At 50.0% G+C, this 71,207-nt stretch overlaps 2 pseudogenes; one reads left to right on the forward strand and one right to left on the reverse strand.

The window, feature by feature from the left end:
* Positions 1-22,770: 22,770 nt before the first annotated feature.
* LOC122153556 lies at positions 22,771-33,187 on the reverse strand (annotated as a pseudogene).
* A 37,120-nt stretch (positions 33,188-70,307) lies between these two features.
* The window catches only part of LOC122153554, an 11,811-nt pseudogene continuing 10,911 nt past the window's right edge, over positions 70,308-71,207 (forward strand).

Here is a 71,207-nt window from a genome sequence, read left to right on the forward strand (position 1 = left end):
TACAGGGTAGTAGGAGAAATATTTTATGTAGAGTGCAACAAGGTGTGGATATTTCTGTGGTTAGCTTTGACAGCTGTAGATTTTCTAACATAAAACTGATAAGACTGCTAGTGTTCATATTCTGCTTTTTAAACTGGGAACCAACTGGGCAATGAAGAAATTTGCTTCTATGGTAAAGTATTGTCCTATTAAGGCTTATGAGTTGAGTGCTGAATGCCTTTAGCGTCCAGTGAAGCTGAGTACCTCACAGGCTTGCATCCCCTGCCAAATGCTTTGTGGATGTTAATCTCCCCATCTGTGAACTATCCAGTCTACCACAGCCGGAGGTGAGATACAGAAATCACTGTTAAACCATGGTCGTTTCCATATACTTGCACTGAAATGTGTGCCAGGAGACAAAGAGGATATAAGGAGGAAAGTGTAAATAAAGTGGGAGGAAAACTGTAAATTCATCATAAAGACAGTCTTAAACCATACTAAGTTATGAGCCCGTTTCTCCAAAGGAAACTTCTGGACAGGGATAGATATTTAAGGGATTTCTAACACCTATAATTTTTTTTTTGTTCTCCTTATATTAATGTGATAAATTTACTGTACACTATTTTATTTTGCTCATTTGGAACTCTTGACAGTGATAGACTCTACTTACAAAATTTCTCCATTTACAAAAATAACCAATCTCAGACACACATGTAGACTTCTTCCTCTGGGTCCTGTTGATGTGGTTCAGTGGCATGGATGAGAGAGTCACTTTGGGGACAAGAGAAGAGAGTGCAGCAGAAGAGTATAAAGTCATCCTCAATTCAGAAAAGGTGTTCTACACCTGTAAGAATACCACCCAGAGGTAATCAGGGCTCTTACCGAAACACTGGAAGTGAAGAGTCAGAAAATGGAAATTATTTTATTTCTTAGTCAACTAATGTTTATTTTAAAATTGCAGGCTGTGTGAGGTGAGGCTTACCTTAAAGTTTTAACTGTGCCAGAAAGAAGCCACTAAAGTGACTATCAGCCACCAATTTTCAGGAGAATATTTCACAGATAAAATATTTTGATTTAAAATCATCATCAGCTGCCAACCTTTAAAGAGTATTGAATTTCATTCAGAGTGTCTTATGACACCACTGCAGGTATGCTAAAAGAGCCACTTGACCTTGGAGAAATTAATATATGAGTAAAGCATATGAATTCCACAGTTTGACTGGTAACTTTTGTATACTTCCGGCAGAAACCAGCTTTTACTTTTTTTCCATGTGGTAACCTCTCCTTTCACCCTCTCTTTTCCTCTGGTGCTTTAGAATTTGATATCTGTCCTCCTCTAGCTCAGTTTAATATTTTATTTGGGTGGTAAAAGGAAATATACAGATTTTAAATAAGAAAAGCTGTCTACAGGCTTTAGAATTCCTTTGATTTCCAAACAGTACTGCATAAAGCAATGAAGCTTACTGAAAATATAAAACACCCTTTGCCTTGGACATATCACCTCCATTTAAAGTAGTTCTGCACCTGGCAATGAGGTCACAATTAAAAGCGTATTCAAACTGGCTTTTACAGAGTGCTGTCACAACTCAGTAATAATTCTCCCCAGTCAAGCAAATAAATTCATATGTTTCATATGAATTTGTTGAATGCTTACCAGATATCACGTAAAGTTGCAGCTCTACCCTTTCTATCTCAGACGTCTGATCCAGACCTTTTGGAAGACAGTAGGAGGAAAACATACCTAGGGGTTTTAAAGGTGGGACACAGTAGAGGAAGGACCCTTAACCCTCTGACAAGACACTTTGAGCATAGCCATAGCTAAACAGTCTCATTTGTTTGGTATACTTAGAAGTATTGGACTACAGATCTCTCATCCTGAAGAACTGACCCCACACTGTGAAAGGGAGAACAGTGATGTACCACATCATTCCACAAAAAATTGGTCTCATAAGTGAAAACAAGCATCTCTGTCCTTTTGACAGGCTGGAGAGCCTTTGGATAATTATCAGTATCCTCCCATGAAAAATGGAAATATATGAACTGATGAATAAGGACATTTGCAGTAGAAGAATTTTAACAGGCTTTCTATTTCTTATCATCATATCAGATGATTCCTTTTCTTTACTGCAAACATGCATACATAATTTTTCACCTGACCAGCACATTTTCCTTTTCTAGCCTCTGGTAAACATAATTGTGAACCTATCAAATCCCTCTTCCTTTGTCTTTTATGGGGTTGCAGCAGTAGTTTGAGCAGCTCTGCACATTTTCAAATCAGTAAAAACAGCACTTATTCTAATGTAATAATCTTAGAAACTGCATTTATTTAAGCAGTTAATGACTCTTGCTACAGTAAGTTTTCATTAGCTAGTTTTTTATTTTCACTTTATTTTCAAGTCCCCTCTTGTGCAGGGAATAATGAAACTTTGTATCACGGCAGAAGTTTTTGCTTCACTTTCAAGCAGCAGCAGTTCTCTGAACCTCTGATTCGGTGGATCTTCTGCACCACACTCCATTTTCCATAATACCGTGAATACCTCTGATATTAGCTAGGCACATCCAACATAAAGAACCCAGTGGACTCACATAAAGTCACTCACTTTGCAGTTCTTTGGGAGATGTTCACATTCAAAAGCTTTGCCCATTGAAGCATGTCCTTTCCCTTCATCACAAATGTATTGCACTGCAAATAAAATTTGATCTTTTTGCTCTTTGTTACTCAAATTACTTTAGCTGTAATACTTAGAGATTTCAAGTGTCTTCTGCAAAGGCCGTTTTGGTGACCCCCCTTTTCGGCTGTCTTCTTATGCTTGTCAGTGGCAGGCTGTAAATCAGTCATATGACAGTTGTCTATGTCACCTTTCTTACCAACAATTTTAGATGACTTTTGTGCCATTGGTTTGAAGGTATGTTTATCACCAATAGGTAAAACAAGGAAATAAAATACAGCAAATATATAACTAGATAGATGTATCACCAAAGATACATCTTTTTATTATGAGATGTACAAGTCAGCTGACTGTGACTCTTCTGCATCTACATTACCCTCCCAATCCCTGGAAAAGGATTTCAACCAGTCTTTTTCTACATGACTGCAACAATTATATAATGTCACTTTCCACTTTCTATGCAAGTATATCTTTAGTTGCTACTTTTCTATATGAAACTCCATATACTTCAGGACATTCTGACAATTCAAAACAGGGCATTCTTCATTAACTACTCTCTGCACTGGAACTATCTTCCAAGCCAATTGGATTTTGTGTTTTTCAGAAATGTTTATGCATTTCTCTGTGCCTTTGTGAGGTTAGAAAGCCCAGCTAGCGTAGACTACAGGATATAACTATGTAACATTAAACATTTAAAAATATTTAGAATGGTTTGGGTTGGAAGGGACCATAAAGACCAACTAGTTCCAAAGCCCCTGCCATGGGCAGGGAGACCTTCCACTGAACCAGGTTGCTCAAAGCCCCGTCCAACGTGTCCTGGAATGCTTCCAAGGAGGACGCAGCCACCACTGCTCTGGGCAACCTGTACCAGTGCCTCACCAGCCTCACAGGGAAGAATTTCTTATATCTAATCTAAACCTACCTTCTTTCAGTTCAAAACAGTTACCATTCATCCTATCCCTAAACCCACTGATAAAGATCCCCTCCCCATCTTTCCTGTAGCCCCCTTTAAGCACTGGAAGGCTTCTAGAAGGTCTCCCCGGAGCCTTCTCTTCTCCAGGCTGAACCCCCCCAACTCTCTCAGCCCGGCCTCCCAGGGGAGCTGCTCCAGCCCCCCCAGCATCTTCGTGGCCTACTCTGGCCCCGCTCGAGCAGCTCCGTGTCCTTCTGCTGTTGGGGGCCCCCAAGCTGGCCCCAGCACTGCAGGTGGGGTCTCATGAGAGTGGAGTAGAGGGGAGAACCCCCCTCCCTTGGACAGCTGGCCATCCTTCTCTTGATGCAGCCTAGGACACAGTTGGCTTTCTAGGCTGTGAGCTCACATTGCTGGGTCACAGTCAGTTTTCCATTCACTAACACCTCTAAGTCCACCTCCACAGGGCTGCTCTCAATCCACTCATCGTCCAGCCTGGATTTGTGCTTGGGATTGGCCTGACCCACGTGCAGGACCTTGCACTTGGCCTTGTTGAACTTCATGAGGTTTGCAGGGGCCCACCTCTCCAGCCTGTCTAGGTCCCTCTGGATGGCATCCCTGCCCTCCAGTGTGTTGAATGTGTCACATAGCTTGGTGTTGTCAATGAATATGCTGAGGGTGCACTCAATCCCACTGTCCATGTCTTTGACAAAGATGTTAAAGAGCACCGGTCCCAACACCAACCCCTGAGGAATGCCACTTGTCACTTCTCTCCACTTGGACATTCTGCCATTGACCACAACTCTTTGAGTATGACCATCCAGCCAACTCCTTCCTTGTGTGAGACATTGTCAAAAGCTTTGCATGAGTCCAGGTAGATGCTGTCAGTTGCTCTTCCTTTATCCATCAATACTGTAACCCTGTTGTAGAAGGCCACCAACTTCATCAGGCACGATTTGCCCTTATGTTCACTGTCACCAATCACCTCCTTCCTTTCCATGTATCCTAGCATAATTTCCAGGAGGATCAACTCCATGATCTTTCCAGGCACAGAGGTGAGACTGACTGACCTGTAGTTCCACTGTTCCTCTTTATTTCCCTTTTTAAAAATAGGGGCTATATTTCCTCCTTTCCAGTCAGTGGGAACTTCCCTGGACTGGCATGACTTCTCAAATACGATGGATAGTGGCTTAGCCACTCCATCCGTCAGTTCCCTCAGGACCTGTGGATGCATCTGAGCATGTGCCATGGACTTGTGCACCTTCAGTTTCCTTAGGCGTTCCCTAACATTCATCTTCCTCTACAGTGGGCAGTTCTCCCATCTCCCGGTCCCTGCCTTTGCCTTCTACATCTTCTTTAGTTCCCAGATGTAACAGCAGGGTATTTTTTTTAACAAAATAGGTAATGAACAGTACATATAATAAGAAATCAAAGCCTGTTTTCTGCAGTTATAGCCAGTAATCATATAAATGTATCTACTCTTGGAAAATATTATGTGAGATGCAGTGCAAGGCCTCACTTTCAATTTAAGCCATACTGTGTTTTCTCATTAAAACAAAGGGCAAGAAGTAGGTTCTGAACCAAAGACAGTGTTTCCCGAGTTCACCTCGCCTTTGGTGCCAGAATAGAACTTGTTATTAAACCACTGAGTGTCATTTCTGTTAACATGCCCAGCTGGGCCATGTCTTTTTAGACACTTATGCTATTTGCATCACCATGGCAGGACATATGAAAAAAGTCCTGGGGCCATGCAGCTGCCATTTCTTTAAACTACTGCCGCTCAAGCACACTTAAGAAGTTAAACAAAATGTGTTTTAATAACTTCCCCCTGTGTTCAGCTCAAGGAATGTAAGCTGAGACATTAGACTCAAGCGTAGAAGGCCCCTGTGTACCTGCTGAGATGGAAGCATTCGAAATGGAAGCAGCAAAGGAAGCACTGACTGCCTGGGCAAAGGGCAGCCGAGCTGTGGCTCCAGGGGAAAGTGTGCAGCCTGCACAGCCCGTGGCTCCTGTGCGCCAGCTGGGAGGACCTGCTCCCTGAAGGGCAGAAGAAAGGGTCATTGTTTTTCTTGGAGAGAAAATGTAATCTGTAGTGGGCTAGATGCTCTGAAGAAAACTGGTGTCTGAGGCACTAGAAATTTGTTACAAATCTGTACAATTCAGCATCTCACTCAGTGTGGGCTGGTGAATAAAGTTACCAGTAAGCCAAATTACAGCAGCATGGTTGGTACAAATCAATAGGATTGAACTATTGCTCTAATAGTTGCGAACACTTCAGTCATTTCTTATTATATAGAGAAAAAGTGTTTATATCATTGAAAAAAACCCATCTGTAGAAATAGTCACACATGACTGGGAGACATACGACCCATAATCTGTTCTAGTGTCTTGGCCAAAAGGCCATGAATTGTTAAAGGAAAGGGAATTGAGCCCCAAAGCCTGGATCACTTCCCATTCATGAAGTTTGTTTTCCTTTCAGCTTTAGATGGAGAAACGATTCTTCAGTTCCTTCCCTGTGTCTGACTGCGCTGCCATGAACTGTTAAATGCCTCTCATATTTCACATCAGCAGTAGTTCCACTCCAGTAGTGGATGAAGTGATTCATCTGTGGAGCCTGTATATATTTAAAGTTTGCCTAAGAGCTTAATGCTATTTTGGAGTTAAAAAGGCACTACATAAATGAAAATTGTCATTCCGTATTAATCAAAGTCAAAACGTTTCTTTAGTTGCTTTATTCTCAGTGGAGGAAAACAGAAAGTCAAACAGTGAAACCTTTGAATAGTGTCCTTTCTGAGTCAAAATAATAGTGGCTGTGTCAAGGTGTTCTTTTTTTCTTTTTGTCTCTTTTCTTCACATTTCAATGTACCATCCCATAATAGCATCATCACTGCCTGTGTCATTAAATTAGCTTGAGTCAAAACCAGGCAATCAGTAAAGGATGGTTCCCTCCCCCTTCCTAGTACATTAAGAAAAAACATTAGGAAAAAAAAAAATTGCTGATTGTATTAAAAAATAAAAATGAAAATCATTTTAGTTTGTAGTATAGATTAACTAAGATAGTAACAGGGTTATAAGCTTAAATTGTCCCTAGTATGAAATGGGAGAAAAGAAGCTTTTGATACTTCAAATTAACAAAGCAGAGAGATGTATTTTCCTTTTTTTAAGGCACTAGACTGGAGACTTTTCCTCCTTTTCCTTTTCCTTTTCCTTTTCCTTTTCCTTTTCCTTTTCCTTTTCCTTTTCCTTTTCCTTTTCCTTTTCCTTTTCCTTTCCTTTTCCTTTTCCTTTTCCTTTCCTATTTTCATTTTTTCCTCTTCCTCTTCCTCTTCCTTTTCCTTTTCCTTTTTCTTTCCCTTTTCCCTTTTCCCTTTTAATGTCAACACAGGACAAAATGTTGTATCTTGGGTGTTGTTATAGTATTTGCAGTATATCTTGTAGTATGTGAAGAATATCTCATTATTCAGGTTAAAGAAGACCACACAAGCCAAGAAATGAATTCATGGCTTCCATGGACTACCTCACGCCCCATGATAAACTCACCTCAGAGATCAAAATATTCATTAACAGCAAAGAAGTAAATGCTTTTTATTGTTATTATTCAAACATACATCAGAAAAGAGGTCAGGTTTATAATTTATCCAAGCTAATAAAAGAAAATTAGTCCCAGAGGAAGAATAGGAAAAGAGAAGGAAATCAGGTGAGTGCTCTGGCTCCTGCTGCCCTGGTAAATGACACACGGAGCTGCAGCAGTGAGGCACTGGGCTCCACACTGGATAGGCCAAAATTGTTGATGAAGGATGCTGACTAACCTGCTGAAAGAAATATTTTTGCCCTACCTTTCTGCTCCACAGTTGCACTTCTGCTGCTTGCTCTGTATGATTTGAGCAGTTCTGCAATGTCACAGTCAGCCACACTAAGCAGGAGAAGCCAAGGCTTCCCCCTTTTCTGGAAACAACCTAAGCTTAACCAGTCTCACTCAGCCTCAGCAAAGATTTCTAGATGTTCCTGCAATGAAAACAAATAAAATGTTTGCATTTATTCAGTAGGAAAGAGTGCCTATAAATGTTTGGTCTGGCTTCCTGGGTAATACAGTCATTCAAAAATTCTGCACTGTTCCCTTAGATACTTCAGATATTTTCAGTGATGCCACATGACAGCATATGTTCATCCAGCTGTGGATACCAGTTTCAGTGGGATCAGGGAATTTACAAGAATATTTTGGAATATCTGTTTTTTAAGCACCTACCTGAGGATATTCTCAGGAGTATTTTCTGTGGTCCTGCAGTATTTCAGAAAACTTGGGACTTATCTTTATGCAAATGAGTATCTTTGGCTTATTGGCTGAACTTTCAAATGATTGGTTGTTTTTCTTTTTCTAAAAGGAAATTCAGTCAGGTGCTTCCAGAATTCTATATTAACGCATTTTATGTTGACTTCAAGACAGCAATAATTTCAATACTTGTTAATATTGATAGTTTTGTTCCTTCTGGTATCATCTTTCTATAACAACCACTACCAGCACAGTTCAACTATAGGTAGGAGAAGTGTCCATTATTTACTTGAAATAAAACACCTTTAGAAGACCGAACTTACAAAAACTGTACATGATTTTATTAAAATAAAGGACATTGTTATACATGTTTGTTCAATATTTAGATTCATTCAATTTCATCAAAAGAAGAACTCTGTTGGTCTGTGAAACTAATATATACCACACACAATTAATTATAAAACTTTCCCCTGTTTTATTCAATTCAGAGAAAAATTAATTTCAGGGACAAAGTATTAAACCTAATGTTATTGATCAGCAGATGTATTTTCCTTCTTGGTTTTGGTTTAGAAACTGGTTTTGATTTAGGTATATTAAAAAAAGAAGAAAACACATCTTTTTCCTCTTTATTGTTCCAGTAAAATCACCATACCTGAATATGACATTGCATACTACTGTAGGACAAATTGTAGCTGTGACAAAACCATATGACTGCAGTGACAACTCTTCATAGGAATGGAAATTTTTTTAGATAAAAGGAGGTTGAAGAAATGGTATAATATACAGCTATAGTATACTATACAAAATGTATTCCTGTAATATAAAACAAAGGATAGAAATTAGTGAACAATGGACAGTAGGAATATGAAATACAAAAACTGGAGAGACTGTTTCACCTTTTTCATTTAATTGCATTATATTTTTAATCCCTTCATCCTCTGTTATATTTCTGTTATTTTTATGGTTTAATCTCTCTCTCTATAGTAATTAATGGCTGATATTATTGAACTAGAGTATTTAACAAAAAACCCCATAGGTTTATTATTTAAAATGTGCTCATAAGAGAAAACAATTAGTTTTTTTATGAAACAAATTCAAAAGCTTCTGGTTTTGGTGTTTATGGATATATAGATGTTCGCACTTGGAAAAGATTTAGCAGTTAGAAAAACTATGCAAAAAATTCATTATCAGCTAAATCCATGTTATTGAAAATAATTATATTTTAATTGTACTCTCCTTGGTGAAGTAATTTTTTATTTGCAGAAAATAAATTATATTCTTTGAAGTATAATCTTTAGATATCCAGTATTGGTACTGGTGCAAAACAAGTTTTTGACATGTTATGGTAGTCTTTGGGGCAACATTTTTTGATACAAATGTCTTTCCACAGTTTGTGTGACATTAGTAATAAACTCATGGAGCTTAACTAAATTTTGAAATCATAGCAGATACTATTCTATACACCATGTTGCGCAGCCTGTCATTTGCACTGGATGAAAGATAACTCCTTGTTTTGGTACTGAAGACCTCTGAAAATTAGCTGAATTACACCTTTGGAAATGAAGAGCCTGTGCTGGCATTTTTGGACTAATTACAGCAACATATTTCTATTAAGGAGAATTAAGGTACAGCAGAATACAGTAAAAATGGAATTAGATTTGGAAATGTCTTGGGGCTTCAGGGAGGGAAGGGCTGGAGGCGGTGACACATCAAGTCCTCCTGTACCAGACATCTGAATCGTACTTTGTCTTTGCCAATAAATGTCTGAGCTATGTTTGGCTCTCTGTGGGAGAAAGGTATGAAACACACATGGTAGTTCTCTGTAGCAGCGAACCTCTTCTGCCACATGCTCTTATGTGGTGTTGTAGCACTATGCATTAAAGTGATATTTGATGAACTCATTAGGACTGAATTCAACTTCTAGAGCCTGTACTGTAGAAGCAGTGAATGCCTCAGAGTACAAGCATTTTGTTTGAGTGAATTATAGAGGATTTTTCAGGGAACAGAACAAAGTCAGAAATGCTTTCATCAGAAAAACCTCTGGTGACAAATATTCTCTTCCTCTGAAATACTAGGCTTTGGTTAGGGAGAACTAATGGATTAATTTGGAAGGGCTTTCCTTCCTTCTGCTTTTGGACTGCTGTGTAAAACCTCCAGCACAGTAATCAGTGATGAGTGCTAGCACTGAGACTGCGCAGCTCATCACCACGGGTTCGATTTTTGTGCACTCAGGTGACAACATAAACTTGAGTGGGGTTCCGTTAATACAGAAGTCCTTCTTGAATGCATATTATATTTTCCATGAGCCAAGCATAGTAATTACCATACCATCTAAAGAGCCAATGTTTCTCAATGAATATTTTTATATTTAGAAACAGGACTTCCTCACATACTTCTCTGCATTAATGCTTGATTACAAATTTCTTTGGTATGCCTTTAGATTTCCAATGATACATTAAAACACATTTTGGATATTTTAGTGTGAAGATTAATTCTAAAGATTTTTTTATTATTATTTTTGAGATAGATTTCAATGTTTTCTTTTACTAGAGGCTATCATGTTTTATTTTTAAAGTGCAGAGTCCATAAGATCATGTTGGTGATTCAGGTCAAGAATAATTAATACTGCTGTTATTTCTAGAAAGAATATTATTAAGTAACTTTCCTATCTATTTTTTTTTTTTTTTTAATTAGGAAACTTTTTTTCTATACATGAATACTGTGTTTCATGCTGCTGCACCTGTAAGTAGAATGACATCTGGTGTCTATGAATGATAGCCAAGACTAAGCTCTTCCTAATGGCTCCTGATGATGATGATTAATTTTCTTTTGTTTTATTCCCACCTCCTCTCTTTGTGTTATGCTTTTATAAAAGAAAAAATGAGATGAATCCTTAGGGGTGAGAAAGCTAGGGCAGAGTTGCTTTCAGAGGGAGAAAACAAGTGAGTTAGAGTGGGAATCTAGAAGCACGAAGGAGATAATCAGACTGTGGAGATGAGGGAGATCCCTTGAATGTCCTGGGAAATTTCTGAAGGGGTAGGCTCAGGACTTCAATGTATACCTGTTGAACTGGTGAAATTGAAGCCAGGAGCAGACAGATAGAAAACAATACATAAATTAATTTTAAATTTCTATCTTACCTTTTCCAATTGCTTTGAGTTTTGTGTATTTTAAAAGTTGGAGGGGTTAATGTTATTTATTAATTTCTTAAGTCTTTATCTGTCTATTAGGAGCAGAACTTTGGGTCTTTTGGGGTAGTTCATATGAAGACGAAGTCAGCGCAGATCAAACTCAAATATCTGTTCAGCTTCAGGTCTCATGATGCTCAATTAATACCTCAAGCAACTGCTTAGGCTCCTGCTGAAAGATATCATTATGTTTCGGGATGAATTCAAACATTGCAGGGATTCTGTTTTGTTGGCAAGTGGAGCTAACATTGCCTTTTCAATTTGAACAATATCACAGTGTGTACTTGTGTAGGCTGGATTGACATGGTATTCTTAATGCTAAAATAATAAGAAGTGCAAAGTCATCCTGTAGGAAATTCAGTCAGAAGATAGATAAGCACTATTCAACTATTTCCGAGGTTTTAAAGTAGTACCCAATCTACTTGTGTCATAGTGCAATAAAGAGGAGGATTCTCAATGAATGGACATTAGTCTCATTATTTAGACTAGTTATCTTTTTCTGCATATACTTCTCCTGGTTGCCAGACAACAAACTAATTTTTCACAAGAATCATTGATGGTAGTAAGCTTTTATTTCAACATCAGGACCTGTACTAGCTCCTTTTCACTTTTTAAAGTAATTTTTGTTTTGATAAATTAATAAACACTAGTCCCCCAGTAGTTAATTTTCATCTCTTTGAGGGAGGTATTGCAGATAACTGCAGCTTAGCAGGTTCTCTCTCTCCTTTTCTGTGTCTGTAATGACACAGTGGTACTTTCCAGTGCTTATCATGAAAAGTTTTAATTTTTTCTATGAATACAAGATCTGTGGATATTTATTGCTGTTAAATAGTTTTTGGAGGACATTCCTCTCTTTTTGCTTTCTGCCTGCATGAACTGTAAATATACTTAGCAGAGCTGAAGCTCTCTAGATCCCTTGTTTTCCCTAAGTATTTATTTATTTACAGCAGCTGATCTACTTTTAGAACATACTTTTCATTTTTATAACTTAATCTGATAGTTATATAGTTTCACAAACACTTCCAAGGATTTTGCTGATCACTCTTCATAACAAATAATTATTCTTTTTTATGGACTCATTTGGAAAGAATTTCTTACTTTCTATACATTTTTCACTGGATAATAATTTCAATTATTAAGATAATGTCTCTGGCTACAGCAAGTAGGACCACTGAATTCTTTTGATTCATCATATGACTGGAAATTTGTCTGGAAAAAATGCTTTTCTTCACAGCCTTGCAATAATTCAGGAAATTAAAGCAGATAAAACTGTTATCTCCATTCTTGATGTTTTTCACCACTCATCTGGATAAAGCTCTGAATAGCCTGGTCTGACCCCAGGGCTGCCCCTGTTTTGGGCAGGAGTTTGGACTAGAGATATCCTGAGGTCCCTTATAGCCTGTGATCCTATCATCCTACCAACACAGTCAGCATCTGTTCATAAAAAAATATTGTGGGTTTATTTTTTATTTTTTTTATTTTTTGTTAATACACTATCTTCTCAGAAAATTAAAAAAGAAATCATAAACACTTAGCAAGAGTTTAACACTTTATGTTAGTTTTCAGTAGTGAAGTCTCTGAATATTTTCACATTTATTTAATATTGCCAATTATTTCTATTTTTTTTTTTTTTTTTGTAGGTATATACTTTCTTTCCAATTTTTGTAGACTGCACATCAGGTCCTTAATTTTTCTCAGGTATTTTCTTCAGTCTTTCATTCATGGACTATCCGCAGTGCTGGTCACACCTCTATAGAAGGAGGGAAGCCTCTCTGATTCACCTATATGTAATGAATTTTGCATTAAGCTTTCATGACAAATATGTTAGCAGGTGCATAGTTTGTTGCTGACCTTCCATTAGGTCTTCATATTCAAAATGGTGTCCAAGTCTTGAAAAATCTTTCAACTGGAAAAATTTACATTACACAGAGAAATGAAAACTGACTTAATTGCAAAAATAAAATATTGATTGCAAATATCACTGTAAAGGCAGTGTTGTCATGTACCAACACTGTATTCGTTTAGAGGTTTTGTCATCAGAAGATGGCTTGAAGTGTCCCAGAGTCTTGGACAGGGTAGTCTCAGGTAGTCTCTGAAGCTTGGGTAAGCTAGTCAGGATTTTCCTTTCATAGCTTGTCCACCTACAGCTGATTGTTTGGAGGTAGGATTCGGAATTTAAGTGTAAAATAGCTTTTGCTTTACAAGGTTCAGAAGTTTTATAATGTGGTTATCAATTACTTTTTAAATGTTTGTATTTTGGTTTTTTGTTTTTGTTTTTTGTTTTTTTTTTTTCCATTAATAGAATTGATTTTAAAAATTTAGTTCTTGTGTTTTATGCTTAGTATTTTGGATATATCTTTTTCCATCTGGGGTTCTGAGTGTCTGGTTCCTCAAATTCTCTGTTTCCCTCTTATGGTTGCGTGGTAAGGGTCTGAGCACCTGGCAGCCATGTGGCGTCCTGCTGTTAGAAATGCTTTTGTATCCTGGTTTGAAAAGTGTAACTTTCAGTATCATTAAATATACATGCCATTTATCTGCATGAAATTTTAAAGAAATCTACCATTTGAGAAACATATACTTATCTCCTGTGACACTGCCATTTCAAGATAGTCATTAAGAGGAGATATACCTCTGGGAGAAATTGCATTTTCTCAGCTGTGTCTACCATCTTTGATGCTCAAGCCATGACCAGTGTGTAATTCAGAGTCAGAAAACAAGTTCTATCAGACGATGATTTACTTCCCAGCACCTACCTTAGTAAGACTGCTGTGGCTTTGTGTTTGAACATGTCTACATTTCACAACTGGAATATGGAGGAAAGACAACTATTTATTTACACCTAGCTAAAAAAAGTGGAACTCAGATTTACAGTATGAAAGGCTCGAACTTGGGAAAAGTCACATGTTGAGTTCCTCAGTTTGGGATGTGACTCAAATAGAATTACACTTATGTTCTCAAGCTTCTGCTGTTTGTGGTTTGTTGTGGAAAAAAGACTTCAGCAAATAGACAAGCATTACAATAGCATCAGGCTTACACAGGATGTATTACATTTTCATAAATAAGATAATATTTAAAACACTTGTAGCTAAGTGCCATTGTATAAAAAGTACCAAAGATCACTTAAAATGGATGAACCTGCAACCATCATGTCCTAAATATTCTAAAAATCCACTGTGGTCTAGAGTGTAGTTATATACACTATGAATGTATCTTGCTGCTTCATTTCCAAAGGGACAAATATACCATCTAATACTTTGTTAAAAGTCAGACATCCAGAAAGAAATAGAATGACTCTAAGTCATTTCTTAGAATTGTTTAAAAACCCCTGTGCACAGATTTAAAGTGTTTCATTAAGGTATCATTCGAGCATACATTTCCCCTTTGAATGGTTTCAGAGTTTATTAATTACAACACATTTATTTTTTAAACAAAATTAATAAATATTATTTCAGAAAATATTTTTTTGAGCCATAAGGTGATTAGGTAACTGTTGTTATAATAATAAGCTTACAAAAAATCCAAACTTTATAATGTAATATATAACATAAGTGAAGTTATGAGATAGATTAAATGAAAGACAACAAGAGACAAATAAAAGACGGATAAATCCAAGACAATGGGGCACCAAAGTCTGGATCATTGTCTTCAATGTAGCTGTCTGAAGAAGTTCATGCCACCATGAAAAATAGAAAACAGAAAAATAGTCAGTCCACTTTTATGAAACAGCTGAGGCTGTTAGTGAGAAACCATTTTCCTTGTTTCCCACAAGTCAAAGTGGAAACAATTATCTCAATTAATAGTCCTTTAGACTTGAATGTCCATACAATTATTGTTACTCTCTTTTTGCTTTTGATGATGAGCTAAGAAATCAGTCTCGTCTATCACCTAAAACAGGTGATACTGTTCACAAATGTGACTCTATGATTTAAGCAATTAAGGCTAGCTAGATACTTGCCAGCTGGACTTGCAAGAACAACCATTTCAGAACATGAAGCACAACATTATGTGTAATATATGTAAATTGCTGTTAGATAGTAAGTCTGACTAGGTTTTCACATTAAAAAAAAAAAAAAATGATTCCAAGTAGAACTAAGGTGGTTAAGTTGATGAAAGCTGAAGCAGCAACCATTAGGAGGGCTGGGCTCTCAGTTTTTAGCTGATCTCTGCTTCTTAATATGCTTCTAGTTAGTACTTTAACCATCATCCATCACTCTGATACAGCAGGTAAATACTGTTTTATTACCTCTGAAATTAAAGAAATGTAACTTTGGATCCATATTTTACCAAAGCAGCAGATTGCATGTTCAGCATTTTTTTTTACCGTCAATTTTATACCGTCAACTTAATGTTAGGTGAAAATAGCCAATAAATTGAACTGTATTAGGTCAATCACCAAACAGCCCTATCAATGCATCACTATGATTGACACATATTATATAACAGCATCACACTCATGAAGGAACACATTGAACTCAAAGTCAGGATTGGTTTCAGCAAATGATGCCCAGTGACTCCCATAGACTACGAATACAGATGGTGTCAGATGCATCAGCCACCAGCTCCAACTGTAACAGGGACTGCATGCCTTCCTCCTGCAAGGTCACCTGGTCACCTATTCCCTACTGACCAAGAATCACCCTTCCTGCCTTAAAAGACTATTATGACAGATGGAACGCAAAGTTATGAACCAAATGAACTTATGATACATTCTGCAGTGATGGCCCAGTGACTGAGGGAATGATGTCTGTGTGCACATGCCTAAAACCCAGGAGAAAGGATAACGATCAATTAGACTGTATTGGGTAATAGCGAACTTGAGCATAACGTAAATGATATGGAATAAGGGGTGGATACTGTCTTGCTTTGGGCTGATATAGAGTTAATATTCCTTTTCAGGGACTAGATGAGTGCTGTGTTTTGGATTTAGCTTTGGGTTTGGTATGGGAAAAATGCTGATAGCACACTGATGTTTTCAGCTGCTGCCGAGACTTCAAGGACTCTCTGACTCCCCATGTCCTGCCCGTGCGCAAGGGCACAGGGAGCAGGGAGGGAGCAGGGCCAGAGCACCTGACCCGAACTGGTCAGTGAAATATTCCATATCATGGAACGTCATGCTCACTATATAGAGGAGGGGTGGTTGGGAAGGAGATCTCTCGCGTCCGGGATTGCAATTGTGGGATCTTGGTATCTCGGGGTCGCTGGCCGGGAACGGGCTGGGTATTGGTTGGCGGGTGGTGAGCAATTACGCTGTACATTGCCTTTTTATATATTTCTTTTTGTTTTCCCCCTATCATTATCATTGTTCTCGTTTTATTGCTGTTATGAAACTGTTCTTATCTCAGCCTGCGAGTCTCCCTTCACCCCTCTAATCCCCTCCCCCATTCCCAGGTGGGGAGGGGGAAGGGAGGGTGACCAGCTGTGGGGGTTGGCTGCTGACCAGGCCCAAACCAAGACACGTGGATTTGTTAAACAGAGGAGGGCTAGACCGGGTTAACGTCTGTGCTCACCACCAAGAAGACCTTTATCTCAGCTGTGGGCTGCAACCCCATAGGCATGAGAGGTGGGAGTATATGTTATACCGGACCTCTGCTAATCATCCTGATACGGTTCGCTCAAACAGCGGCAAATCCATGCAACAAGTGTTTTATTGTTGTGTCCAACATCAGAGTGTGGAAAAAAGGTTGGATTTTTCTTCCTTTGTGCTATTGCAGGCTTGTGATTTTACCATGTTTAATACCCTGTTTTATACAGCTAATATCTCACATCATTGAGGGGATGCAAATAGCAGTTACGCTGGTAAACCCTGAAATGGCTGCATCAGCTGGTGCCCACAAAGTAATATTAAGAATGAGACTAATTGTTAGTAAGCTCAAGCAAAATATGGTACTAGAAAGAAACGGGTGGTTTGTGATAAATAACAGAAGAATTCTGCTTTTGCTAAAACTAATTAAACAATTACTTTTATTGAGTCAGGCTAAAGCTGTTATTAAAATTAGTGTTGCTAAAATTATAACAGTTAAGCAAGGCTTTTTTGGTCACAAGTTAGGCATGTGGTTGGGCATCGTGGGGAGTTGGGCAAGGAGGAGGATGGGGAGTGGTCTGTGGTTAGGTGTCATGTAAAGGGGAACTTGGGGGGGGGGGGGGGGGGGGCTGGGGAGGAATGGAAGCCAGCAGAAAAGGGTTAAGCGAAGAACTGATGGAGAGAGACCTGGACTTCGCCCCCCCCAATCCTCCCCGAGAGGGCAGTGGAAAAGTACTGAGAGAGACAGCCTCGGAGGAACAAAGAAAAAGGAGTTCTGCAGGTGTGAAGAGGTGAAAACCCGCCATTTTCGCTGAACTAATGGTATCTCCTGGTTGCTCTATGAAAATAATCCCCTGTTGGGGCAGGGGGTGCCCCATTGCCCCCAGCGCTGTGTTCTTTGCTCCGCTGACTCTGTCCCCAATAAAACATATTTTTGCTATACGTGAGCTTGTTTCTCACAGGTAAATGTAGCAGACCGGCGGAGAGGTGGAGGCTTCTCGGAAAAGCTGTGACTATTCCTGCCTTGCAGGCACCCAGAGCCCGGGCTTCTGTCCCGGGGCATGCCCGCGGGGCGCAGGGACCCCCCCCCCCCGCGCTGGGGCACAGAGAATGCCTGCCTCTGGGGGCTCCCCTGGGCTCAGGGAGTTCATTCCCGGTTTGGGGGACAGCGGGAGGAGCCCGGCCCGGCTGCGCCCGGCAGCCAGCGAGGGCGGGCGAAGGCAAACGGCCCCGGCCCGCTCTGGCCAGGCCCGGCCCGACCCAGCGCTCCCCTGGGGCCCACGGGGAGCGGCTGGGGAGGGCGGCCCCGCCCCCGCGCTGCTCCTCAGGCCCCGCCCCCGGCCGGCCGGGACTGCCGGGCCGCCTCCGGCCCCGCCCATTGGCTCAGCCGTGGCCAATGGCGTGGCTGTTGCCGGGCAGGGCAGCCCGGGCCCCTCCTCCCAGCGCCGCCCCCACGCCCCCTCCCCGGCGCGCGGGGCCTGAGCGGGCCGGGCTCGGGGCGGTTTGTCCGTCCCTCAGAAAGGGAGCGGGAACAAACCCCGCCGGCAGCCGCTTCCCCAGCGCCGCTGTGCCCGGGCTCAGCCGCGCTCCTCCCTGCCCGGCTCCTCGGCCGCCTCTCCCCCTCGAGCGAGCGCCGCAGCAGGACGGGGCACGGGGCTGCGGGCGCCTCGTCTCTGCCGCCCCTTCCTCCTCAGGCCGTTTCCCTGCTCCCGCCTGGGCCCCGCAGGCCCCAGCTGCGGCCAGAGAACCTGCTGCTGCCTGGGCTCCTCTCCAGGGGCCGCAGCTCCTGCCAGGGTCCCGCTCGGGCCTGGGCTCTCCGCGGGCTGCAGCTTCCTGCTGGCGCTGGCCGCCCGAGGGGGACGGCGTTGGTGGCTGCGTCCCCTTCTCGGCAGCCATTTCCCAGCAGCGCAGGCTCCGTGAGGCTGGCCGGGAGAGCCCCCGGGGGGGGCACTCACCCGGGCCGAGCCCTGCTCCAGCCCGCCACCCAGCCCATGAATTAAGGAAGGTGGCAAAGAGTCCTGGGCCCAGCCCTGACCGCTGGATGCCACCGCTGGTTCCTGGCCTCCAACTACGCCCGGTGCCACTGAGCAGCACCCTCAGCCCGGCCGTCCAGCCTGTTGCAGTCCTGCTCGGTGCTGGCTCATGCAGACCATTTCCGTTCCAGTGACTAGAACTCGAACTTAAGAGAATGCAAGGTGGGCACATGCAAGCCCACAGCTTTCAAAACCCCATACCAAAAACTTGTAGGACTGAGTATTTCCACCAACTGCCTCAAATCCTACAGAGAAGGAAGGAAACACCCCGTAAATTACACATGCAAGGGCAACAAGTTTTTTTAAATCTGGCTTTGGATTTTCTGACTGCTCGTTCCCAATGAGTGCTGGTTTTGCAAGGCAATCCCAAAAGCGGAACACGGGTTAAAACTCTTTCTCGAGGGACCTTTGGGCAGGGGGGCCAGACAGCAGAGCTGCCTGAGTCTCTGGAAAGTCTCTCTGAGCTCCTCCTGGGCAGAGGCAGCACTGGGATGAAGCCCCAGGAGCTGTGGGAGGGAACAGCCAAGGGCATCCTAAAGGCTCTCCTGGAGGGCTGCAAAGGCAGAAGGGCCAAAGGTGGAGAAATGGGATGGATCTAGGTGGGGTGCTTGGAGAGGGAGCAGTGCTGCAACTGTGAAGAAAGCTGCAGCTTGTGGGAGGGAAAAGAGATCCCAGAAATAAGTCCACTGTCCATCTGGTGCCCTGGCCACCTCCCCAGAGTTGCCTTGGTCAGGCAAGGCAGACCCTGTGGTCCCACAGAACCCACCTGCTCGCTGCCGGCCGCCCCACTGACTGAGGAAGGAACGGGCGTAGGACAGTGCCGGTGGGGAATAAGCCCTTTCTCCAGGTTGCAGATCTGAGCACCTCCTCTGGGGTTCAGTCATTTTCTTGGAGCCGTTTCTACAACAGACAGAAGACGTAACCAAGATGACAATGGGAAACTTGACTGGTGTCGAAACAAGATCTTGTCTTTATGCCCCTGACATTCTCCATTTCAGAGAAACATAGAATCATAAAATGGTCGGAAGGGAAATTCAAGACTGTCTAGTTCCAACCCCCTCCCATGGGCAGGGGCATCTTCCATTAGACCAGGTTGCTCAAGGCCCCATCCAACCTGGCTTTGAACACTTCCAGGGAGGGGGCAGCCACAGCTTTACCGGGCAACCTCTTCCAGTGAAGGGGTAAAGGGAGTCTCATAGGTTGAGATAAAAACAGTTTAGTAACTGTAATAAAATGAAACAATAACAATAATAGAAAGTACAAATGGGCAATGCACAATGTGATTGCTTACCACCCACTGACTGCTACCCAGCCCATTCCTGGCCAGCAGTCCCAAAATCCCAAGATCCCCCAATGGCAATCCTGGAAGCGAGGGAGAGCCCCCCTCTTCCTGGCCGCCCCTCCTTTCTACACTGAGCATGACGTTACATGACAGGGAATATTCCCTTGGCCAGTTTGGGTCCGGTGCTCTGGCCGTGCTCCCTCCCAGCTTCCTGTGCACCTGCACACGGGCAGGACACAGGGAGTTGGAGAGTCCTTGATGCCTCAGCAACAGCTGAAAACATCAGTGTGTTATCAACATTCTTCTCATACCAAATCCCACACTGAATCCAAAGCACAGCACTATTCTAACTACCAGGACCTCAACATTGGACAGCTTCAGATAGCAGACAGGTAGCAGTTTACAGCAGGGCAGCAGCCTAAAGCCCGGCAAGGAAAGACAAGGACTGGCAAGGGTTAGGTCAGATTTGACAGCTCTGAAGGATGAAGGTAGTAATTGTCTCCTATGACAGAAAGAGAAACACAGAAAGAGAAACAGAAAGAGGCTGAGAAGAACAAAAAGCAAAGCCAGGAAAAGGAAACCCATTCCGAACACATTTTGTGACTTGTTTTTACCTGACATAAAACAGTACGTAGACTTGCTGCCTGAGAGCTGTGTCGATGTCTCAGCAGTTCACAGATGTATCGTCCATCTTGTGCCACCGTCCATTGCTGGCCTGTGAAAAAAGGCATCGATATGTGGAGATGAACTGCGTGGTTTCTCCAGAACACGGGCAGAAAACTACAGAACCAAGAGTACACACACCAAATCAAATCCACTCCAGCCCCTAAGGAGACCTTCTTTCCCAAAACCTTGGCTGCCAGTAACCTTGCCATGCAAATTTGTCTTCCCCAGCACACATTTTTCCCTTCTTTGGAAGGAAGTTGCTCTTAACCTTTGTGTAGCAGTAGTAGTGTCCTTCCTGACAGCTGTCACCACTGTGTACCAGGACGGCATATAAGCAGTAGAGGAGCGGTTCCCCAGTTGTCTGCGACATGTATGGGTGGAGATCCAGATACTCGGGATACTCCATGACCTACGGAGAGACCAAGAGGGCTCCGAAATGATCCTGAAATACTACACGAAATAGCCCTCAAAGAGCAGGGGCCAGAGGTGTATAAAAACATCTCTGGGGCTCATGAACACTTGGTTTTCCCTCAAGTGATGTCTTTGGCTGGCAGGAAAGTGTTGTCAGCCAAAGCAGCTCAGTTGGAGCAGAGTACACGCTTGTCTTCCCACGGGAAGTCTCCTCTCCCCAGAAGGAAGCATGAAAAATGCAACATGAGGGCACTGCTTTGGGAAATCTGCTTCAGGAAGAGAAACTTGCACTCCAGTTGCGTACGCATGTTGCTGATCTTCCCGTCGGTGAAATCTTCAAACCTTTTCAAACAAAATGTGAGAACCCTGGGCGCGTGGTGGACGGTAAACCTCTTGGTGGCAGCAACCATCTTGTGACACCTTGAAGCCAAGCACAGAGCCCAGTGCTGAAATGCACCCTGCCTTGCCCCAGGTGGCTAGGCAAGCTCTCCTGTCTCACACAGCCTTACGCTATTTTACAGCTATTTAGTACCATAAGGCCATACGAAAAAGTGCTGTGTCTCATTATTGTCCATTAAACCTGTGTGAAAAGGTGACTTATGATGGATGACATGCAGCACCTTCCCGCAGGATCTAGTACTAATATGTCGTTAGTAATCATCTTACTGGCTATTTATCAAGCACATATAAATTATATATGTTTCTCTTCCAAGTTAAGTAATGGTGGCCCGTCCACCTGGGTCCAAATTGGTGAAAATTTAGTCAAGTCCAATTATTAGTGTCAATTTCGGTTTTAAAGACGCGTCATAAAAAGAACAAGTCCCCACCTACTATGTTCCACCAATTTAGTGTGGTCTCTGATGGTACGAGGGACCACATCGCCACGCAAGTCCAAAAGACTTGTTCGCGTGCCCACAGACACGAAAGCTATCCGTGCTGATAGACACATTTTGCCAGTTCCAGGTAAGGGTAAAATTTAAGCCGGACAGCACTCCCTTACAAGCTGTCAGACTGTGCCCAACATAGGCCCGTGGGCCAGGCTCTGGGTAGTCAATTTAGACTCCGAAATTTTGTATCACCAATTAAATACTATCAAGTGGTTGGTGAAGTCACTTGATAGGGAGGAAGTAACCATATCTCATCACACTGGGGCAGAGGCCACTTCAGTTACCCAGGAGGGTATCCGGCGGGACCACGGGGAGGCGTGACCTCTGCAGCTGAGCCCAGTTAGTAACTATGATCCCGTCTTAAGAGAGTCATAGTTACTCCCGCCATCCAGCTGCTCGGGTGTCACAAATTCCTCCAGAGCTGTGGTGACAGATGAGGCTGCCTGGAGGAGTGAGAAAGGAGAGCAGTGACCTGCGGGAAATACCCTCGCCCAGGCACTCACTAGGAGTTTACACAAAAACCCAGCTAGATGACGCTGAGAAGAGCCACTGCGAATCCCCAGGCAGTGTCCAGGAGGAGGCAGAAAGAGGGTATTATGGTCGACATTTCCCTCATTTCCCAGGGATTCCTGGGGCTATCAAGAGCTCCATCCCTGTGCCACCGCTCAGTTCAGCTCCCGATGGTGTGGAGGGTCATCAGTAAGGAAAACAACACAACCCATCAGCCTAGGAGCCAGATGGGTGTTGAGGGAGGGCAAAAGAAAGTGTGATGAGAGTCTATCAAGGGTGCAGCGAGGATAATGGGTGCTTGTCCAGCTTAAAGCCAGCACCTACAGGGAGAGCAGTGCCATGGCCTCCCCAGGAGGACACCGTCCATTCCACACCCCACCCACCACCGAGCGCTCCTGTGTTCACAGTATGCATTTTTAAGTCAACCATGTTCATTCTGGAAAGCTACAGGGACCTTGGGACGTCCTGAAGCACAGTTGCCAAACCTCTTACTTTTATATCCAGTGGGATGTCCAGGAAGGGCTCGTAGGAATCAGAGACCGCATTGCAGCTCAAGCACGTGACTGGAAGGCAAATCAAAATGGTCGGTGGTAGGGGAAGTCAGCGTAAGAACTCATGGGTGTCTTCCTGCATGCCAGGATCAGAATGTTCTCCTATTCCTAAGAAAGAAGAAGTTAGTAGTTCTCTCCTAAAAGAATTGAAAAAATCATGTAAGAGCACCTGAAATGACTTACGTGAGAGCACACTGACAACAGCCCAAGGCTGGATGGCAGTGCCTGAGGAATACCTGACCTTGTTAACGTGTGCTTCCATTGTGCACATCATGCAGAAGCCTTGCTGGTGACCTGCAGAGGGAGGGAGGGAGGGAGGGAAGGAAGCTTCTCAAGTTAGCAAAATACCCATAGCCACGGGAAACCTGATGGAGATCTTGAAGTTATAAGAATAGTCTCCACTCCTCCCAAGGTGCCAGTGTCCCAACAAGGCCAGGACATTTTAGTGCATAGAAGACATTCTTCATAGGGCCACTAAACTGACATAAGTTTCTGTGCAATAAGCAAAGAGAGTTTGACTTGCAGGAATAGGGACCAAGACCCGGGGCTAGGAAGAGGTGCCCTTCTGAAGATGAACACACCTAGATAAGACAAGCGGCTTCTCGGCTTCAGTGTTCCAAGAACACCCACTATAGGATTGACAAAGAAGGGCTGCTTTTCTCCTAAATCAACTTCCAGATTCTGGGAAACCCTGGGAAGCGCCCAACCGATTTCCAAGGAGATATTTCATAAAAGCACTCACCCGACTGGCTGTGCTCCCAAGAGAGCAGGTAGCTGGCCAGAGGGGGTGTGTACGTCAGGCACTGCAGGACAGAGTTGAGGAAGCACGTGTTCCCCAGGTTGTAGAGTCCTGCTCCAGCTCTCTGTCGTTGCTGCCAGTCCATGCAACATGCTGAAAGTCCAGCAAACCCACACCCGGATTTCTGTGCGTCGGGCTATCTTCCTTTCCCTCTTGAGTCTTGAACTGGAATGGCATCTCAAGTTTTCTCTTTTGCTGATTGATACTTGGTGAAAACAAGCAAATATCCAGCCCAGAAGGTAACTGTACTGATGTCGGCTTTCTGCGAGCAACGACAACTTTCAAAGTCTTGTGCTAGGGGCAGGGGAGTGATAAAATGTGTTTTCCTGTGTGTAACCAGAAACGGGGAGGTGGAGAGTCCTGGATTCCTTAGCAACAACTAAAACCATCAGTATATTATCAACATTCTTCTCATACCAAATCCCACACTGAATCCCAAATCCAGCACTATTCTAGCTACGAAGAAGAAAATTAGCTCTAACCCAGCTGAAACCAGGAGTGTGGCAGCAGGCAATAAACAATGTAGTATTTTGAAATGCAGGAGAAAAAAACGTCTCTGAAAAGCAGGGAGAAATCAAGGATAGGGTAAAATAATTATTCACAGTTCTTTATTAAAGCAAATTTTTAAATATTTAAAAAGTGATGTTGTTACAGTAGGACAGAGCAAGTGGTGAAGACATTGGGGCTTAAATGGTCACCTGGCCTATTGTGCAAGAAGTAAGTGCCAAAGAAATTCTGTCTCGCTGATGTGTATTAATTGCTATGCAATTGTATACTTTTTATATTCTTCATGCAGCTCAGGGCACGCAAATACTTACATCTTCAATGTGAGAAGAGAAATATAACTCTGTGGGTAATCTTTATGCTGAAGAATAACAGGGAGACCAAAAAAAACCCAAACCCACTGAAAAATCCTGCATGCTCTGCAGAAAGCATTTAACAACTTTGGCCTGAAAATATTGTCAGGTTTCAGTCTCATGCTAATAAAAGCATGAATTTAGAAACCCCTCAAGAATCATGATTTTAATAAAAGCACCCCCAAATATTTTTTTGCAAAGCCAATAGAATGCTCCCTTTTACACAGCACCAGTAAAGATGTTGGGATCCGAAGGGCACTAAGCTGCAGCTGTCAGCGGCCTTTCTCTATCCCCGCTTGCCTCCCCAATCTGAAAGATGCTCAACGTCCTTCAGTGCCAGGGCTGAAACTGCCACGGGCCGTCACTGCCATGGTATTCCAACATGGTGTGTTTAAACGAATAGGACTCTTGGGGTAGCATTTGATCTATTGGGTTGTAGGTAAGGATCCCCTTCTTTACTATACATTCCCCCTGTTATCTTAAAGGATTTTTTTTTTTTGACACCTCTACTATCCCAGACAGAGGTTTCCATGGGGCTTCTGCAGGGTTCCATGGCTGCCTTGGAAGATCCTTGAAAAGCTCACTCCAAAGTCCTGCCACACATTTCAATTATGCTAAGCTACTGCTGTTGAAGTACGCAACCACGATTCGGTGACGCTCTTCTCATTAATGAAAGTGAAAGTCACTGCATTTTGAGTATCTTAAATAAGGCTTCAATAGTCCCTTGAGTGTCCCTGTGTCTGGTGGAAGTGCCGTGTAGAATTGTACCTGCAGAGGAGTGCCAGACATCATGGAGCTGCTCACTGCGGAGCATTCCTGCCCAGCTGCTTCAGTGTTCAATCTTTTATTTCTTTTGGCACACCGGGGCCTTTTTGCTTGGACACCTGATGTCTTGTGGGTTGTTCTGTGTAGTGTTCTGGTTCCGTGGGCACGGCCAGCCCGAGTGGGAGCTGCTCTCCTCGCTGCACCGCTGCTTTGGCAGCTGCCCCCAGGCAGAGGGGGACAAATACTCCGGCTCCCCGGCTGGAGGCTGGCAAGTTCCCGGGGTAAGGGGGGGACCCCGACGTGTCATGTGAACCCGGCTTCCTTCAGGAGTGGGAAACGGGGTGTAGTGTTTTCTGGGGATATTGTCATGGGGTTTTTTTGGTTTGTTTGGTTTTCCTTTCATTAGATCTCTGGGGTTCATGTGACCTTTAATAGCCAGTGGGTGGGCTTTAAAGTTAAAGTTAAGCATGTGCTAACTGCTACCCTGAGGTGTAGCTGGAATCCACTTGTGAGCTCCTGTTCCCACCACTCTGGAGAAAGCAAATCTTGTTTATTTGGTGATGAAGGCAACTCAGGGAGTTGCACTGATGTGCAGTTTTTGAACCTCAGGGCTAAAGTGGCACCGGCCCTACCGCATAGCGCGTCCTTCCCCAGGCTTCTAGAAAACAGAAAAGATACGTCAAACTGACCCCACAAACACAGTCAGCACTTTCTTTATCTGACCTGGAACGTCGGGACATGACCCTGCTGGGCCATCTCTGCCACTCTGTGTGGGAGCCAAGGTGCTGCCTTCACATTCCAGGATAAGGACTTACCTGTTTGGGTTTTTTTTTTAAGCAACTTCAGTGACATCCTTAGACTGGCCGTGTTAAGTTGGTTCACTGCACAGTTGGTCCAGTGGAGGAAACCAGTAAGCTCTGCTATTGCCTTGAGCATCTTCTCGCTACTGTTTAGCCCATTTCTCGTGACGTAGAAAGCAGAAGCAAACACTTAATTTTCAGCCTCGGTCTAGTATTCACACAAATCAATATTGAAAGTCTTTCTGAGATTTGGATCAGGTGGATTTCTAATCTGCTTCTCGGCCACTGTTAACTTCCTACAATTTTATTTCTTCTGTTTATCTCAAGTGCTGAAACTCTGAAAGGGGCCAATGAGTTGCCCTCCCTCAGTTTGCTCCTCCCCTTTTGGGAGTGCAGTTATTGTTCTCTTGGCTTTGCCTTTCTTGGCATTTGGATAGAGTTGACCTGTTCTTGCTACTAGCACTGCCCAGGAAACCCCACCAAGAAATCCCAGCACACTGGAGTAAATGCCATGTCCTAGAATGGGTACGTGTCGTTAGCCTGCAGTCCTTCAATACCCAAGGACCTTCTTCAAATTTACAGCACCAACTTCACAATCTGTAGAATACTCAGTACACTTTAGCCTCCAAGTCAGTTACTTTTGCAATGCAATGAGGCCAAAATTGTTGGTCCTTAACAGTGATGAGCAGAAGAATCATGACCACACCACTTCCCAAAATACTGCTACTCTGGAATTTGCCTACACTGCTACAGCTACTGCTTCACTCCAACTTCCCTTACGAAAAAGTCTACCATTCTTGTAGCACTTGCTCTAGACACATACGCAATCAGTATTTTCTTATTCTTTACGTATCAAGTTTATATACTTAACTTGTCTTTTTATCACCTCTAGTCAGGTTCCTGATAAGCAATGCAGCACCTTGTCTTGTAGGCACTCCCCTCTTCTCCCCACTCTACCCCCATTAAAAACCACACCGAATCAACCCCATGGACAGACCGTGAATCTAAACTGAAGAACAGGTTCTAGTTTAAAAGACATCATTTAAACAGCTATCCAAAGGTGAAGTACTACTAATGGTCTTATTTTTTCAGCACAAGGTGCCTGTGAAAAGTTTAAAGATCATGAACAATCCCCTTACTTACATTTTGCCCAAAGTTTAATTGCACAGAGAGTGAGCTGGAAGTTCTCTTCATTTGGCTCTGGATGCAGTATTTCATCAGTAGCTCTGCAGCCTCTAAGAAAAAAGTTGAAGTGCAGCAGTTCCTAGTAACGGGTACAAGTCAGTTTTATGCTATCCTGGATCAATAGCTCACAGTTCATTTTTCAAGCCTATGAAAACAAGTTTGGATTACTTGCTTTGTATTTCCTTAAAAATTACAGATTACATGCAACATGCAGTATCACTCCAGGTAACTGATGCCCTCAGCAGCTTTTTCAGTTTATAGAATACAATTTTTAATAAGGCCTTTCTGGAGGATTCCAAAAGCTGTTTCTTTCGACAGCAGGGAACAATTAAACCAGTCAGTGTTAAACGGTGAGTAAGTTAGGCTTCAGGTATTTTAAATATATATATATATTTTTTTTAATGAATTACCACACATTCTTCTCTATCAAATGCTCTACCTATTCATCTGAAGCAGTTTCTATGGCGAACTGGAACAATGCACACACCCTGATCAAAGAAACATGAGATACAGGTCTATCTAAACACACAACTCCTTGAAGCATCTCAATTTAAGCCCACTTGCCACCTCTTCAGATCTCAAGTAGACAGGAAATCAGTTTCTGCAACTTGTACAGAAACCGATGGGTTGTGCCATGTGCATTCTATACCAAGCTCTGTAACACTTTCTTTTTAAAGAAGTGTAAATATGCTTACCATTTAAGCTCCGCATACATCTCGTATCCAGGCTTCACAGACATGAGTCACCTCTGAGATCAAGATTATCAGAAAAAGTTTGCACAGATGGTCTGGCAAACACAAGATCCATCTTAAGAGGGGAAAAAGTGCCAAGTGTGAGTTAGAATGCTGCATCATTTTCAAACAGCACATCAGTGGGGGAAAAGCTAGTCAAGACTACAGAGTGGTTAACATTTGTATTTAGACCTATGTAACTACAGATACATGTCCTGAGAGATTTACTTGCCAGAAAACTCAAGAGAATTGCTAGAAGTTCCATATTTTATTTACAAAACCGTCACTGTATCCCGCCTTTTTAAGCTAGGGAAAGGAAGGGGGTTTTAAGTTGAAAAGATTACTCTCAATTTCCATCTTCCATTAAAAGAGAACATAAATCATAAAATTAAGATGCAAGTTCAGCCACCTCAACTACACTTCAGCAAAGGAGAGAGCATTTCCTTTCTGCAGTAAGCCCTTTTGATCCCAAAGCATCTGGTCTATAGTAGAGTCAGAGGCAAGAAAATTATTCTGTGAACGTCTGTACCAGAGAGAGGCCACAAGAAGGTCACTGAAGCTCTTGGCGATAGTGACACCGAGCAGTAACGTGCTGAGGTACTACAGCATGCAGGTCTGCACTCCCGGTGTGAGATGCATTCAAGATACAAGGATTCCTGCAGCTGAAAAACCTGGGCAGGAGTCAAATGGGGGCTTTCACTTTTCATCTTCCAGACTGTTTGTCTCACAACCACTTAATTTTTGATTTGCAACAAAACATTCAGTCTGCTCACATGATCCATACGGTGAGCTACACTATCCCCGTCCCCCTGCAGAAAGCTGGTTTGTCAGAGCTCAGGAGGGTTGGCAAGGACACTGTCTCTACTCCCACGCTGCACAATCCCTGTGACATAACTGCTGTTCCAGTGGGCTACCCTGGCCTGCAGCACAGGCTTAGCAAGAGGTGTCCCTGATGTTCCCGTGCCCGCCAGGCTTCCTAGGGGCTTCTTTTCCTATCAGCTCCCATTTTACTGCAGTGCCTTCTCCTGGGATAGGCTGTGGTCAGGCTGTTTAATCACAGTTTCCTAAATACACTGTCAGGTACCAAAACCCTTGTAAAATAGCAAGGTCACAAGTCCCTGAAAAGTTGTCCTATTCCAAAGCAAGAAAAAAAAAAAATCCTTACTTAAAGAAAAAAAGCAAAATTCTTACCTCGATGCCATCAAACTCAAACTTGACAACTGATACACACGTATCTTCAACTGCCTGTAAAGGAGAGGATCACTGTGTAAGAAAGTATTTCTTGCTACTTTAATCTTTTCCCTAAACTGTGATAAAATACAGAATTTACACTGCTAAACTATTTGGTATAAAGACTGACTTGCTTCCAAACCAAAAAAAATTGGTAGTAAGCTGCAAGCAGTAGAGCACTAATACTGTAAATACTTTAGGCTTTTTAAAGCCTAAAACTAATACTGGCTTTAAAAAGCTATTTAGCCAAGAGATTCTGAGGCTGATCATGGATTGTAATGAACAAACAGTGCACAATGAGCCACCAGGATCAGTGGCTGTAAGGTACTTACCTTGGCAGTGAGGAAGAAAAGAGATTTCTCTAGCTATCTTACTGCTGGTTAACATCCAGAGAAATCTAACCAACTCTGTCCACATTTGACAGCGCGCACTAGTCTTCTCTATTTTTATTTTCTACCATGCCTGAGATGCTGTCAGCTACCTTCTGGCACAGTCTTTAGTTTTGTAGAGCACTTGTCAGAACTGTGCCACAGCCCGCTGAGAGTCTGTTTTCAGGTGACAGTCACCTAAACAAAGGCTCCGTAGCTATGCACATGAAGTCTTTCAAACCGTCTGCGTGAGGAAGCCCAGGCTGAGAAGCACTTCCCAGGAGCTCAGTTTTACCTGCGAGGTACACAGTGCATGCACCCGAGGGGCATTTTACACAGCAGTTCTGTATGTTCCCAGCACAGCCCCTGTGAACTTTCTGGAAAGCTGACAGTGTGCATCCCGGCCGCAAAGGCTCAGGCTGAGGAGCCAGAGAGGAACATGGCCAGAGGAGAATGAACGGGAGCTCCTAAAGTCTATCCAGAGGAACAGCATGGCCAAGGGACTGACAGGAGCCTTTCCACATCACCACCAACTTCCTGAGTTTTCAGGCTGCCCCCTCCTCCCCCGGCGTGCATGTCCAGGCCCCTTACTGCACCTGAGATGAAAGCAGGGCTCCCAGGGACAGCCTTGCTTTTTGATACAGCCGACTCATTCTCAAACCAAGGGCAGGGGAGAAGCGGACCACAAAGATTCTTACGTGGTGTACAGCCACTGGGGAAAGGAACCAAAAGCTTGACTTCAGCATTTTCATGCTGCATAAGATAGCATTTTAGAAGGGACTCAGAAACAACGTATTTTAAAGTTTTGTCTTGTAAGACATCCTCTACCAATATAAGTCTTTAACATGAACATTCTTACTGTAGAAGTTGCACGATTATCACAGAGAGCGCTTACTCACTGTTAGGTTTTTTATTTCCTCCTGATGTTTCCGTTTTTCAAAGAACAACTGAAAAAAATCCGATCTTTCTACATGTCTAGCAGCAACACAAACAGCATCTATGTCAGCACCTGCAAAGAGATTCCATTTCTTCTGTTATTGTTGGAAGTCACTTTCAAACATCAGAACTATGACTGGACAAAGAAGTTCTACCTTTAGTGTGTACTCGAAGCTTGTAAGAACCAAATGTAAATATTTTGCCACCAACATTTGCTGCTGCTACTGAAGGAGGAAGATTCTGTGTGTAGAAGAGAAAGTGTTTACTTTATAATATAAGATACACATTGACCTATGTGCAAGTTTAGGTAGCATATGGGCTCTTTAGAAAGACTACAACAGCCTCCATAAACAGTGTTTTTTCACTCCCAGACTGAGTTGTTAGTCTAATAGACTGCTACTGTTTTTCTGAAATGAGTGCTTGCAACTCAAAAAAAGAGATGAGTAATGTATCAGTCCTTTTTACAGAAATTAAGTCCTTAATTTACAGAAATTAAGACCTATTATTAGTCTTCCCCACAGCAGATGCACATAAATAAACACAATCTCTGCAAAGGTCAAGTCTAGTGCAATAGTTTCAAACCACACTGGGTGCTGCAGGCTGTTTGGGGCGAGATTAGTGCCCATTTCCCATCTAGCTCACCCCACAATCCCTTGTTTCAGCTTTGTTAGCTGCTACAAGTCAACCCACAGAGCCACTTCACACATTTATTCAGTGCCCCAGGGACTTCAAGATTGTGAACTGTAGTACCTTTTCTACCTTATTTCAACGGCAGTTACTACAACTCTCCTCAATACTTTAGAAGAAAGTTGAAAGTTCCACTTCAGCATAAATCCTAGTAGTATGGCCTTTAAAAGAAATAAAAAGGCATCAGCTGTTTTGACAAGAGCATATAAAAAACCCTTACCTTGCTCTCACCAAATTCTGAAATCCATTCTTTGACCAAGTTATTCAGTTTACCAAGAACCACCAGCTTGTAAAGGAAACTCGTGTTAAGTTTGTCCTGAAAAACCCAAGAGGTTAACAAATTTTACAGTCTTGTTTTACTGGTGATTCAGTTCTTCCTCCTCTTCAAATACCCGAAATGGCTTCGTTGCTGCAACTGGCTTCTGAGTATGGATGCAATCTATATCCTTAGGAGGAGCCCAGCTAATGGGAAAAGTAATTCCACCGTGCCTTTCAGGCTGGTTCTGCAGCCTGGAAATAATGAGGGAGAAAATATAATATTGAGGACTTCACAAAAGCAAAAAGAAAAATAAACAAACCAAAACCTCACTGGAAAACACCCTTCAGCTTACAGGTTTCCAAATCAACTTCTGCTCTTTTACTCAGAATTAATATAAATGAGAAAAAAAAAAAGTCCTGCTTATGATTTTTAGATAACTTGACCTAAATTAGAAATCCAACGACTTTTTTAAAAAACATTTGTGGATATAAGAAAATAATCAAGTTGCTACCATCTTAATACAACTTATTTGCATTGCTCTAAACATTTATAACCTATCACCAGGAAATTAAAGGGTTTGAAATCCACTAAGGGTGACACTACACACAGAAGACGCTTAGGACACATTTCTGTTTTGTATCAGTTTTGATTTAAGGATATTCCCATCAGCTTCCTGCTAACATTAAACAAGACAATTTAACATTGGCTTCTTTTAGTTAGGCGTTTTTATGCATGTCTTAAATCTAAAGAAAAGACATCACTGCTGCTTGGTTTCTCCTTCCTTGCCTCCATGGACAGTAACTAAGCCAAGAAAACCAAGAGTTGTTACCCCATTCAAAGAAAAACTCTGCACGGCCCAAACACCATTTAGTTGCCATCATTTTTCAAATTATTCTTCAATTAAAGGCACAAAGGGGAAGGTCTGGGACTAGTGAATTGCTGAGGTCCATCTTTGTAGCCTGTTGCAGTCATCACAGCAACCAAAAACTGTTCAAACACTAGCCTGATTTCTGCAACTGGAGTTTGAAGAGCAAAATACCAAGAAACCCGGATGAAGCTGCGGGGCTGCTGGCTGGAATTGGCGGAGCAGGAGCCGCCCCGGGCGCGGGGAAGCAGCCCCGACCCCCCCGAGCTGGGATTTTCAGCGCCAACTCCCAGCGCTGCGCAGGCCCCCGCTGCCTCTTGCCCCAAGAACGAGGCCCCAGCCGAGCAGCTCGGGGCTGCCCCCCCCAGCCGTCCCTCGGGGCGGCCAAATCAGCTCCCTGAGGGGCTTCGGCCGGGACCCCGGGCTGGGGCCTGGGGCGGGCAGGGAAAGGGGCGGGACCCCCCCGCCTCGCAGCCCCCCCGGGCTCGGGGCTCCCCCAGCCCTTGCCGGCGGCTCCCAGCCCCACCTCCGTTCTCCAGCCCCCCCCGCCAGACCCCCAGCACCCACCGCCCCACTCCCCAGCCCCGGGGCCGCCCGCAGCCCCCCCCGCCCCGCTCCTCGGCCCCCCGAGGGGCTCCGAGCCTTTCCCCAGCCCCACTCCCCGGCACCCCCGGGGCCACCCCCCGCTCCCAGGCCCCCCGGGGGGGCCACAGCCCCCCCAGCCCCGTCCCCAGATGCTCACAGCCCCCCCCAAGGCACGGAGCCCCCCTCAGCCCCACTCCCGGGCTCCACAGGACCCTCCTACCCGTCCCGCTGCTCTGCTGCCATTGCCAGTGGGCGGGCCCCGCCGCGCGCCGCGGCCCCGCCCCCTCCACAGCCAATCAGCGCGTGGCTCCACCGACCGACTGCGCAAGGCACGTCGGGAGTTGTAGTCCCGGCCCCAGTGTGCACGCATGCGCACGGCGCCTGCTGCGAGGGCAGCGGGCGTGCAAAGAGCCGCGTGCGACAGGGATGCCCGTGCAGGGTCCTCGTGCAACGTGGGGGTGTGTGCAGGGCCCTCGTGCAATAGTGATCTGAGGAAACATTAACCCGATAGCCCCCCCTCAGGGGCTGCTCACCAGGTGGCCTCCATCAAAGGCCGGCAACTGCCCTGTGAGTGACTGGAAGGAAGACAGGACGGGCCACCGCTGGGATCTCTTGTCCCTGAGATAAGAGAGGAACTGAAACCACTGAGCCAGAAAGACAAAGGAGCTGCAAATTGGCCCAGACTTGAAGGACAAGGTGTACGTGACCACAGGACTGAGTTGGTGCAGAAGTAAGGGTCAGGTAGCGAACACCGTGAAGAAGACTACGAGCCTTCATCTGAAGACCCCTGCCCACGACCACCAGGGAGCACTGCGCAGGTGCGGCAGGGAGGGACTTGGGGGGGGGATATGTTAATGATTTCCCGGAACTGATTGTAATATTCCCTCCCTATCCCCAGAATTGTGATGCATGTGTATTGGAGTTAATGAATATGTAACGTTTTACAAAATAAAAAGGAGCCTCTTTTGGCTCCAGGGCACGCACGCTTGTGGAGGAATGGTTCCCCCCTGTGCCCAGTGATGAATAAACATACCTACTTGATAACCTTACTGGTTGTAAAGTCGTGATTCCGCTCGTCAATAGGAGCACGTGTGCAGGGTCCTCGTGCAATGGGGTGGCTGTGCAGGCCCCCGCTGTGCTGCTCTGCCCGGCACAGTTATTTTTCTCAGCAGCAAAGTGGCCGGTGTCTGATACTGCTGTTATAAATGAATGAAGCCAATCTTTATAAAAATATATACTTTCCTCGTCCTCCTCCTTGTCCACCTCCTCGTCCTCATCCTCCTACTTCTCCTCCTCCTCCTCATCCTCCTCCTCGTCTTCCTCCTCCTACTCCTCCTCCTTGTACTCCTCCTCGTCCTCCAGCTCGTCCTCCTCATCCTCCTCTTCCTCGTCTTCCTCGTCCTCCTCGTCCTCCTTCTCGTTCTTGTCCTCCTTGTCCACCTCCTCGTCCTCCTTGTTCTTGTCCTCCTCCTCGTCCTCGTCCCCCTCCTCCTCCTTCATCTTCCTCGTCATCCTCATCCTCCTCCTCCTCGTCCTCCTCCTCCTTGTTGTCCTCCTCACCCTCGTTCTCCTCCTCATCCTCCTCGTCATCGTCCTCATCCTCCTCATCATCCTCGTCCTCCTCGTCCACCTATTTGTCCTCCTCCTCATCCTCCCCCTCCTCCTCGTCATCGTCCTCGTCCTCCTCCTCCTAATCGTTGTCCTCCTCTTCCTCGTTTTCCTACTCCTCGCTTTCCTCATCATCATCCTTCTCCTCGTCCTCCTCGTCCTTGTTATCGTCCTCATTGTTTTCCTCCTCCTCCTCCAACTCCTCGTCCTCCTCCTCATCCTGGTCATTCTCCTCATCCTCGTCCTCGTCCTCCTCCTCCACCTCCTCATACTCCTCCTAGTCCTCCTCCTCCTCCTCGTCGTCGTCATTGTCCTCCTCCTCGTCTACGTCCTTGTCCTCCTCATCCTCGTCCTCATCCTCCTACTTGTCCTCCTCCTCGTCCCCCTCCTTGTCCCCCTCCTTGTCCTCATCCTCCTCGTCCTCCTCGTCCTCCTCGCTTTCCTCCTCCTCCTTCTCGTCTTCCAACTCGTCTTCCTCCTCGTCCTCATCCTCCTACTACTCTTCGTCTTCCTCCTCGTCCTCCTCATCCTCCTCGTCCTCCTCCTCCTTGTCCTCCTTGTTCTCATTCTCCTCCTCGTCCTCGTCCCCCTCCTCCTCCTTCATCTTCCTCGTCATCGTCATCCTCCTCCTCCTCCTTCTCCTCCTCCTCATCCTCCTCCTCCTCGTTGTCGTTCTCCTCATGCTCCTCGTCCTCCTTGTCATCCTCCTCGTCCTCCTCCTCGTCCTCCTCCTTGTCATCCTTGTCCTTGTCTTCCTCCTCATCTTCGTCCTCCTCTTCCTCCTCATCCTCCTTGTCCTCGTCCTAGACCTCCTCCTCCTCCTCCTTGTCCTCCTCTTCATTCTCCTCCTCGTTCTCCTAGACCTCGTCCTCCTCCTCATCCTCGTCCTCCTCCTCCTCCTCGTCCTCGTCCTCCTCCTCCTCCTCGTCCTCGTCACCCTCCTCATCCTCCTCCTCCTCATCCTCATCCTCCTCCTAGTCCTCCTCGTTCTCCTCGTCCTCATCCTCCTCCTTGTACTCCTCCTTTTCCTCATCCTCCTTGACCTCCTCCTCCTCCTTCTCCTCCTCGTCCCCATCATCCTCATCCTCATCCTCGTCCTCATCCTCATCCCCCTCCTCCTCCTTCTCTTCCTTGTCATCCTCCTCCTCCACGTTGTCCTCCTCCTCCACGTTGTCCTCCTCCTCCTCGTTGTCATCCTCCTCCTCGTTGTCCTCCTCCTCCTCATCGTCCTCCTCCTCCTCGTCCTCCTCCTCGTCCTCGTTATCCTCCTCATCGTATTCCTCCTTTTCCCCTCCTCCTCCTCGTCCTCGTTATCCTCCTCATTGATTTCCTCCTCCTCGTACTCCTCCTTGTCCTCGTCATCCTCCTCATCCTGCTTCTCCTCCTCCTCCTCCTCATCCTCATCCTCCTACTAGTCCTCCTCGTCCTCCTCGTTCTCCTCCTCCTCCTCTTCCTCCTCCTCAACCTCGTCCTTGTCCTCCTCCTTTTCCTCATCCTCCTCGACCTCCTCCTCCTCCTTCTCCTCCGCGTCCCCATCCTCCTCATCCTCGTCCTCCTCATCCTCCTTGTCCGCGTCCCCCTCCTCCTCCTCCTCTTCCTCATCATCCGCCTGCTCCTCGTCCTCCTCATCATCCTCCTCCTAGTTGTCCACCTCCTCCTCGTCGTCATCCTCCTCCTTGTCATACTCCTCTGTTGGAGAATGGCTAAGGGAAAAGGGACATGGATCTAGAGATCCTCTTTGCGATGAGAGTCTCTTTTAAGTTAGCATGAGTAGGCCTCAGTCAGCAAGAGTGAACAACAGCAAGAGTGAATCCCGTGGGAAAGTACTGACTAAGGTTTTGAGATGAAACATTCTCTATCTCGTCAAGGTTGGGAAGCATTCCTTGTTCTTCTTTAATCAGGGGAGGATGGAGAAATGAGCATTCTTTGTTTCTCCTAAACTAACTTATCTGGGTCTTTCCCAGGGCTTGGGCCAACAAGCCCTGGCACGGCTTGCTTGTATTTTATCCAATCAATGATTGACTAGTAGGCATAATTAAGCAGAAGGATTATAAAAGGCTGTAATGAAAATCAATAAATTGAAGCATGCTTTATGACTCATACTGAGTCGGCTGCGTTCTTCCTCCTTGGCCTGAGTCCTCGGCTCGCCCAGCCTGGCAATTGGTGCCCGAACAGGGACCCTCGAGAAAAAGGGTCAACCGGGAACAAAGGGTCTCTCGAGAAAAAGGGACCCTCATTGAGGCGAGAACAAAGGGATCCTCGAGATGAAAGGACCCTCGTGAAAAAAGGACCTGGCTGAAGGAAAGGAGCAGTGCGCCGGGAGCAGCGACCGGCGGGCAAAAAGAGCGACCAGAACATCGCGTCCTGTGGTGTGTCGTCTCCGGCCTGAACCGATTGAAGTTCACCACTGCAAGGGCTACAAGCTGAGGGCTGCAAGGATATTATAACATGTATTAAGGTACATGGATTTTGAAGTAGCCCTAGATTTATTACAGAGCTTTTTAGAAAAGTGTGGGATTGATAGTAGTTGCATTAAACAGCTAGCTGGTCTAGCAGCAACGGGGAAAAAAAAGGGGTGTTTTAAGAACTCTGATCTGTTGTTTGATGAAGAGGAGTGGAGGAGGTATGGAGATATACTGTGGGATATGGTGATAGATGATGATAAACTTGCTAAGAAATTAATGAAACCTTGGAGGGAGGTAATCAATAACATTAAGCGCCATAAGGTTGAAAAGAACATGGCTGCTGTGGCTTCTCAGAAATTAGGACACTCAGAGCCATCTGCCCCACCGCTAAATGCGGGAGTATCTAGTTTTTTGAGCGAACCTGCCGCGCCAAAACCGGAGAATGATTTGTTGTTTAGTACAAGCAGGGTACCAGCGCCACCTTGCTGGCAGTCCGTACGTGTTACTGAGAATTTTGCGGAAGAAGTAAAAGGGACCGGTGAACAGATAAAAGCAGAAACTGTTAAGGAGCAAGTGATGCCGGAGGATGTCGGAGGGGAGCATAGCAAGAGTGTTGGTGGTAGACGAGTTACGAGAGTGAATTGGAGAAAAGTTATGGAAGATGCCGTTGATGTGGGGGATTTTTCTCCCTCTGCATTTCCAGTCATGTTTAACAGAGATGAACATGGTGATCTGCAGGGGCAGTATAATCCTATTAGTTGGAAATTGTTGTCGCAGTTAAGACAGACAGTATCGGAATCAGGCTTGCATGGAGAACCTGCAAAGCAGTTTTTGAATTACATTTGGGGTAGTACGGTTCTATGTCCTGAGGATATTAAGGTCATTATGCGAATGATTATGACTCAGTCGCAGTTATTGTTGTGGCAAGCACATTGGCAACGGTTTTGTGAAGTGTCAGTTCAACAGCCAAGGAATCCGAATGACCCCTTACAGGGAGTCACAGTAGAGCAATTGATGGGATCAGGACCTTTTGTGGAAGTACGAGCACAGTTGCAATTAGGTCCTGAATGGTGCATAGAGGCAATGCGAACTGCTAGGGAAGCCTTAGAACATGTAAAAATGTCACAGCCGTCTCCATCTTATATGAGTATAAAACAAGGAAGGGAGGAGTCGTTTGCAAATTTTGTAGATCGCGTTACGACGGCCATAGAACAGTCAGATGTACCGCCTTAGATGAGGGCTGCTTTGTTAAGACAATGTGTTATTCAAAATTCCAATAAAGTTATGCGGGGAATTTTAATAACATTACCCGCAGATGCCACGATTGAATTGATGTTGGACAGAATGAGTCGAGTCCCTGTAGGACCTCAGGCTATGTTGGTAGAAGCAATGAATAAGTTAGGGAGCGATATCCTTCAGGGTCAGCGACAAGCCTTTGCAGTGCAACAACATGCACAACAGCAAGTTTTTGCCGCTTTGGCGCCTCTTCGAGCTGGCGTTGTAGAATCAGACGGACGAGTGAGGGCCAGTGACGGCAGAAGGAGCATCAAGTGTTACCGATGTGGCCGAGAGGGGCACTTACGCCGCGACTGTCGTGTGAGACGAGTCTGGTGTGAGACCTGCAATTCCAGCAGCCATAACACTGAGGTTTGCCAAAAATCGGGAAACGGGAGAATGAGCGCGTCCAGCCGCCGCGCTCTGACAAAAGTAGCAGCCCCAGCCGTCGAGGAGCACCCGACTCCAGTGACAACGGCCTCCAACCTGCAACCGTCGGCAGCCTCGGATTGGATGTGGCAACAGCAATAAGTATTACCTTACTTGACCAAAAGCCACAAAAGGTCCCTACCAGGATAAGAGGGCCACTGATTATAAATGGACAATCACATGGAGCATTATTAATAGGAAGAGCCTCCAGCAGTATAAAAGGACTGAACATTATACCAGGACTTATTGATGCTGATTTCACAGGAATTGTTCAACTTATCCTGCAAACATTGTTTCCACCTTTACATATTCCAGAGGGAAGTAAGGTTGCTCGGCTGATACCGTTGAATCAACTGACCTGTGGTGGTATAACTCCGGCTACGTCCAGAACCAGAGACGACCGAGGTTTTGATTCCATCAGACCAGCTGTAACGCTGACAATGTCAATGAATCGCAGGCCAATGGCAACTGTACAGCTTGAAGCAAGAGGACATTTTCTAACATTAATCATGTTATTAGATACAGGAGCCAATTTGACACTAGTGGATGAAGCAGTATGGCCTACTGCCTGGCCGGTCAAACCAATGGCTAAAGGAGTCGAAGGAGTGGGAGGTCATTCTGCAGTGCAGTGCAGTATCGATCGTATTTGGCTGACCATAGATGGAAAAAGAGTATCTATTCATGTTACCATCATGCGTCTGCCTTCAGGAGTGAATGGCCTTGTTGGTCGTGATGTGCTGGATCAGCTTGGGGTTGTACTTACAACGGACAAACCTTTTTAGGAACGGTCACTGCAGGATGGGCTTTCCCGATTCCACTTCGATGGACATCTAATGATCCGGTGTGGATCGAGCAGTGGCCGTTGAAACTGGAGAGCCTTACAGTCGCCCATCAGTTAGTACAGGAACAGCTCGACCAAGGACACCTGAAATTGTCCACGAGTCCGTGGAATACTCCTGTTTTTGTAATAAAAAAGAAGTCTGGTAAACATAGACTGTTGCATGACTTAAGGGCCGTAAATGCACAAATGCAGCCAATGGGAGCGTTGCAGCCAGGTCTACCTAATCCATCAATGCTACCTGAACATTGGAAGCTTCTAATAATTGATTTAAAGGACTGCTTCTTCACTATAAAACTACATCACCAAGATACACAGAGATTTGCTTTCACTTTGCCTGCCATAAACAGAGGCACCAGCACAACGCTTTGAATGGGTGGTGCTACCGCAAGGAATGAAAAATCGTCCAACGTTGTGCCAGCTATTTGTAGACAGCGCTCTACGCCCCTTGCGGACTGCATGGCAACAGGTGTTCATTTATCACTATATGGATGACATTCTCTTGGCACAAGAGCAGGACTTTACTAATCAACAGGTTCAACAACTGCACGATCAGCTACAGAGCGCAGGACTTATTATAGCCACAGAAAAGGTACAACAGCGCAGCCCTTGGTCGTACCTGGGATGGAAGATAACAGATTCTGTGATTCGTCCACAAAAGCCACAGATAACAACTGAAATAAAAACTCTGAATGATGCTTAGAAATTGATGGGGGACATTCAATGGCTCCGACCAGTGACGGGAATAACCAACGAACAGCTTGATGTGCTGCGACCATTACTACGAGGAACAGATCCAGCATTGCCCGTCTATCCTACAGCAGAGCAGCAAGAAATGATTCAGACCATAGCAGACCAGATCACCTCCCGCTACTGTGATCGACGGGATCCTGACCTCCCCATTGATCTTTCTATATTTCTTACAGGAGAACATTTGTTAGGAGCATTGACTCAATGTAAAAAGAAAAAGGGGGAGAAGAGGGACATCAAAATACTAGAGTGGATATTTCCCAAAATTCAGCCAAAGAAATCAATACAACCCAGAATAGATACGTTAGCAGAATTAATACGAAAAGGTCGAAAAAGGGTTTGGCAGGTCACAGGGCAAGAGCTAAGTCAGATATATGTCCCTATGCAGAAAAACACAATAGACTGGTACCTTATGAATAGTCAAGAACTGTGTGAATGTTTGCTTTCTACAGATGTTAATATCTCTGTACTGCCACACAAGGCACCAATAATACAGTGGATAAGTCACAATGAATGGATCCGGAGGCCTCTATACAGTGAAGTACCCCTGAAAGAAGCCCAAACAGTTTTCACTGACGCAGGCAAAAAGTCCAAACGAGCTGCGATCACATGGACTGCCAATGACGAATGGCACCACCATTTGCTAGAGGCAGTTCCAGGTGACTCGTTGCAAACGTTGGAATTATCTGCGGTCGTATGGGCTTTCGGTACTTGGAACGAGGAACGGATCAATGTAGTGACTGATTCCCTGTATGTGGCAGGAGTAGTTCAACGCATCGAAGATGCTCAGATTAAAGATACCAGAAATCTTAGGTTAGGACAGCTGTTTAGACAGCTAAGGTCTTTACTGCAGATGAGGCAACACCCTTATGCAATCATTCACATCAGAAGTCATATGTGGAATCATGGTTTGGGAGAAGGAAATCAAAGAGCAGATGAATTGGTAATGATGTCAGCCCCGGTCAGTGATTTTGTAAAGGCAAGGGAGTCTCACAGTAATTTTCATCAAAACGCTCGAGGGCTAAGAACGCAATTTAACCTGACTGCAGAAGAAGCGAAAGGTATAGTGAGGGCATGCCCTCAGTGCAGCCATCATGGGCCAGGACTGGGTGCCGGGGTAAATCCCAGAGGTTTAAGTTCAAATGAAATATGGCACATGGATGTTACACATGTTCCTGCCCTGGGTAGGCTGAAATATCTGCATGTTACGGTAGATACCCATAGTCATTTTGTTTGGGACACTCCACAAACGGGGGAAAAGGCAGGTCATGTAACCCGTCATTTGACAAGCTGTTTTGTAGTAATGGGGGTGCCGCAACAAATTAAAACTGACAATGGGCCAGCCTACCGCAGTGAAAAGATGCGGAAGTTCTGTCAATTGTGGGGAATTCAGCATGTTACCGGTATCCCGCATTCCCCAACAGGACAAGCGATAGTAGAAAGAATGAATCAGACTGTAAAGGACTATCTCAAGAAGTTTGAGGACATTACAGATGCAGTAGAGAGGGTAGCAAAAACACTGTTTGTATTAAATTACCTGTGTCTGTTTGGGTCCAGTGAGGAACCTCCTGCAAGAATACATGCAGGTACAGGAGCAAAAAGCCAATACAAATGAGGGTCATGTATCGAGATCCAGAATCAGGGCAATGGTTGGGGCCCGCAGAGGTACAGTACATCGGTAAAGGGTATATGTGTGTACTTACCCCTGCAGGACCAAAATGGATACCAGCGAAATGGACACGCGCAGCCCTTGGAGAGTGATTCTGCTTCTTTTCGGACTCGTGACAACCTGCTGCGCTAATCCTCACCATTTGATGAAAGACACCAACATATGGCTTACCTGGGCAAATCAAACCGGTCACACCGATTTCTGTTTAAGCCTTGCATCCGCTGCGGATCCATTCAAAACTTGTCTTGTCGGGATACCGTTATCTGTAAATGAAACTGTAGACAAGCTTGATGGGTATTATAATGTTACTCAGTGGAAAAAATGTAACTGTTCTAATGCATTTGAAGAAAAGAGAAATAGTGGGGAATGTATAGCTAACTTGCCATTTGCATTTGAATCTTGCCGGCTTCAATGTTTAATCATCGCTCTAAATGCTTCCACTATTGCTCCAATTCAAGAGTTAGATCTAATGGCTTCTATGGGACCAGCTAACATTGCAAACGTCACTCATATAACCAACTGTTCTAACATGTCTTCCGCATATCAAGCAGAGAATGGGACAGGTGCAGTCTTTTTTGGGGGTGATGGATATTACTTTATTATATCAAGCAAAGAGCCTCTATGGCAGCAGTTCATGCATGTTACAGCAAAAATGAACTGGTGGAATCTGACCGCGACAGGCGGAGGGATATGGCCAGTAAATGTCACAGGGGAAAAAAGCTTGCCGCCAGGTTTCTTTCTGATTTGCGGGGATCGCGCTTGGCCAGGAATCCCCTGGAGACCAGTGGGAGGGCCATGTTATATAGGTCAGTTAACCATTTTTGCACCAAGTAAAGCGCAGATGATCGGGAAGTTCAACCGAACAAGACAAAAAAGAAGTATTTTAAATGAAAAATGTGATGATAATGTCAAGCTTCCTTCTAGAACAGAGGCATTTTTCGCATCATTCCTCACACCTGGAGTCATGGCCGCATGGAATGCAGCCAATCTAAAGAAATTGGCATGTTGGACAGCTAAGCAGTCTAATTTGACCTCAACCATTCTGTCAGAGTTAACAACCGATGTTGATAGTATTCGCCATGCTGTTCTACAAAATCGTGCCGCGATTGATTTCCTGCTTTTAGCGCAAGGACATGGGTGTGTTGAATTTGATGGTATGTGTTGCTTTAAACTTTCTGGTCACAGCAATAGTATCCACAAACAGCTTGAACACTTGCGAGACAACCTTAACAAATTAAAAGTAGATAATGATCCTTTTGCAGAATGGTGGAAGTCCTTGGGATTCCCATCTTGGCTCTTAGGATTTATTAAGCCAATTTTGGTAGGATTTCTTTTTATAATAGTACTACTTGGCATTGTATTATGTTGCTTTTCCTGTATTCAACGCCTCTGCCTGAAAATTTTTGAAACCAGCATCAATAAGAGCATCATGTTGGCCCAAAAAGAAAAAGGGGGAATTGTTGGAGAATGGCTAAGGGAAAAGGGACATGGATCTAGAGATCCTCTTTGCGATGAGAGTCTCTTTTAAGTTAGCATGAGTAGGCCTCAGTCAGCAAGAGTGAACAACAGCAAGAGTGAATCCCGTGGGAAAGTACTGACTAAGGTTTTGAGATGAAACATTCTCTATCTCGTCAAGGTTGGGAAGCATTCCTTGTTCTTCTTTAATCAGGGGAGGATGGAGAAATGAGCATTCTTTGTTTCTCCTAAACTAACTTATCTGGGTCTTTCCCAGGGCTTGGGCCAACAAGCCCTGGCACGGCTTGCTTGTATTTTATCCAATCAATGATTGACTAGTAGGCATAATTAAGCAGAAGGATTATAAAAGGCTGTAATGAAAATCAATAAATTGAAGCATGCTTTATGACTCATACTGAGTCGGCTGCGTTCTTCCTCCTTGGCCTGAGTCCTCGGCTCGCCCAGCCCGGCACTCCTCCTCTTCCTCTTCCTCCTGCTCGTACTCCTTGTCTTCGTCCTCCTCCTCATCCTCGTCCTCGTCCTCCTCCTCATCCTCCTCGTCTTCCTCCTCATCCTCCTCCTACTTGTCATCCTCTTCGTCCTCCTACTCGTCCTCCTCCTCGTCCTCCTTGTCCTCGTCTATCTCCTCATCCTTAGCCTCGCCCTCCTCCTCCTCATCATCCTCCTCGTCATCATCCTCATCCTCGTCCTCCTCATCCTCAACCTCCTCCTCCTCATCGTCCTCATCCTCGTCCTCCTCATCCTCCTCCTCGTCCTCCTTGTCCTCATCCTCATCCTCGTCTTCCTCCTCGACCTCCTCCTCCTCCTCCTCCTCCTTCTCCTCCTCATTTTGCTCCTCCTCCACCTCCTTCTCCTCCTCCTCATCCTTTTCTTCCTCCTCGTCCTCATTCTCCTCCTACTCCTCATCATCATTATCGTCCTCATCCTCGTTTTCCTCCTCCTCGTTTTCCTCCTCATCCTCCTCCTCCTCCTCCTACTCCTCCTCCTCCTCGTCCTCGTTAGCCTCCTCATCGTTTTCCTCCTCCTCCTCCTCCTCCTCCTCCTCGTCCCCGTTATCCTCCTCATCGATTTCCTCATCCTCGTCCTCCTCCTCCTCCTCCTCATTTTCCTCCTCCTCCTCCACCCCATCCTCCTCGTCATCGTCCTCGTCCTCCTCCTCCTAATCGTTGTACTCCTCCTCCTCGTTTTCCTCCTCCTCCTCCTCCTCATACTCCTCCTCGTCCTCGTTATCCTCCTCATCGTTTTGCTCCTCATCCTCCAACTCCTCGTCCACCTCCTTGTCCTCATTATCCTCCTCATCGATTTCCTCCTCCTCCTCCTCCTCCTCGTCCTCCTCCTCATCCCGGTCATCCTCCTCATTCTCGTCCTCGTCCGCCTCCTCCTCCTCCACATCCTCATTCTCCTCCTCCTTCTCCTCGTCCTCCTCATTCTTCTCATCATCATCCTCCTCCTCCTCATCCTCCTCCTCATCCTCCTATTTGTCCTCCTCCGCGTCCTCCTCCTCCTCCTCTTCCTCGTCATGATCCTCCTCCTCGTCCTCCTCATCCTCCTCCTCCTCGTTGTCCCCCTCATCCTCGACATCCTCCTCCTCTTTGTTGTCCTCCTCCTCCTCATCCTCCTCCTCCTTGTCGTCCTCCTCATCCTCATCCTCGTCCTCCTCATCCTCCTCGTCATCGTCCTCATTCTCGTCCTCCTCATCATCCCCGTCCTCGTCCTCCTTATCCTCGTCCTCCTCCTCGTCCTCCTTGTCCTCGTCGTCCTACTCATCCTCATGCTCGTCCTCCTCATCATCAGCATCCTCCTCGTCCTCCTCCTACTCTTTCTCCTCCTACTCCTCCTCCTTTTCCTCCTCCTCCTCCTCGTCCTCCTCCTCTTCCTCGTTGTCCTCCTCCTCCTCTTCCTACTCCTACTAATCGTTTCCCTCCTCCTCCTCCTCGTCCTCATCCTCGTCCTCATCCTTGTCCTCCTCCTCCTAGTCCTCGTCCTCGTCATCTTCCTCCTCCTCGTCCTCGACCTCCTCCTCCTCATATTCCTCGTCCTCCTCTTCCTCCTCGTCCTCGTCCTCCTCCTCGTCCTCCTTGTCCTCGTCCTCCTCCTCGTCCTCATCCCCCTCCTCCTCCTCCTCTTCCTCGTCATCCTCATCCACCTCCTCGTCCTCCTCGTCCTCCCTGTCGTCCTATTCCTACTCCTTGTCGTCCTCCTCGTCCTCCTCCTCATCATCCTCCTCGTCCTCTTCCTCGTCCTCATCCTCCTTGTCATCCTCCTCATTCTCATCCTCGTCCTCTTCCTCATCGTCATCCTCCTCGTCATCGTCCTCATCCTAATCCTCCTCCTCCTCAACCTCGTCATCGTCCTCCTCGTACTTCTCCTCGTCCTACTATTTGTCCTCCTCCTCGTCCTCCTCCTCATCCTCGTCCTCGTCCTCGTCATCGTCCTCGTCCACCTCCTCCTAATCGTTGTCCTCCTCATCCTCGTTATCCTCCTCATCGTTTTCCTCCTCCTCCTCCAACTCTTCGTCCTCCTCCTTGTCCTCGTTATCCTCCTCATTGATTTCCTACTCCTCCTCCTCCTCCTCCTCCTCGTCCTCCTCCTCATCCTTGTCATCCTCCTCATACTCATCCTCGTCGTCCTCCTCCTCATCCTCATTCTCCTCATAGTCGTCCTCGTCCTCCTCGTCCTCCTCCTCGTCCTCGTTACCCTCCTCATCGTTTTCCTCCTCCTCCTCCAACTCCTCGTCCTCCTCCTCATCCTGGTCATCCTCCTCATCATTGTCCTCGTCGTCCTCCTCCTCCTCATTCTCCTCTCAGTCCTCGTCCTCCGCCTCGTCCTGCTCCTCGTCCTCCTTGTCCTGGTCCTCCTCTTCTTCCTCCTCCTCGTACTCCTCCTCCTCGTCTTCGTCCTCCTCCTCCTCCTTGTCCTCGTCCTCCTCCTTGTCCACGTCCTTGTCCTCCTCATTCTCGTCCTCGTCCTCCTACTTGTCCTCCCCCTCATCCTACTCCTTGTCCCCCTTCTTGTCCTCATCCTCCTCGTCCTCCTCGACCTCCTCGTCCTCCTCGTCTTCCTCCTCCTCCTCCTCATCTTCCAACTCGTCCTCCTCCTCGTCCTCGTCCTCCTCCTACTCTTCGTCTTCCTCCTCCTCCTCCTCATCCTCCTCGTCCTCCTCCTCCTTCTCGTCCTCGTCCTCGTCCTCCTCCTCCTTGTCCACCTTGTTCTCGTCCTCCTCCTCATCCTCGTCCCCCTCCTCCTCCTTCATCTTCCTCGTCATCGTCAACCTCCTCCTCCTCGTTGTCCTGCTCCTCCTCCTCCTCATCCTCATTCTCTTCCTAGTCCTCCTCGTCCTCCTCCTCAACCTCGTCCTTGTCCTCCTCCTTTTCCTCATCCTCCTCGACCTCCTCCTCCTCCTTCTCCTCCTCGTCCCCATCCTCCTCATCCTCATCCTCCTCATCCTCCTCGTCCAAGTTCCCCTCTTCCTCCTCCTCTTCCCCATCATCCGCCTCCTCCTCGTCCTCCTCAACATCCTCCTCCTCGTTGTCCTTCTCCTCCTCGTCGTCCTCCTCCCCCCTGTAGTCCTCCTCCTCCTCCTCGTCCTCCTCCTCGTCCTCGTCCTCTTCCTCCTCCTCGTCCTCGTCCTCCTCATATTTCTCGTCCTTGTCCTCCTCCTCGTCCTCGTCCCCCTCCTCCTCTTCCTTGTCATCCTCATCCTCTTCCTCCTCGTACTCCTCATCCTCCCTGTTGTCCTCCTCCTCCTCCTTGTCGTCCTCCTCATCCTCCTCCTCGTCCTCCTTCTCGTCCTCCTCCTCCTTGTCATCCTCTTCGTCCTCCTCATCGTCCTCCTCATCGTCCTCGTTACCCTCCTCATCGTTTTCCTCCTCCTCCTCCAACTCCTCGTCCTCCTCCTCATCCTGGTCATCCTCCTCATCCTCGTCCACGTCCTCCCCCTCCTCATTCTCCTCTTAGTCCTTGTCCTCCTCCTCGTCCTGCTCCTCGTCATCCTTATCCTCGTCCTCCTCCTCCTCCTCGTCCTTGTCCTCTTCCTCGTCCACGTCCTTGTCCTCCTCATCCTCATCCTCGTCCTCCTACTTGTCCTCCTCCTCGTCCTCCTCCTTGTCCCCCTCCTTGTCCTCATCCTCCTCGTCCTCCTCGTCCTCCTCGTCTTCCTCCTCCTCCTCCTCCTCCTCCTCGTCCTCCTCCTCCTTCTCGTCCTCGTCCTCGTCCTCCTCCTCCTTGTCCTCCTTGTTCTCGTGCTCCTCCTCGTCCTCGTCCCCATCCTCCTCCTTCATCTTCCTCGTCATCGTCATCCTCCTCCTCCTCCTTCTCCTCCTCATCCTCCTCCTCCTAGTTGTTGTCCTCCTCATGCTCCTCATCCTCCTCGTCCTCCTCCTAGTCCTCCTTCTCCTCCTTGTCCTCCTCCTCCTCCTCCTCCTCGTCCTCGTCATCCTTCTCATCCTCCTACTCCTCATCCTCATTGTCCTCCTAGTCCTCCGCATCCTCCTCGTTCTCGTCCTCCTCGTCCTCCTCCTTGTCCTCGTCCTCGTCCTCCTCCTTGTCCTCCTCATTTTCTTCATCCTCCTTGACCTCCTCCTCCTCCTTCTCATCGTCCCCATCCTCCTCATCCTCGTCCTCCTCCTCATCCTCATCCTCGTCCCCCTCCTCCTCCTCTTCCTCGTCATCCTCCTCCTCCTCGTCAACCTCCTCCTCCTCATTGTCCTCCTCCTCCTCGTCCTCCTCCTCGTCCTCGTTATCCTCCTGATCGTTTTCCTCCTCCTCGTACTCCTCCTCGTCCTCGTCATCCTCCTCATCCTGCTCCTCCTCCTCCTCCTCCTCATCCTCATTCTCTTCCTAGTCCTCTTTGTCCTCCTCCTTTTCCTCATCCTCCTCGATCTCCTCCTCCTCCTTCTCCTCCTCATCCCCATCCTCCTCATCCTCATCCTCCTCGACCAAGTCCCCCTCCTCCTCCTCCTCTTCCCCATCTTCCGCCTCCTCCTCGTCCTCCTCATCATCCTCCTCGTTGTCCTCCTCCTCCTCGTTGTCCTCCTCCCCCCTGTAGTCCTCCTCCTCCTCCTCGTCCTCCTCCTCGTCCTCGTCCTCTTCCTCCTCCTCGTCCTTCTCCTCCTCCTCATATTCTTCGTCCTCGTCCTCGTCCCCCTCCTCCTCTTCCTTGTCATCCTCATCCTCTTCCTCCTCGCACTCCTCATCCTCCTCCTCCTTGTTGTTCTCCTCCTCCTTATACTCCTCATCCTCCCTGTTGTCCTCCTCCTCCTCCTTCTCATCCTCCTCGTCCTCCTCCTCGTCCTCCTTGTCCTCGTCCTCCTCCTCATCCTCGTCCTCGTCCTCCTCCTCCTCATCCTCCTCGTCCTCCTTCTCGTCCTCCTCCTCCTTGTCATACTCTTCGTCCTCCTCCTCATCCTCCTCCTCGTCCTCCTTGTCCTCGTCCACCTCCTCATCCTCAACCTCACCCTCCTCCTCATCATCATCCTCCTCGTCATTGTCCTCATCCTTGTCCTCCTCATCCTCCTCCTCGTCATCGTCCTCATCCTCGTCCTCCTCCTCCTCATCCTCCTCCTCGTCCTCCTCGTCCTCCTCCTCGTCCTCGTCCTCCTTGTACTCATCCTCATCCTCGTCTTCCTCATCCACCTCCTCCTCCTCCTCATTTTCCTCCTCCTCCACCTCCTTCTCCTCCTCATCCTGGTCTACCTCCTCGTCCTCATCCTCCTCCTCATCATCATCATCGTCCACGTCCTCCTCATCTTCGTTTTCCTCCTCGTATTCCTCCTCATCCTCCTCCTTCTCGTCCTCCTCCTCGTCCTCGTTATCCTCCTCATCGATTTCCTCCTCATCATCCTCCTCGTCCTCCTCCTCCTCCTCCTCATTTTCCTCCACCTCCTCCTCCCCATCCTGCTCGTCATCGTCCTCGTCCTCCTCCTCCTAATCGTTGTCCTCCTCCTCCTCGTTTTCCTCCTCCTCTTCCTCCTCCTCGTCCCCGTTATCCTCCTCATCGTTTTCCTCCTCCTACTCCAACTCCTCGTCCTCCTCCTTGTACTCGTTATCCTCCTCATCGATTTCCTCTTCCTCATCCTGCTCATCCTCCTCATCCTCGTCCTCGTCAGCCTCCTCCTCCACATCCTCATTCTCCTCCTCGTTCTCCTCGTCCTCCTCATCATCCTCATCCTCGTCCTCCTCGTCCTCCTCCTTGTCCTCCTATTTGTCCTCCTCCTCCTCCTCATACTCGTCCTCGTGCTCCTCCTCGCCCTCCTCCTTGTCATCGTCCTCGTCCTCCTCCTCCTAATCGTTGTCCTCCTCCTCATCATCCTCCTCGTCCTCTTTGTCATCCTCCACCTCCTCCTCCTCCTCCTCCTCCTCCTCCTTGTCGTCCTCCTTGTCCTCCTCCTCCTCCTCCTCCTCATCTTCATCCTCCTCCTCGTCCTCCTCCTCGTCCTTGTCATCATCCTCCTCCTCGTCCTCTTCCTCGTCCTCCTCGTCCTCCTCCTTGTCCTCCTATTTGTCCTCCTCATCTTCCTCCTCGTCCTCCCCCTCGTCCTTCTCATCCTCCTTGTCCTTGTCCTCCTCCTCGTCCTCCTCCTCCTCCTCGTCCCAGTCCTCCACCTTGTCCTCCTCCTCCTCGTCCTCCTCCTCGTCCTCCTTGTCCTCGTCCTCCTCCTCATCCTCGTCCTCCTCCTCATCTTCATCATTCTCATCCTTGTCCTCCTTGTCCTCCTCCTCATCCTCCTCCTTGTCCTCATTGTGGACCTCCTCGTCCTCCTATTTGTCCTTATACTCCTCCTCCTCCTCCTCCTCCTCCTCCTCCTGATCCTCCTCGTCATCATCCTCATCCTCATCCTCCTCCTCATCATCCTCGTTCTCGTCCTCCTCGTCCTCCTATTTGACCTCCTCCTTGTCCTCCTCGTCATCCTCGTCTTCGTCCGACTTCCTTTTCCTCCCCCTCCTCCTCGGCATTGTCCTCGTCAACCTCCTCCTAATCATTGTCCTCCTGATCCTCGTTTTCCTCATCCTCGTCCCCCTCCTCCTCCTCCTCTTCCTCGTCATCCTCCTCCTCCTCGTTGTTCTCCTCCTCCTCGTTGTCCTCCTCCTCCTCGTCATCCTTCTCCTCGTCCTCTTCTTCATCCTTGTTATCCTCCTCATCGATTTCCTCATCCTCCTCCTCCTCGTCATCCTCCTCCTCGTCATCCTCCTCCTCCTCATCCTGCTCTTCCTCCTCGTCCTCATCATCATCATCGTCGTCCTCCTCATCCTCATTTTACTCCTCCTCGTTTTCCTCCTCATCCTCCTCCTCCTCATTCGCCTCCTCGTCCTCGTTATCCTCCTCATCAATTTTGTCGTCCTCCTCCTCCTCCTCATCCTCGTCATCCTACTCATCCTCGTCCTCGTCCTCCTCCTCCTCCACATTTTCCTCGTCCTCCTCCTCCTCGTCCTCGTCCTCATCCTCGTCCTTGCCCTCGTCCTCCTCCTCGTCCTCGTTCTCCTCGTCCTCATCCTCGTCCTCATCCTCCTCGTCCTCCTCCTTGTCCTCCTATTTGTCCTCCTCCTCATCTTCCTCCTCGTCCTCGTCCTCGTCCTCGTCCTCGTCCTCGTCCTCCTCCTCCTCCTCCTCCTCGTCCTCGTCATCATCCTCGTCCTTGTCCTCCTCCTCGTCCTCCTCGTGCTCATCCTCGTCCTCTTCCTCCTCGTCCTCCTATTTGTCCTCCTCCTCCTCCTACTCCTCCTCATCCTCGTCCTCCTCCTCGTCCTCCTCCTCCTCATCGTCCTCCTCCTCCTCCTCATCTTGCTCCTCCTCCTCCTCGTCCTCGTCCTCGTCCTCCTCCTTATCCTCCTCCTGCTCCTCCTCGTCCCCCTCGTTCTCCTCATTCTCCTCCTCCTCTTCGTCCTGCTCCTCCTCCTCCTCCTTGACCTCCTCCTTTTCCTCATCCTCCTCCACCTCCTCCTCCTACTTCTCCTCCTTCCCCCATCCTCCTTATCCACCTCCTCCTCATCCTCCTCCTCCTCATCATCCTCCTCCTCCTCCTCATCCTCCTCCACCTCCTCCTTCTCCTTGTCCTCGTCCTCCTCCTTGTCTTCCTCCTCATCATCATCCTCTTCCTCATCCTCCTCTTCGTTGTCCTCCTCCTCCTCGTCGTCGTCCTCCTCCTCCTTGTCGTCCTCCTCCTCCTCCTCCTCCTCCTCCTCGTCCTTCTTGTCCTCATCCTCCTCCTCATCCTCGTGCTCGTCATCCTCCCCCTCCTCATCCTCCTACTCCTCCACCTCCTCCTCGTTTTCCTCCTCCTCCTCGTTTTCCTCCTCCTCCTCGTTTTCCTCCACCTCCTACTCTTCATCGTTGCCCTCCTCCTCCTCCTTCTCCTCCTCCTCCTCCTCATCCTCCTCCTTCTCCTCGTCATCCTTCTCCTCCTCCTCCTCGTCCTCATCCTCCTCGTCCTTTTCATCCTCTTTCTCCTTCTCCTCCTCGTCCTCGTCCTCCTCCTCCTCATCGTCCTCCTCCTCCTAATCTTCGTCGTCCTCCTTCTCGTTTTCTTCCTCCTCGTTTTCCTCCTCCTCCTCCTCGTCCTCATCCTCGTCCTTGCCCTCGTCCTCCTCCTCGTCCTCGTTCTCCTCGTCCTCATCCTCATCCTCATCCTCCTCGTCCTCCTCCTCGTCCTCCTATTTGTCCTCGTCCTTCTCCTCCTCCTCCTCATCCTCGTCCTCCTCCTCCTCATCGTCCTCCTCCTCCTCCTCGTCTTGCTCCTCCTCCTCCTCCTCCTCGTCCTCGTCCTCCTCCTCATCCTCCTCCTGGTCCTCCTCGTCCCCCTTGTTCTCCTCATCCTCCTCCTCCTCTTTGTACTCCTCCTCCTCCTCCTCCTTGACCTCCTCCTTTTCCTCATCCTCCTCCACCTCCTCCACCTTCTTCTCCTCCTTCCCCCATCCTCCTTATCCTCCTCCTCCTCCTCCTCATCCTCCTCCTCATCATCATCCTCCTCCACCTCCTCCTCCTCCTTCTCCTCGTCCTCGTCCTCCTCCTCGTCCTCGTCCTCCTCCTCGTCTTCCTCCTTATCATCCTCCTCTTCCTCCTCCTCCTCCTCGTCCTCCTTGTCCTCATCCTCCTCCTCATCCTCGTGCTCGTCATCCTCCCCCTCCTCATCATCCTACTCCTCCTCCTCCTCCTCGTTTTCCTCCTCCTCCTCGTTTTCCTCCTCCTCCTCGTTTTCCTCCTCCTCCTCATTTTCCACCTCCTACTCTTCCTCGTTGCCCTCCTCCTCCTCGTTTTCCTCCTCCCACTCCTCCTTCTCCTCCTCATCCTCCTCCTCATCCTCCTCGTCCTTGTCCCCCTCCTCCTCCTCCTCTTCCTCGTCATGATCCTCCTCCTCGTCCTCCTCATCATCCTCCTCCTCGTTGTCCTCCTCCTCCTCGTCGTCCTCCTCCTCTTTGTCGTCGTCCTCCTCCTCCTACTCGTCCTACACATCCTCGTGCTTGTGCTCCTCCTCCTCATCCTCCTCGTCATCCTCCTCATCCTCCTCCTCCTCGTCATCCTCCTCATCCTCATCCTCGTCCTCCTCATCATCCTCATCCTCGTCCTCCTCGTCCTCCTTCTCCTCGTCGTCCTACTCATCCTTGTGCTCGTCCTCCTCCTCATCATCATCCTCCTTGTCCTCCTCCTACTCCTCCTCCTCCTCCTCCTCCTTCTCCTCCTCCTCCTCCTCGTCCTCCTCCTCTTCCTCGTTGTCGCTCTCCTCCTCGTCCTCCTCCTCCTACTCGTTTCCCTCCTCCTCCTCCTATTCCTCGTCCTCCTCCTCGTCCTCGTCATCTTCCTCCTCCTCGTCCTCGACCTCCTCCTCCTCATATTCCTCGTCCTCCTGCTCTTCCTCCTCGTCCTCTTTGTCCTCGTACTCCTCCTCGTCTTCATCCCACTCCTCCTCCTCCTCTTCCTCGTCAACCTATTCCTCCTCCTCATCCCCCTCCTCCTCCTCCTCTTCCTGGTCATCCTCATCCTCCTCCTCGTCCTCCTCGTCCTCCCTGTCGTCCTATTCCTCCTCCTTGTCGTCTTCCTCGTCCTCCTCCTCGTCCTCCTTATCCTCGTCCTCCTCCTCATCCTCGTCCTGATCGTCCGCCTCCTCCTCATCCTCCTCGTCCTCTTCCTCGTCCTCGTCCTCCTTGTCATCCTCCTCATTCTCATCCTCGTCCTCCTCCTCATCCTCATCCTCCTCCTCCTCATCCTCGTCATCATCCTCCTCGTACTTCTCCTCGTCCTACAATTTGTCCTTCTCCTCGTCCTGCTCCTCATCCTCATCCTCGTCATCTTCCTCCTCCTCCACCTCCTCCTCGTCATCATCCTCGTCCACCTCCTCCTAATCATTGTCCTCCTCCTCCTTGTTTTCGTCCTCCTCGTTTTCCTGATCCTCCTCCTCCTCATCTTCCTCCTCGTCCTCGTTATCCTCCTCATCGTTTTCCTCTTCCTCCTTCAACTCCTCGTCCTCCTCCTTGTCCTCGTTATCCTCCTCATTGATTTCCTACTCCTACTCATCCTCCTCGTCCTCCTCCTCATCCTTGTCATCCTCCTCATACTCGTCCTCTTCGTCCTCCTCCTCCTCATCCTCATTCTACTCATACTCTTCCTCGATCTCCTCCTCCTCCTCCTCCTCCTCGTCCTCCTCCTTGTCCTCCTCCTTGTCCTCCTCCTTTTCCTCATTCTCCTCGTCCTGCTCCTCCTCCTCGTCCTAGTCCCCCTCCTCCTCCTCCTCTTCCTCGTCATGATCCTCCTCCTCATCCTCCTCATCATCCTCCTCCTCGTTGTCCTCCTCCTCCTTGTCGTCCTCCTCCTTGTCCCACACATCATCGTGCTCGTCCTGCTCCTGCTCATCCTCCTCGTCCTCCTCCTCATCCTTCTCCTTGTCATCCTCCTCCTCCTCATCCTCGTCCTCCTCCTTCTCATCATCTTCCTCGTCATCGTCCTCATCCTAATCCTCCTCATCATCCTCGTCCACCTCGTCCTCCTATTTGTCCTCCTCCTCGTCCTCTTCCTCATCTTCGTCCTCGTCCTCGTCATCCTCTTCCCCCCCCTCCTCGTCATCGTCCTCGTCCTCCTCCACCTGATTGTTGTCCTCCTCCTCCTCGTTTTCCTCCTCCACGTTTTCCTCATCATCCTCCTCCTCCTCGTCCTCGTTACCCTCCTCATCGTTTTCCTCCTACTCCTCCAACTCCTCGTCCTTCTCCTCATCCTGGTCATCCTCCTCATCCTCGTCCTCGTCCTCCTCATCCTCCTCCTCCTCATTCTCCTCTTAGTCCTCGTCCTCCTCCTCATCCTGCTCCTCGTCATCCTTGTCCTTGTCCTCCTCTTCTTCCTCCTCCTTGTACTCCTCCTCCTCGTCCTCGTCCTCCTCCTCCTCCTCGTCCTTGTCCTCCTCCTCATCCACGTTCTTGTCCTCCTCATCCTCGTCCTCCTACTTGTCCTCCTCCTCGTCCTCCTCATTGTCCCCCTCCTTGTCCTCATCCTCCTCATCCTCCTCGTCCTCCTCGTCCTCCTCGCCTTCCTCCTCCTCCTCCTCGTCTTCCAACTCGTCCTCCTCCTCGTCCTCGTCCTCCTACTCTTCGTCCTCCTCCTTGTCCTCGTCCTCCTCCTCGTCCTCATCCCCCTCCTCCTCCTTCATCTTCCTCGTCATTGTCATCCTCCTCCTCCTCCTCCTTCTCCTCCTCATCCTCCTCCTCCTCGTTGTTGTCCTCCTCATGCTCCTCGTCCTCCTTGTCGTCCTCCTCGTCCTCCTCCTCGTCCTCCTCCTCGTCCTCCTCCTTGTCCTCCTTGTCCTCCTTGTCCTTGTCCTCCTCCTCATCCTTGTCCTCCTCTTCCTCTTCATCCTGCTTGTCCTCATCCTCGTCCTCATCCTCGTCCTCGTCCCCCTCCTCCTCCTCCTCCTCCTCGTCGTCCTCCTCCTCGTCCTCGTTATCCTCCTCATCGTTTTCCTCCTCCTCCTCGTCCTCTTCCTCGTCCTCGTTATCCTCCTCATTGATTTCCTCCTCCTCGTACTCCTCCTCGTCCTCGTCATCCTCCTCATCCTGCTCCTCCTCCTCCTCCTCCTCATCCTCATTCTCTTCCTAGTTCTCCTCGTCCTCCTCATCCTCATCCTCCTCCTCGTCCTCCTCCTCAACCTCGTCCTTGTCCTCCTCCTTTTCCTCATCCTCCTCGACCTCCTCCTCCTCCTTCTCCTCCTCGTCCCCATCCTCCTCATCCTCATCCTCCTCATCCTTCTCGTCCACGTCCCCCTACTCCTCCTCCTCTTCCCCATCATCCGCCTCCTCCTCGTCCTCCTCATCATCCTCCTCCTCGTTGTCCTCCTTGTCCTCATCGTCCTCCTCCTCCCTGTAGACCTCCTCCTCCTCCTCCTCGTCCTCCTCCTCGTCCTCATCCTCTTCCTCCTCCTCGTCCTCATCCTCCTCCTCCTCCTCATATTTCTCGTCCTCGTCCTCGTCCCCCTCCTCCTCTTCCTTGTCATCCTCATCCTCTTTCTCCTCGTACTCCTCATCCTCCCTGTTGTCCTCCTCCTCCTCCTTGTCGTCCTCCTCGCCCTCGTCCTCCTCCTCATCCTCCTCCTCGTCGTCCTCCTTGTCCTCGTCCTCTTCCTCCTCCTAGTCCTCATCCTCCTCCCCCTCCTCATATTTCTCGTCCTCGCCCTCCTCCTCCTCATCGTCCTCCTCCTCCTCCTCGTCTTGCTCCTCCTCCTCCTCATCCTCCTCCTCCTCCTCGTCCTCGTCGTCCTCCTCCTCATCCTCCTCCTGGTCCTCCTCGTCCCCCTCGTTCTCCTCGTCCTCCTCCTCCTCTTCGTCCTCCTCCTCGCCCTCCTCCTTGACCTCCTCCTTTTCCTCATCCTCCTCCACCTCCTCCTCCTCCTTCTCCTCCTTGTCCCCATCCTCCTCATTCTCGTCCTCCTCATCCTCCTCGTCCTCATCCCCCTCCTCCTCCTCCTCTTCCTCATCATCCGCCTCCTCCTCGTCCTCCTCATCATCCTACTCCTCGTTGTCCTCCTCCTTCTCGTTATCCTCCTCCTCCTCATCGTCCTCCTGTCATCGTCGTCGTCCTCCTCCTCCTCGTCCTCCTCCTCGCCCTCGTCCTCCTTATCATCCTCCTCATCCTCGTCCTCCTCCTTGTCCTCGTCCTCTTCCTCCTCCTCGTCCTCGTCCTCCTCCTCCTCATATTTCTCATCCTCGTCCTCCTCCTCCTCCTCTTCCTCGTCATCCTCCTCCTCTTCGTCCTACTCCTCCTTGTCATCCTCTTCGTCCTCCTCCTCATCCTCCTCCTCGTCCTCCTTGTCCTCGTCCACCTCCTCATCCTCAGCCTTGCCCTCCTCCTCCTCATCATCCTCGTCATCGTCCTCATCCTCCTCATCATCCTCCTCGTCATCGTCCTCATCCTCATCCTCCTCCTCCTCATCCTCCTCCTTGTCCACCTCGTCCTCCTCGTCCTCGTCCTCCTTGCCCTCATCCTCGTCTTCCTCCTCCACCTCCTCCTCCTCCTCCTCCTCCTCGTTTTCCTCCTCCTCCTCATTTTCCTCCTCCTCATACTCTTCCTCATTGCCCTCCTCCTCCTCGTTCTCCTCCTACTCCTCCTCATTCTCCTCCTCCTCCTCATCCTCCTCCTCCTCCTCCTCGTCCTCCTTCTCCTCCTCCTCCTCGTCCTCGGCCTCCTCCTCCTTGTCGTCCTTGTCCTCCTCCTCCTCCTTGTCCTCCTCCTCCTCCTCCTCGTCGTCCTCCTGCTCCGCCTCCTCATCGTCCTCCTCCTCCTAATCTTTGTCCTCCTCCTTCTCATTTTCTTCCTCCTCGTTTTCCTCCTCCTCCTCCTCCTCCTTGTCCTCGTCTTCCTTCTTGTCCTCGTCCTTGTCCTCCTCCTCCCCCTCCTCATCCTCCACCTAGTCCTCCTCGTCTTCTTCGTTCTCCTCGTCCTCCTCCTCCTTGTCCTCCTCATCATCCTCCTCCTCATCCTCCTCCTTGTCCTCGTCCTCTTCATCCTCCTCGTCCTCCTCCTCCTCCTCATATTTCTCGTCCTCGTCCTCCTTCTCCTCATCCTCCTCCTCATCCCCCTCCTCCTCCTCCTCTTCCTCGTCATCATCCTCCTCCTCGTCCTCCTCCTCCTTGTCATCCTCCTCCTCCTCCTCATCCTCATCCTCCTCCTCGTCCTCCTCCTCCTTGCATCCTCTTCGTCCTCCTCCTCGTCCTCCTCCTCGTCCTCCTTGTCCTCGTCCACCTCCTCATCCTCAGCCTCGCCCTCCTCCTCCTCATCATCCTCGTCATCGTCCTCATTTTTGTCATCCTCGTCTTCCTCCTCATCATCGTCCTCATCCTCATCCTCCTCCTCCTCATTTTCCTCCTCCTCCACCTCCTCCTCCTCCTCCTCATCCTGGTCTTCCTCCTCGTCCTCATCCTCCTCGTCCTCATCATCATCGTCCTCGTCCTCCTCATCCTCATTTTCCTCCTCCTCATTTTCCTCCTCATCCTCCTCCTCGTCCTCGTTATCCTCCTCATCAATTTCCTCCTCCTCCTCCTCCTCCTCCTCCTCATCCTCGTCATCCTCCTCATCCTCATCCTCGTCCTCCTCATCCTCATCCTCGTCCTCCTCCTCATCCTCGTCCTCCTCGTCGTCCTCCTCCTCATCTGAACAGAGAAATATAACAGTAGAAAGAGCACTGCTAATAAAACAACATTTACAAGTCCTAAGAAGAGAACATGGACCCAAACAGATGTAGAAGAGTGAGACTCATGACCCCTCGGTGGACGGACACCTCCACTGTCATCTGCTTCCTCCCAGGACTGAGCGAGTCTCCTCCTTTTATATGCTTTCTGAGTCTAGATTGTGATTGTTATATTGATACGGAAAACCATGTATTAAGATTTGACCTGATCTGCCGAGGGTCCAGTTGATTAGGAATTATAAGTTCAGTTAGGATCCTGTTGATAGTTGTATTATAAATTCTGTATCACGCTACTTATCAGTTGTACTACATTGATTCTGCTTGTAGAAATCCCATGCTGTTCTAAGCGTAAATTCTGTGCTATAACTAATCATAGTATCTTGTTAAGAAAATAAAACTCACTTATAACTGCAATTTAGTGTCATTAGCATTCTACCAAGTATCCCTAAAGGAACCTGTCTGTCCACTTAGTGCCAGGTGACACACTCGCACACAGTTCTCCACCATGTGTCACAGGCAGAAGTTGTCTCACGATAGCTGCTTGTACTTCAGGGGCTTGATCCTGACAACACCTGCAAGGAGGAGGAACTGCCTCTGCCACAGCAGGCCACATTTCCATTTAAGTTTCATTACATAAATCTAGAGAAAAGGTTGTTTATAAAAACAGCCTTTAGGGAGTGGTTTGTTTTGGGAGAGCTCAAGCTGTCCCCCAACCTTCAGAGGCATTTACCTACTTCTCCCAGCCCTTTCCAAGGAGCAGAGAGCACGTGAGCCCCTAGACATGGAGGAGGAAAGGGGAGTGCGGCCACTGCCTTCTCACCAGGGATAGTCACTGTGGCGAACGCACGCTCCTGGAGCCATAACTCACCACTGTCCAGCTGGAAGACAGGTCCTTCTTTGAACCACAAGCACCTCCCATTTGCCACGGAATAGCTCTTGGACCATAGCAAAGGTTCTGAGTCCTGCAACCTGGACACGCTGCCCAGGGAAAAGACAAAAAGACATCCTTGGCACAGGCCCAGCATCATCCCCTGTCTCTGCTTAGTCCCTCCACAGGGAAGCGTGAAGCCCTGGGATGTGCCGAATGCTTTCTCAGGCTGGCTCTGGACTTGGTTGCTGTCCTGCTTGGCCAAGAAGCTGCTCTGGGTACACAGGGTGGTCTTGCTGTGTTGCTGGAATGCTCAGGGAGGGATTTCTCCCTGGGGCCCAGGCTCTCAGGGTGAGGGGCACCAGGGCGCCAGCCCACCTTGACCAACTTCAGCTGCCTCAGGGCGTAATTGGGCACAGCTCTCCAGACAGCCACGACCGCTGGAAAGCAAGGGAAGGGAGTGTCAGGCTCTAGGCTGTCCAGCTCACACACTCCGCAAGCTCCTTGCCTGGGGCTTGACAGATGCTGGGGTACACAAACAGCCCAGAAAAACACTGCCATGGCTGTGGAGCTGGGCTGTGCCCCCAGTGCAGACTGCCAGCTCCCAGAGGAAGCTGACCCTGAATCATTCTCCCTTTTGGGGGCACCACCCTATGCCCACGAGAGACTTGGTCTTCAGGGCAGTGCAGGCACCGTGACCTGGCAGTGCTGGCAGCCACACTGTCCCCCTGCTTTTGGCAGCTGACAGCCCACGTGTGACTCCTCAGCTCGGAGCTCCCGAAACCCTCCTCCTTGGTGGAGAGCTGCAGGAGTGTGGGGAACAAGCAGCTGAGCTCTGAGCTGACGGCCATGGCGCAGCAGTCCTCCATCACACTTGCTGCTTACACTCAGCTCAGGAAATGGGACGCCCTTCCCAGCTCCTTGCCCCAAACTCCTCTCTGATGTGCTCCCCTTCTCCCGCCTGTCAGCGAGGGTCCCCCAGCACCTCCCTGCTGCCTCCCGATCCTGCTCCTGGCTGTGGAGCAGCAAAAAAGGGCAGCGGTGGGGAGCCCCTGCGCAGTGCCCAGCAGCGCCCAGGCCTCCCCGGCAAGTGCCGCCCCTGCCGTGGTACTGGGGAACCCTCCCTGTGACGCAGTGCCTCCCCCTGTGACATCAGCCCAGGTCATCTGGAGGTCCATTAGGACACCTGCCTGCTCCTACCCTATCAGCACCTCTGGCAGAAGTGACCTCACCAGCCCCCGCCCCAGCCATCACCTCGCTGCCGGCCCCTCGCTGGCCCCCCAACCCGCCTCTCCTCTGCCCCCCCCCTCCTCTCTCTGTGCCGGCACCGGCGGGCACCCAGCACCTCAGTGCCACCTGCTGCTCCTGACCAATCAGCTTCCTCCCCCACAAGTGACGTCACCACTCCCCAGCACACACAGCACTGCAGGTGCAGAGAGCTTTGCAGATGCCACGGCAGATTCAAAGGACGTTGCAGATGCAGAGGCCGTGGCAGACACTGATCCCACCGCAGCTCTCGACAGCATTGCACACACCGACGGAGGTACCGACACCGGTACAGCTGCACACACAGCACGGCGGGGCATCATCCCCCAGCTAATGCCGTGAGCCAGGCAATATCTAAACCAGTAAAGTCAGCACACCCCCGCTGTCCCTGGCTCTAGGAAATGGAGCGGCCAGAGCATAGGAGTGTAGCTGATGGGAAAAAGTAAAAGTCAAAAGAAAAAAAGCTTGTGGAATATTAAGTTCTAGTTAGAGTGACACCTCCTCTCTCAATGCACTGAGACCCTGACAATGATTTCTTCTGATGGGGCAGAATAAAAAGGAAAAACAAAAAGAAGGCAAGAATCGTATGCTTATGTTCCAAGACTTGGAACTTGTAGACAGACGCAGATGCCACTGCAGATGCTAACTACCATTACAAATGTAGATACCATTTCAGATGCAGATAGCATTACAGATTAAGATGACATGGCAGTGGGCAATGCCACTGCAGATGCAGATACCACTGCAGTTATGGTTGCACATACCATTATGCCAAACATTTTACATTCCAAGATTTTGTAACTTGCATCCAAGCTCTGTCCTCCCCAGTGCCGCGATTGAGAGACGGAGACCCAGCTCGATGCAAGTCAGGATCTACTTTATTGAACACAACAACCGCTTTTATATTCCAAACAGACAAAGAGAGACACGTGTTTTAAGCTGATTGGCACAATGGTTAATCACCTAATACATATTACAAAAGTTGAGCTCATGATTGGCTAACGTCTAAGGTCAGCTTGACTTTTTCTGCAGTTAATTTTCTGCTAGCTCACAGCATTCTTCTCCTTAACGACTTCTACTCCTGTTTCTATAGCACGTGCTTATCTCTAGTTACGAAACCAGCCCTCCTGGAAGAAATCGTCCTTAGCCCCAGGGGTGTAACAGTTTGCTTACAGCTTATGCAAATTACGAGACGCCAAGTTGAGCACGTCCTTGCTGCTAGAAGGAGAGACCAGGCTGCCCCCGACACCCCAGAATATTTTTCTGCATTTTTTCCACCATCTCTTTCTGAGATCAAGACTCATACAAATGCCTGCCACTGCAGAACGCCCAGCTCCGTCGCCTGCCCGGTACTGGGCACACTCAGGTCCCAGGGCTGCCGCAGCCCTCGGCACTGCAGGGGCCCGGGGCCCTTATTCTTCCCCTTTGGCTCCTTACCTGCACGGCTTCTGCTCAGGCACCTGGCCCTTGAGGCACAGTTGTCTCCAGCTGCCCATGGGGGAAAGCAGCCTCTCCTCGCCCAGCGTTTCACTGGCCCACCTCAGGAGGCTGGGAAGGAGGTGGGGAAGCACTTGCTGGAGCTCCTCTGTGCTCCACGTTGGAGATGGCACGGCTGATCTGCAGAGAACCATGACCAAGAACCACCTGCTCAGGCAAGGCCTTTTCCCACCAGCCCGGTTCCCCCACCTGCCTGGGGTGGGGAGGGGGGGTTACTGTCCGCAGTTGTTACTTCTGTGACAGACTGTGGCTCAGGAGCACAAAACTGTCCCGGCTCCCCACACTCCTCGAGGCCGGCCCAGCACAGCGCCCTGGGAGTCTCCTTGGGCACAGGGCACCCGACTCCCCTGCGCTGAGGTACGAGTTAGAAAGCAGATGCAAAGCTGCAGAAACGTGTCTGCCATTGAACTCGCCGTCAGTCTCCGGAGCAGTCCGATGGTTGTGCCACTCACAGGCGGAGGAGTCAGTCCCCAGGTGCTCCTCTCCTGCTCTGTTCAGTTTCTCCACTAAGCACCTCAGGATCTGAATCCCAAAGATGCTTCTCCCCGGGCTCCTCCACACCTCCACCGTGTCACTGGAAGGGAAGAGACCTTCACCCCTGAGCCCATCTCCTCGCAGACCTGCAGTGCCCTCAAACCTCCTCCGCTGCAATGGGGTTTACAAAGCCCCACTCACGGCAGAGACACAGGCACACAGTCTTGCAACACTCCAGACTGATCAGGCAGAAAAAAAAAAGACCTATTTCTCAACCAGATCCCCCCAGAGCAAGCAAGCTGCAGGGTCCCTACTGGACTGCAGCGGGGAAGTGGGTAGTGCATGTACCTGCCCATGGGCAGACCTGTCTGGAGGAGACACCTGATCACAGGCACCCGGTGAAAGCGGGCGAGGAGAAACACTGCACGGAGCAGGAAGGGCCTGAGGGTGCTCTGCTGCATGGAGCTGTAAAGGGTGTTGAGGATTTGGGGCACCTGAATGGAAGATGAGGAGAAAGAGGCTCAGTGCGTCCTTTACCCTGCCCTGTGGGGCCCAGACACAGTCACTTGGCACATGAGCAATGCCCAAGCCCTTGACACAGTGTCCAGATCCAGCCCAAAACCTCACCCCTTCCACCTTGCCTGACCCTGACGCACGTCTGGAGCCCAGTGTGCTCTTGGCAATTGTGCACACGCACACACGCACACACACACGGGCACTCACACAGCAGCCTCGGTCACTGGGTGTGCCTGGGCCCAACCGTATGCGCAGCTGCGTGCCCTGTGTGCACACAGAGGACACTGAGACAGTTCACACCTGGCGCTTGAGGAGCTCTCCCCATGTCTGGAGCAATGCAAGACCAAAACCAGACATGCTCTTCGAGAGCCTGAAGATGCCGTGCAGGACCTTTGCAAGGGCATGTGACTCCTTCCAGAGGAACCCCGCTTTCCAGGGACACTTTCCCTTGCCTCTGCCCTCCTCATTTCCCAAAGCACAGACCCCTTCCCCACACAGAGGCTCTTCCCCCAAAGGAAGGGATATTTGTCTGAGCCTTTCACAGCTAGAAGCAGTGGCTGTGAGAAGGACAAAGAGCCAGCCAGGTCCCTCCTCCCGGGGAAGATCCCAGCTCCTCCCACGGCTGCCTACCTCTGGCCCGTGGTGCAGACACAACCTGCTCTGTGCCTGGGGAAGCAGCAAGGGGTGACCCCGCAGCCCACGGATGCGGCGCTCCCGCTGCCCAGAGCGGCCATGGGCCCTGCAGGGACAGCGCAGAGACACCCTGCCCTGGCTCCAACAGCAGCAGCCTTACGGCTGGGTGAGCTTTAGCTCAGCTGGGCGTGACCCTGGGGCTGCCACCCATGGCTGTCCTCACGGGGACCCACCTCTGTCAGCGGCGGACGGCCACGGAGGCAGCCTGGGCTGCACGAGCCACCGGTGCCCCTCGAGCCCGAGGGGAGCGCAGCCGAGTGCCAGCGGAGGAGGAGAACAGGAGCCTCGACAGGGCAGGCACAGCACGAGGCCAGAGGCTCCCACGCTACAAACGGGCAGCAACTGGGGGCTAAGGGAAGGGCAGCTCGCAGGCTGGGTAACACCACAGCCGGGGAAAGCATTGAGAACAACGAACAAGTGTCCAACCTGCGGAAAACCTAGCGTGCCCAGCAAAGCTCAGAGTAGAGGCAACTGGGGACCAGGGAAGAGTGAGCAGCGTGAAGTGGGTCCCAGGGCAGGGAGGACTGTGAGTGACCTTGAAGGAAGAGGAGGAACGGCAAGGTTGGTACCTCCTAGTGCCTCACTCATGGGAAGGACCTGGACCAGTGGGAGACTTTGGACAAGAAGTGCCCATATCCTGGTCACCAGCTGGAGCAGGTGCCAGCTGGAGCAGGTGCTGATGCACGACTCAAACTATCAGTAGCCCCTCAGCTCAGCACACAGGCAGCATTTCTTGAGCCCATGCCAACTGAGCAGGGTGTACTGCAACAGCCAACAGGAGAAAAGACCAAGTCAAATGGAGAAAAAGGTCTCCGTTACCTCCTGGAGTATTTCCTTTCTGCATTCCACCAGGAAGACAAACACCCACTTCCAGGCTGCTCTTGCACTTGTGGGTGGGCCACGCAGCAAGCTGTCCAGGACGGCAGTCAGAGAGTCTGTAGCCCATGCTGGAGGGATGATTTTCAAACAGCCTGGAGAGAAGCCAGGAAGAGGACAGACCATGTCTCAGCTCTGCTCCAGCAATTCAGGAAGGAAAGGAAGCTTGACAGGACTCTTAGCTCAGCAGCCCTGGAGAGGGCAATCACTTGACCCTCCTGCTGTGCGTATAGTGCTGTTTACATCTGATGCAGCTAACCCATGTGGGAGTGTCTCCCCCATGCTGCTTGCTGAGATACCAAATCTGTATTCTGACAAGAGCACTCACACACAGACGTGCACACACACACACACACATCGTGGTATCTGCTCCATCGCGCCTAAAGGGAAACTCTTGCCTCAAAGGCTCCTGCTACTTGCTAACACCAGCTGTCCCGGCAGCTTGCTCTGTTGACAGAGAGACAGTCTGGAGGGGAGCAGAGAGATGTGCAGGACCCCAGGAGCTGGGCCCCCACCCCGCTCGTTTGGGGCCAGTTACCTTTCCCGTTTTGGTACAGGTCTCCACCACAGTCTCAGTGTCTGGGATGTTCAGCTCCTCACAAAGGCACCTGATCTCATCTGCCTGAGGCACCACCTTCATGGTCTGGGCTGGAACAAACACCAGGAGAAAAGAGAAGTCACATCTACAGAAACTCAATCTCTGGCCCCAGATACCGATAAAGGAAAACCCAAGCGGTGGCAGTGAAGGCCACAGGGAAACCCAGGGCCCTCCTGAACTCGGGGCAGCAGGATTTCCCCAGCCTGATAAATGGCTGACAAATCCCGGGCTGGAGAGAGGCCTCTTCCTCCTTGGACCCTTTGCTGGGGCTTCAGGCTTCCAGCAGCCTCTGCTCCCAGCAGCTGCGTCCCCTATTCCCGCACAGACCACCAGCATCTCTGGGAGGCAGGAAACCTCCCAGTGACTTCTTCAGCACAGGCAGACCCTGCTGCCCGAAGAGGAGAGGGTTCAAACACAACCCTTTGCAGCAGGCTCGGGGCCTGCAGCTCAGAGCCCTCCTCCCTGCCCACTTTGCTCTGCGCAGCACATTGGTTTCCTCTCTTGTGCTCAGCAGGAGGTTTCTCCCCTGGCAGGGATGAGTTTGGAGACTGCCTGGGTAGCTGCCTGTCTCTCCAGGCTGAAGGCAGGCAGCGAGAGGGAAGACGCGCTCTGTAACGCTGGGGACCTCATCACAGCGCGTTGTCTGGCCACCTTCTGTCTCTCCTGGAACGCGGAGGGGGACAGATGTGGAGGGGAACAGTCGCCAGCATTGGTGACAATGTCCTGCTCTCAGGCAGCAGTGAGGGATGGCCCAGACCACCCAGCCTCACACACGCCCCAGGGAGGTGGGACTCAGCAACCCTCTCCCAGGGATTCTTCCCGAGATGGCCGGGGAGGCAGAAGGGGTGGGGACACAAAACCAGCTGAGCACCTTGCCTCCCCCTGCCCTGCTGGGGATGGGGCCCCGGCCCGTGGGACCCCCATGGTGCCAGGCCAGAACAGAGGGATCAGGCTGAGCGAAGCTGGGAAGCACCCGCTCTCCTCACCCTGCACTTGCAGAAGGTAGCCAAGGCAGACCAATGCCTTCTGGTGGGATGTGGCCAGGCAGTCAGTGATCAGAAACCCCAGCAACCCCACCAGGGAGCTGAACTGCTTGCAAGGACATCCTCTCTGCAGGGGAGAGCAGCAGGAAAAGGGCTGCAGGCAGCCCCAGCACCCGCTCGCCTCTACCGCCCACCCTGCTCCCTGAGCAGCGACTGGGCAGAGGGGCAGACAGAAGGGGTGCCCCAAAATCCCAGGAGCCCCGAAACCCAGCACCCCATCAGGCAGGGCTCCCTTGTGGGGCCAGGAATGGGAACGGGGCACCAGGGCACACAGGCATCCCTACTCACCATGAGCTCAAGTCGCTCCTCGCAAGCACCCAGCATGTGGGCACAGACCCGCAGGGCTCTCTCCCGTTCCTGTTCCTTGGCTGAGGTGAGCCAGCCCTTCAGGACCTGGGGCAAGGTGCACCTCTCTCATAACAGGAATCTTTTTCTCCCTGAGATCCCTCTCCCTTCTTCTCTGGCCCTTTCCTGGCACAGCCCCCAGCCCCACCAAGCCCTGGCACTGCAGCCTTCGCTGCCCCGCTCTCTCCTGCTGCCTCTGCCCTGAGCCAGGTGCTGCTTCCTGGTCAGCATCTCCCCGCTCCAGCCTTCCCCCAGGCTGCTCTCGCCCAGCTCAGGGCTGGCTCTTGGCTTTCCCTCCATCAGGACCCACTTCTCTGCCTGTCCTGAGGCTGCAGTGGCTGGGGGCTCTTGTGCCACAGCTCAGCCCCTGGCCCCAGCCAGACGCACAGCCCTGGAGCAAGGAGCCAAAGCCCCACTTTCCTCTAGCAAAGGCATCCACCTCCTATCACCTGCTAAGGCCTCGATTCTCTGCCCCCGCAACACTTTTCCTGTTGCCCCATGCTTACTCACAGGGACCACTTAGTCAAAGCCGGCGGAGGTCACCTCTGCCTCCAGAAGGGTTTCTCTGAGCAGGCCCAGATCTTCCAGGTTTCTCCCGTGCAGAAGCTAAAATCAGGAAAGGAGAGCTGAGGTTCTGCATCCCGGGGGCTGCCAGGGTGAGCTGAGGTGGGATCCTGACCCAGAGGTGGGCAGGCACTGGCCGGGGGGTACCCGCATGCTCACAGCTGCCCCCACTGTCTTTCTGTCCTTCTTCACCTGCTCCTCAGAAGCACAGACCAGGACACTCTGGCAGCACACTGACAGCAGGTTGTGATTTTCCTCCCTGCTCAGAGGTGGCCTCAGCTTGCTGGCCAGAGGAGAAAGGAAGAGAAAACAGAAAGGGGATTTACTAGCCCTCTCCAGAGTGGCTTAAACCACAGCTGGGTTCACCCTAATCGAGGAACCCAAACCCAACACCTCCAGCCCTTCCTCAGCCACAGCCACCCAGCACCAGCACCCAAGGGCCCCACCAGCTCAGCACACAGCTCCAGGAGCTCACATGAAGCCGAGAGACCATAGTACCTCTAGGGAAAACCGGTCCGATGGTGCAGCCCAGAACCCCCCACGCGACTGCCCCGGCTACAGGCACTTACCAGCAGCCACCAAGGAGAGGGAGAGAGCTGCCACAGCACAGCAGGGCATCGCCCAGCCTCCTCTCCTCACCCTGAGGCACAATGCAGCGGGACAGCACTGCCTGATGGGCCAGGCCAGGCTCCCGGCTCACATCAGAGAGCTGTGGGAACAAGGTCCATGTTAGAGAAAGTTGCGTCAGTGCTGAGAGGGACTGAAACCAAACGGTGCTCTCCGCTCTCCTCTCCCTGGGGGATCTGGGCACGGGACCCACAGCCAAAACCCAGCCCACCCCACAGTGGCCCCGGGCACACACAGAGGCTTGCAGCAGCCCGGGAGATGAGGCTGAGCAGTGTTGAAAGGCAGTCCTTAGGGTGCCGACGCTCCGGAATGCTCCTGTGGCTTGGCCAAGAAGGAACTTGCTGTGGGAATTGGGCTGCCCCTCGGGCCCGTTCCAAACAGCCAGGGTCAGGCCTCCTGCAGCCCTAAGGATCACAAATCCTGGCGTGCTCCTGGCCTGCAGGAAGGTCCCGGTGGAGGGACGCCCTGCCCTGCCCTACTCTGCCCTGCCCTGACCCACCCTGCCCCGCCCTACCCTGCCCTGCCCTACTCTGCCCTGCCCTGCCCTGCCCTGCCCTGCCCCGCCCTGCCCTGCCCTGCCCCGCCCTGCCCTGCCCTGCCCTACCCTGCCCTGCCCCGCCCTGCCCTGCCCTGCCCTACTCTGCCCTGCCCCGCCCTGCCCTGCCCTGCCCTACTCTGCCCTGCCCCGCCCTGCCCTGCCCTGCCCTGCCCTACTCTGCCCTGCCCTGCCCTGCCCCGCCCTGCCCTGCCCTGCCCTGCCCTGCCCAGCCCTGCCCTGCCCTGCCAGCCGGCAGCTCTTTCCCCTCCACGGCGATGACACGTGTGGGCCCCAGGCCAGCGGCAGGACGCAGGCTCCCCTTACCTGGCGGTACACAGCAGTGCTGACGGCAAGAGCCATGCCCTGTGGGACTGGGGTCTGAACTCCCTCCAGCACCTCCAGGACAGAGCTGGGGATTCTACAACAGAATGGGGGAGGAAGAGGAGGCTAAAGCCACCTAAAGGCACTTGGCAAAGGAGAAACCCAGCACCACTGGGATAAGGGGAGACCTTAACACCAGCTCCCAGGGAAAACCCCACACCCCCCAGCACGGGGCTTCTTGTTTGCCCTCCCCTCAGAGCAGCACCAGGAGGGGCTCTTGCCTCTGAACAGAGCCCGGTGTTGACAACTCTGTTTCCTGGCACTTCCCACTCAGCAGACCTCGCCCCTCTCACTGGACAGCACTGGACATGGCCCTGGGCATGAGGGCAAAGCTCTTCCCACACAGCTCAGGGAGGTGGCAGTGCCTCCCTTGCTGAGAAGATGAGCCCTAGGGATTCTTGCCTCCCTCCTGCCCCCCACCCCGGGTTTTTCTTTTCTTGCCCAAAGAGCCTCAGGCCTCTCTGCTCTCCCCGATCCTTCCCTAAGGGCTTCTCAGCTCCTCCTGGCACCGCACAGCTCCCCAGCGCCTCGTGGCACGGGCACAGACCCGCTCCAGCAGCCACGCCGGGCCCTGCGCAACACCTCACCTTGCTGACCCGGGGAGTGTCTCGCACCTCCTGATCTTGGTGCAAGAGCCAGAGGAGCTGCTCCCAGGCACGCTCGCGGTGCTGCTCCTCACGCAGAAGGACCCCCGTCCTGGCGGCCACCGCCCCAAGGACAGCCTGCTTGTCCTGAAGAGGGAAGGAGAGGCTCTGCTTGGAGGGCTGAAGGTCTGCCCAGTGCTCAGCATCCCCTGAACACTGGCCTGCCCTTCCCGCTGGCAGGGGTTTCCCTTTCCCTTCTGCCCCACGGGAGAAGGGCTCACTCAGGAGGAGAGAGAGCTTTTCCCCATGCTGGTGGCCCAGCCCTCCCTGCAGAAAGGCCCCAGGACTCGGCTACTTCCCGTCAGGGAGCCCCCCTCCCCTCACCCCTCTGCTCACACCCCACTGGGCACAGACAGACCCCACCACTGCGGCCCCAGGCATGGAAAGCAGCACGTCCCACCTCTTCCTCCTTGCAGTCCAGCCAATTTACCACCATGTAGCAGGAGATCAGGCAAATGGTTTCGCAGAACTGTGCCACCCTTTGGCGAGGGAAGGGTCATTGCTCCCAGCTGCAGAAGTACGTAGTGACCCCTTTCGACCACTGATCCAGAACTGTACCAGGAGAAAGGAAAAGGGAGCACGTGAAAGTCTGCAGCAGGGATGGTACCTGGCACCCTTGCCCAAGCCTGTTTTAAGGACAGACCCAGGCACGGCAAGGCTCGTGCCAGGACCAGATCTGGATCCGAGGGCAATCTCTCCGCTGGAGGTGTCTGGATTCAAACACCCCACCGTTTCTCTCCTCCTCCCCATCACACCTTCTCCTCCTCAATGGTAGCCCCTCCCCTCCCTTGCCCTTCCATTGCTCTTCCCTTCCTGAGCAGGGATTTTAATCCCAGAGGAAAGCAGGGAAACTGGAGCCACGGGAAGGGACCCGGGAGTTTCTCCATGCAACGCCACCATGTCCTGCCCCCAGAAACCCCCCGATACACACTTGCAGCAGGTTGGGATCACCAAGGCCTGACCATGCTGAGGGCTGACACCCACCATGTTCCCTCTGAGATCACATGGAGGCATCCAAGGCCACCCCAGCCCCTCTTCTGAATAACCGAGGAACATCTCTGCGCCACTCTGTATTTCCCCCAAAACTGGGGGCAGAGGCAGGCTGCTTTGGTGGCCTCGGAAGAGAACCAGCTCCCCTGGGCTGCTCCCTGGGACGCTGCTGCTCCCTTTTCACTTGGCAGCAAATGACAGCACCCCTGCCCCGCTCAGGCCCCGCTCCCCGAGAGAAGAGTCTGGGGCTGCTCCCTGGGAGCTCAGCTTGCTCCAAAGGCAGCAAACGGACTGCGGTAGCTGCCTGCCAGGAGTCCTGAGCAGCTCTCAGGCATGGACACGCCTCCGACGTCAGCAGAATATGTCGGGTAGGTGCCTTCGAGGACACTGGGCCTGTGGCGTGATGCTCGTGCCCTGGGACAGGAGGTCTGTGAGCCAGCCCAAGCAGAGAAATGCACTGTGGCACCAAAGGGGCTGGGCTCTGGGGGAGTCTGACAGCTTTGGTGGGACTGCTGGGCTGACACTGGCGTGCTCACCGGGACCTCAGCTCACCGCTCTTGTGTCTTCCCTAAGCACAGCTGTCAGCGCTTTGCTGCCGAGGATTGCCTGTGCGCAGCCTGGTGGGAGCAGGAAATCCAGGCTGTTACCCATTTTTCTGCAGCGCAGAGTCTCTCCAAGGCTGGCCTGAGCCCTGGGCCCAGTCTGGAGGACCAGGTGGAAGGACTGAACATCACCATGCGCGGAGAGGTGGCGGCAGCAGGAGCCGAGGTGCTGAAGGGCCTTTTGGAAGGCCTTGGCTCAGCTGGCAGGGGCCGGGCACAGAGCGTCTCTCCTGGCTCCGAGGGGACTCCTGCCCGCAGCTTTCTGCCTTGTTCAGGGCCCTCAGCTTGGAGGGAGTTCCTGTTGTTTGCTGGGAGTGTGGGAAACGCCATTCGAGTAGGAGCAGCTCCTGGTGCCCTGGAGCCCCCCCGCCCGCTGTGTGCCCCCGCCCTGGGCGTGGCCTCCCACGCATCACAAGGGGCACCAGTGGTGTCACGGACACCAGTGTCTCCCGGTGCGGCACTGTGCTGGCGCGGGCAGTGCTGGGGAGAGACGGGCTCTGGCAGGAGCACCCTGGCACGGGGACATCGCTGCCCAGCCTCGGAAGGCCTTGCGGGGCCTGGCTCTTCCCCTTGCTGAGCGCTTCCACAGCCCAAGTGTCTGTCTGGCCGCAGCACGATGGGCCAGCTGCCC

The sequence above is a fragment of the Tyto alba genome, unplaced genomic scaffold, assembly GCF_018691265.1.
Source record: "Tyto alba isolate M040663 unplaced genomic scaffold, T.alba_DEE_v4.0 Super-Scaffold_200000105744, whole genome shotgun sequence".
In the NCBI taxonomy this organism is placed as follows: domain Eukaryota; kingdom Metazoa; phylum Chordata; class Aves; order Strigiformes; family Tytonidae; genus Tyto; species Tyto alba.